This window comes from Arachis ipaensis, chromosome B7 (genome assembly GCF_059453495.1).
Source record: "Arachis ipaensis isolate K30076 ecotype BB chromosome B7, ASM5945349v1, whole genome shotgun sequence".
NCBI lineage: Eukaryota > Viridiplantae > Streptophyta > Magnoliopsida > Fabales > Fabaceae > Arachis > Arachis ipaensis.
Genome location: NC_142442.1, coordinates 34,291,191 through 34,363,279, shown reverse-complemented (window position 1 = coordinate 34,363,279; position 72,089 = coordinate 34,291,191). Strand labels below are relative to the sequence as shown.

General features: G+C 33.6%; 4 protein-coding genes and 1 pseudogene across 4 annotated transcripts; 3 read left to right on the top strand and 2 right to left on the bottom strand.

Annotated features, from left to right (window-relative positions):
• Window positions 1-5,865: 5,865 nt before the first annotated feature.
• On the bottom strand, window positions 5,866-8,446 carry LOC107610021 (protein FAR1-RELATED SEQUENCE 5-like). The gene is made up of 4 exons (XM_016312087.3): window positions 8,252-8,446; window positions 7,149-7,208; window positions 6,314-7,050; window positions 5,866-6,217 (listed from the first exon to the last, which is right to left on the bottom strand). Exons 1-4 carry the CDS (start codon window positions 8,444-8,446, stop codon window positions 5,866-5,868), a joined length of 1,344 nt encoding a protein of 447 aa, XP_016167573.1.
• Window positions 8,447-40,505: 32,059 nt separating this feature from the next.
• LOC148550805 (uncharacterized) lies at window positions 40,506-41,030 on the top strand. The gene has a single exon (XM_088494627.1). The coding sequence runs from the start codon at window positions 40,506-40,508 to the stop codon at window positions 41,028-41,030; it is 525 nt and encodes a 174-aa protein (XP_088350753.1).
• A 10,737-nt stretch (window positions 41,031-51,767) lies between these two features.
• Window positions 51,768-54,800, top strand: LOC148550804 (uncharacterized; annotated as a pseudogene).
• Window positions 54,801-60,260: 5,460 nt separating this feature from the next.
• On the top strand, window positions 60,261-63,608 carry GLY1 (NAD-dependent glycerol-3-phosphate dehydrogenase family protein). The gene is made up of 9 exons (XM_016312032.3): window positions 60,261-60,694; window positions 61,105-61,241; window positions 61,513-61,618; window positions 61,731-61,932; window positions 62,036-62,123; window positions 62,349-62,496; window positions 62,871-63,020; window positions 63,102-63,251; window positions 63,338-63,608. The coding sequence occupies exons 1-9, from the start codon at window positions 60,353-60,355 to the stop codon at window positions 63,350-63,352; spliced, it is 1,338 nt and encodes a 445-aa protein (XP_016167518.1). The 5' UTR covers window positions 60,261-60,352; the 3' UTR covers window positions 63,353-63,608.
• A 696-nt stretch (window positions 63,609-64,304) lies between these two features.
• Window positions 64,305-69,097, bottom strand: LOC107609367 (uncharacterized). Its single transcript, XM_016311316.3, has 5 exons — window positions 68,470-69,097; window positions 66,910-67,843; window positions 66,385-66,480; window positions 65,883-66,019; window positions 64,305-65,094 (listed from the first exon to the last, which is right to left on the bottom strand). Exons 1-5 carry the CDS (start codon window positions 68,733-68,735, stop codon window positions 64,911-64,913), a joined length of 1,617 nt encoding a protein of 538 aa, XP_016166802.1. The 5' UTR covers window positions 68,736-69,097; the 3' UTR covers window positions 64,305-64,910.
• Between the last annotated feature and the right edge of the window lie 2,992 nt (window positions 69,098-72,089).

The following is a 72,089-nucleotide window of genomic DNA, read 5'->3' as shown; positions in this document are numbered from 1 at the left end:
GCATGGCTTGTTTTGATATATGGTGTCTATAAATGAACGGCTGGGAGACCTGACTTCAATGACCGTGAATGATATTTACATGTTTTTATGTTGAAGGCTTGTTTGAATACATTTGTTGTGTCTTATTTTTATTAAGGTTTTATTTGAGTTGAGTTTGTTAAGTAAACAGATGGATTTAAGATGATCAAATTAGGTTCTGATCTAAACTGTATAGATAACTTATGATTTATTTATTTGGATGGCTTTTTATGTATGAAAGAATTGCTTTACGGGGTTGCCAAGTTGATTGATTGTGTGAAAATAGATTTCATTGATGATTGGTGTGGTTGTAATTGAGGATGTTCACTGTAATAGGGTTTTGGATGTTCACTATAGTAGGGCTTTAAATGGTTTGTTTTGATGATAGATTGTGAGTTTGTTCTGTTTCCCTTGCGCTCTTAAAGTTCACAATAGTTTTTTCCATCTATTTGTTGTCCCATATTGAACACACAGGGTTGCCTAGTCAACAATGCAATGAAAGAGAGAAAACAGAAGAAACAGTCTTCGAGTAAAGCAGTTAACGAGAAACGAGGGTGTAAAAGGCCCCACAAGGACACTGACCAATCTCCGTCTACCCAAGGCAAGACTACATCTCAGCCAAGCTATAAGGAGGTGGATAAGGTGATCTGCTTTCTTTATGATAGCTCATGCGCTAATTTAAATTGGAAGTTCACTATAGTAGTGTTTTGGTTGTTCACTTTAGTAGGGTTTTGGATGGTTGTTTTTTATGATCGACAGAGAGTTTTTCCGGTTGGATCGTTACTTGAGTATATGATTGTATGGTTATTTTTATTCATAGATCTTGGGTTTGTATAATTGGAAGGCAACTTTACTATGGAATCAAATGGTCGGTTTTGATAGATGATGTTTGGAAATGAAAATTGTTAGAATTGTTTGGAATGGTCGGTGTTGGTTTTTTATTTGGATTGTGTTTGTTATGTAAACAGATGCATTTAAGATGTTCAAAGGGATTATGATCTGAACTGGATTGCTAATTTGTGATTCATTTTTTGTTAGTATTTTCATGCATCCTTCTTTATCTTTGTACATTCCTTCATTGTCTGTTGTGCAAGATGCTGTGATGTGCATGTAGTTGTTAATTCTCTTGTAATTCCAACAGTGTGGCAAGGTCGACGATGGAAGGAACAGCAGCGCAAGGACTCCAACCAGTCGCCACGTACCAAGAGCCGGGCAAAACATCAGCATAGGGATATCGATACGCATAAGGTGAGCTTGGTTAATTACCATTACGTGTGTTGTTATCATCAATGTTTATTTTTTTCATTCAAATGACGATATCTATGACGATGAGTTGCAGCATTTTTGATGCAAATGACGATATGCATGAATTTTCACCACAGGAATCCAGGCCTGGTACGAGGAGAAAGTTGCCTGTCCGCAGAAGCCGATCTAAAATCGGCACCGAAAAAGCAATTCCAAGAGAAATTGTCCCAAGAAGCAATGCTACACCGTTGGTAGTACCAGACTCTGACGATGAGGACGACGTGCCGCTTGCTAGAAGGATACGATTATTCCAATAGCAGCCTCTGCCACATGATGTAAAACAAGCAGAGCCCGTGTTCAAGGGCAATCATAAAGATCCTGAAGATGAAAACACTGACCACAAGGATGCATCTCCACACACGCCACCAGCAGCACAAGTCCAGCTCAGTGACTATGATTTTGACCGGTTAGTGGTTTCTGGCTTACCTTGCTGTATGTTTCTCTTCTTTATTTGTCATACCATGCCCTGTGATTAGCCGTCTAGCTAGGCATAACTTGTCATCTTAGATAACTTCATGTTGCATTCGTTTGCAGCGAATTCGACATCTCGATCGTTCAGTGTCCTGAATTTGAGAAAGTACTCAATAATGTTGAATAGGGGCGCGAAACAAATGCCATCATCATGCAGCCTCTACAAACGGTGTTGCCAAACAAATCAAGCTACCATACACCGAGTCCAGGGAGACCTAGCTTTTCACTCGGTTTAACTTAGTTTGAAAAGACTCCAACCCCTTCCCCGATACATTCAATTCATCCAACCCTAAGAAATATAAAGTTGGGGGAGACTAAGGAGGAACAAATCAGAACATGGATAGTTAACTCGTCCTTGAACGAAGATCAAGATTTAGCTAAGTATGAAGGGCGGGACTACATGGTATTACAAAGGAAGGACTTCTGGACCTTGAAACCCCGTAGTTGGGTCAACAGTTGTGTAAGTATATAAACTTAATCATGCATTTTAATTCTCTATCTTTATATCGGGGTTTAGCTTACACTTGCTAAATAAATTGTGTAGGTAATTTAATGGATGTGCTATTTTTTCAACGACACCGAGTCATCTAGATTCAAGCGAGATTTCTATTGCGTGTGTCTAGGCATATTGGTAATTACATTCTTCTTATTACAATGTGGAAAAGATTTTGTGGGGATTCTTACTATGTGTGTGGGTTTGCAGGAATCAGTGACACGAAATGATAGTCTTGCTATATTTATTGACGGTGTGAGACCAATTTATGCTGGTCTTAGTCCAAGCTTTGATGAGGATACTAGGTTCTTTGACAAGGTAGTAGTAGCAAAGAGAAACTGGGTGAGTTGCTGTTTTGTTTTGAAATATTTATATCCTCCTTGAATCCGATATTAGTTTATGCGGGTCATTTATTATTTTACCACGATTTGTATACGTGACCTAACCCGTGCTCTTGATTCCACTATTAAATACATGGTTAAATCTGGAACGGGGGGTCACTGTGACCATTTTTTCTTATGTGTTTTTATTTGCATATTTGGTATTGGGTTTTCCCATGTTATTACATTGATTGTCTTTACTATACTATGTTGTTGGAAATAGGTTGTCATATAATTCGAGGATGTTTGGTTCTTGAATGCTCGAGGGAGATCAATATGTTTTTTTGGGTTTTTCTTTTTGTTTATTCACAAGACAAACTCATTCATATGTTCTGTTTGCTACAGTGGTTATTTTCTTATTGTTGGAGGGGCCATTGGTGGGTATATGCATTTGAGGTGAATCTGAAGCGCCTAGTTATACTCGACAGTTTGCATTCTGCACCAGAAGATGACGAACGAGATAAATTCGATGCATATGTGGTAAGATACTATACTTCTTTTATTCAATATACAGCTATATTATCTAATTCGATAGCATGTTGTCTGACTATGTTCGTTCCATAATTTTCAAGGGAGACTGTGTAAGGATATGGCAAGCATTGCTATTCCTGCATTCGTTCGGACTAAGTATGGCCCAGCTCGTTCGTACCCTAGGGTTCCAAAGCAACCGAACAAGTGAGATGAAATTATAACCCAAAATTGAGGCTTTTTTAGTTTTCTTTCAATAATTGGGCATAGCATGTTAAAAGTTTTTGTCATCCTAATTGCAAAAGTATTTTTTTCTGTAGCTTTGACTGTGGCATGTGCGTTATTAAGTTCATGGAAAGTTAGATAGAAGATCGTGAACTTTACGAATGGGACGAGGTTTTTTAAATAAACATTTGCACAGATGTCATTATTCGTGTTGTAAAAATATCGCTGTAACGATTCTTAACACTAAATCGCCTAATAAATCTACTCACAGGATTCACTCAGATCATACAGGATGGAGTTTATGCTAGAAATTATCTGTGACCCACACAATGCATTGGTTCACCAGCTTATTTCATTATTGGAGGACAAGGTTAAACCTGTTCGGCGCAATGCACCACGGAACAAGAAGAAGGAAGTTAGTTCACCATACATTGCACCTAGCACGAGGTCATTGATTGAACGTACAGAAGGATTACCAAAGGGGGCAATGCGCAAAGGGAGGAAGAAGTTGCTTACTTAGATTTAGCTACAGTGAATTGAACTACCATATTATAATTATTTTACTTACTGCTGACATACTTAGGGATTTGTTTATTTCACATTAGAAAGACTTAATTCTAGGAGGTATTTTTTTCCTACATTGCAATGATTTATTGGTTATGTTACCTTAAAAGGATCTATGTTTTTTTACAGGTTAGAATCCCGGATTTATCAAAGTTATTTCGCAAAGTAGCCACATTTGTGCATATTGAAATAGGTGATCAATAACCATCCACCAATATAACTAAACTAAACATCCTATACTGTACTATAATGAACATCCAGTGTAACTTGGTAAAAATTAAAACATAACAACCAATCGCTGCACACACAAAATACCAATGGATAACCATCCATGCTTAGAGTGAAAATGAACATCTGATCACTTATAGAAATGAACATTCACTTTAGTAAATTACAAAACCGTGAACGGCTACATACCGAAAAACTATACAGTAAAGCATTTAGAAATCAAGTACAATTTTATTAAACTATCTCGTAAATTACAAAATAACCATCAAATATACTCATAATGCATTAAGTCTAAACGAAATAAAAAGGGTTCTTGCAATTAATAACATATGGACATTTGCAACAGCTACCTTAAAACCTTAAAACTAACTTGAACCCTTTATACATAGAGATGAGTAAGTAAACACTATCACAACCTTGTCCAACTAATCCTAATTTTTGTTGAAGGAGCTTAACAAAGACATGAAACCACCGGCTTGTTCGGGAACATTCAAGCCAACAACAGCACCATGGTTTACATCTTGAGATGCGTGCGGACGAACCACCTGCCAAAAAAAAAAAGAAAAAGGCCAACAGTTATGTTCTTGCATAGTACTATACCAAATAAACATACAAAGTTGAGATTAAGCCAAACATGTACCGAGGATGAATTCTTGTGTTTTCTCCGAGTTGAATTCTTGAAGGACTTCTCTAGGACAGTGCCAAGCCTCTTACTCTTTGGCCTGCCCTTTGTGGTGACCTTCGATGGGCCTTGGATGTCATCAACACCGACAACGTTCGAACACTGTGAACCAATATTGGTGTGGGTCTCTGACACGCTCTCGGACCTCTTCTTGGTACAGTGCGCAGCCAACTTGGCCCTTGTTTCTTCCAAAGCAACATGCAGCAATGCTGCTTCGTCATCGTCTCCGACCGACTAACATCATGGCTACTTTTGACATACGTATGCTTGCGCCTTATTTTCTTGCTCTATCGAGGGAGAACATAACAGGAAGGTACTTTGTACACTTTATACGAATGGAAAACTTCAAGACAGTGATAGCACAACACACCTAAACTCTCAAAAAGATTGCACTCACAACGAACCTCTTGTGTGGAACGATCAAAGTGAACATCATACGGAACGCATAGAATAGTATCATTGACTAGTTTCTCCTCTTCCACCTTCACGCAGACCAATGGACCCTATTCATCAACTACAGAAACTCTGCAGTCAGCCTTCTTCACAAACTCAATTTGAACATCCCTAAACATGCTCGTCGTATACTCTTGCTGAAACTGTTTCTCCATAGGCAAGCTCATTGCACAAGGGATAACCCCCCTCGAGTCTGCAGCATCATCCTCCAATTCCCTCTGCTCCTTGACTCCAAGCACATTGTCATATTCGTGAACAAATTGAACCAAGCTAGTTTTACTGTGTAAGTATCCACCGTAGAATGCGTGCATGCTCTCACTCCTTTGCGTACTCCTCATTGCTGCCCAAAATTCACCCTTGTAGTATATGGGAACCCACATGCGTCGGTCATCATACAGGTCTACAGAAAATAAAGAATCCCAATTTTAGCAAAGAAACCTTACACCAAACTTATTAATACAAATAAGAAAAATTCAGATACCAAATAATTATCTATTAAAGCGTGTGAATTAATCATTCACTAACAGACCTAACAGCCATGTGTTGTTATGTAACTTGTACTCATCTATAAATTATGCTCAGTTATCCTCAAATGACTCCTCAGTCCGAGAGTCCCACACGATGTCATTGAGGTCATCATACAAAGCTCTGTACCGGCGGTAACCACCAAGCTTGCTCGGTAACTTCTTCGTAATATGCCAGATGCACCATCGGTGGCGTGTGTCGGGTAATGTATTCCTGATCACATAGAAAATGGACCGACATTGATCGGTTATGATACGCTGTGGAGCAGATCCCATGCACTTCACCCATTGGCTGAAAACCCACTCATAACTTGTGATTTCCTTATTCCCCAGCAAAGCACAACCGAGGAGGGTTGACTTACCATGGTAGTTGACCCTAACGAACGACACAAACGGTAATCCATGCCTACCAGAAAAACCAACCAGACATAAGAAATGTCAATCATGATTAGATAGAGTTTAAACAAATAAAGTGCACAACACCAATTGAACTACTTCATACCTGTTTGTACTGTAGGTGCTATCAACTGACACAACATCTCTGTGGTATTCATACGATGCCCTACATCTTGCATCCACCCATACTGCACTCTTAAATTTACACTCCTCGTCCAACTTCACCGCGTAAAAGAAGTTCGGATTGATGTCCTTCATTCTCATGAAGTAGCTCATCATCTCCCTGACATCCGCATTCACATTGCTAGTTCGGAGCCTTGCTGCTATATAGTTTCTTAAATCCTTCTCTGAGAATCCTAAGTTAGAGGGGCCTCCAGCCTCATTTGACAAAGCAAGGAATGTCTTATTTGGTCGAATCACAGCCTCATCATTATCCTCGATCACGCACTTCGCATGCATGGTCAGCTGCCTATACTCATGGTAGTGCACTGCCTTTCTCACTGAACAGGGATGTGAGTGTGTCAAGTCAACCTTGAACAAAACCCAGTCTTGCATGTCTTTATCAAACTTGACATATATCCTTGCCTTGCACCCAGCAGCTGAAATCATATTCTTCCGCGTTGGTGCTTTAACATGAGACTCGCGGTACCCATCGCGATTACAGTGTATAGCTTGGTTAACGGGAGCCTTTGTGATCTTGTCATATGTTGTCGTCCTTATCTTAGTTGCAAATCCAACTTTCTTTGCATAGGTAACATAAAAGTCATGAGCCATCTGTAACTGAGCAAACCGCATTCCAACTCTTGGTATCTTGTCTTCTTGTAGGCAACCATGGTCTGGTAACTATATTTTATATTAATCCGAAAGAAAAAAAATTACCATTAGTTATCAAATCAAACATGCACATTATGACTACACAAAATTAAACTAGATTCCAAAACCTCATCACCAAGCTCCATCTCTTCACTTCCAACCTCGGTAACATCCGACAGCTGCATGGCCTATAATTCCGAAACAAACAAAGTAACCAAAACGGTTAAGATCCTTATCAAAACTCATTTAAATAAAATCTCAAACACAATCACCAAAAATGCAGCAACAGCTACAAATCATGCCAACAGAATTATTTATTTCATTTTATCTATTATTTAAGGGCATGTACCACCCTTTAGTTGCTTCTTTTTTCATTCAATGACAATCATGTAGAATCAGATACAAAACATCTTTTCTACACATAAAAAATATAAGTAAAATATATAAATAAAAAATATGCAGGCAAGCATAATGTGCAGGTATCATATACATACAAAACACTCATATAGGGATACCTTGCCATATAAAACACACAACCATATAAACCACATACACAAATCCCATATCCATATAAACCACATAATATGAATAAAGCATGTGAGCATATTAAAAAAAATATATGGAGATATCATATAAAGATACCATGCCATTACAAAGCACTAAAAAAAGCATGTCATGATTAACATGCAGGAAATCCAAGTACTATACACTTTAATTTAGTCCTGTTTTTCAACCCTTGCATCACCTTATAATTGCTTTTTAAATTTATTGAATGACCATCATTTAGCAACAATATACGCATACCATACATTACAATGCATACCAACTAAATAATTTAGGCTATTTCAACATTCATATAAAATATATGGCCATCTGCATGATAGATACAAATATAATAGGATGGTTAGCATATAAAACATGCCATATAATATGTAGGCAGCATACATTCATATATAAAAATAAGTATAAAAATGCTTCCTGCACATAAGTATACCATACCTTTAAAAACAATCATATACACATGAAATGATTAATTAATTTATTCAAATTCTGCATGGATATAATCATACCATTCAATATAAAACAATCACACATTTAGTTCAATAACAACTCATTCATCACATACTGCTCTTATCATAAAAACAAACACCTCATTTACAATGTGACATAAAATCTGAATTTTTCAAAAAATAAACATCCATGACAGAATTTGTTGTTCAAAATTGCTCACCTTGTTCGACTTCTCAACGTCGACGATGACATCGCCGGATATGTTTTGAGGTTGGTCTGATGAAACCACTGCAACGGCAGACATATCACAGCCTAGGGGTTCAACGATATCGCACTCCATTAATGTATCTTTGTCCGGTGGTGTGCATGAAGGATGACCCTCGCATGAAACGCATTCGTCTTGAGATGTGGCCATTGGGAAGAAGGTCTTCCGGCTGCAAATACTCCTTGTTGCAGGTCTGGTTTGCTGCACTAGCGCGAAGACCCCGCAAACCACCTGGACGCAGTTCGAACGACAAGCGGTGGGAAGAGAGGCAGACGGCAGTCAGTGATCTTGCAGGGCTGAGGCAGCGAGATTCTCAAATTAGTGGAGAGAATGGAGGTCACGCCGTCTTGATGGAGGCAGTTTCTTTTTCTAATTCTATAACTTACGGTAATCCTAATTTGTTTCAAAATTCAAATTAGAAAGAAATCAAAATTAATTAATTATCCATAATTTAATCTTAATTTCAATTAAACCCCATTGTATGTATTGTACAATAGGGATATTATCTCCTTATACTTTTCCTAAAACAAATTAAAGAATAGGAGAGAGAAACAAGAAACACATTAATACTATGCATGCACCACGCAGTGTACTTTAACCTTGTATCTTCTTCAACATAATGCAAAGAACGGCTAAGCTAGTGATTAAGTGAGCTACTAAAAAAAGACGGTAAGTAGATTTAGGTTTTGATTTGTTTTATTTTTAAATTTAAATTTTGATTTGTTTTTATTTTAAAAAAATTTTAAAATTAAAAGGGAAAAAATCAGTTAATCAGACCATGAAATCATTAAATTAATCGCAGATTCACAGTCCAGCAGAAATTCGCCTCAACATTCAAATCGGGTCGGATTCGCTTTGAATTTATGACCGTTTTACGAAAGTTCTGTACTGCAAAAAAAGACATCATCGATACGCTCGTTTGATGCATCCACTGTGTGTTGGCGTTGGATTCATGTGAAGATATATATAAAGAATTTAACTTGAGGATATATAGATAAAATATCTTTTTAATAGTTTACAGAAAAATAGATTGAACATATATAAAGAATTTAACCTGAGATGGTTAAAAACTAAAGAATCTCAAGAAGCATATTTTATTATTAAACACTCTTAATTCCAACTCATTAAAAACTTTACTGCTAGTAGAAAATAAAAGGAAGAATGCATTTATCAAAAAAACTAGAATTTTCAAAAAGGCTAGATAAAAGCCTAGATATATTCACAAAGTAGGGTAAATGGGAAAAGAAAGAAACACAAAAACAAGAAGTATCTATGTCAGAGAGAAGACTTTAGTATTTTTTCAATTATTATTTTTTCTGAGATGCATGGCATGCCAATTAGATTAATTAAGAATCAAGTCCCGTTCTTCATACACCTATAAATTGAAAATCACAGATTTTTATTTGTACAATTAGTAATAATTCAAGCAATGCAAAGAGTGTTTGATCCATGTATTTTTTTTTATGGTTCAAAGTTACTGTCATTTGAATTATTTGAGTTAAATACAAATTTTGAGGTTCAGATCCATGTAAATAAATCTGGTCATAACATAGAACAGAAAAATCTCAAATATGAGAGCAAATCCAAGTTACTTTTTAAGCCAATAATAACAATGCAAATAGAGGTGCATCTACATATATGTGGATTCTACAACAAATGTTTTGAAATACTACAAGACCAATATCAATTTGGAAAGCCCTTTAACATTTTTCATTAATCAATTATTTCTGCTTTTTGTGTTTAGCACAATCACAATGACAATTGAAGAATTAGTAATATAATAAAGCATATAACAGACAAAAATAAAAGATAAACATTTAAATTATTTCTATTTATATAATTAGATAGTTTCATCATATGCAATCACAAATACATAACGCTTCAAGATTTTCTTCAAGTTCATAACAAATTTAGATGACAAATGCAACTTGTTTATAGCATTTGAATTTTATTAAGCATCCTTTCCTATATGTCCATTAACTATTACACTTACTATATTATTAATAAAATAAAATATAAAATAATCCACCATCCATTTATTATATTACTGCAAGTGAAACTATAGATAGGTAAAGTTATTTTTTGTTCTTTAACTCTATTAGACTTTCTTTAATTTTACTTAATACACAGATCACAATAATACACAAAACAAATGCAAGTCAATAAAACACAAATTAAAGCACACGTAATCTATAAAATTGATTGAGAAATTTATGAGTTCACATCTTTTTTAATAATCAATTGAGAAATTGAGACCTACCACATAGAATCAAGGTCACCGTCCAAGAAGAATTCTTAATTTGGTACTTGAACATAGAATCAAGTTTACCATGTCAATTCAGAAACAATAATAAAGAAAATTTAGAGCACATAGAATCAAATTAAATTAAAAAAACAATAATCAAAATCACTAACCAAATGTAGGGCATGAAAAATAAGAAGATAATAGAAGGCACAAATGCATAACATTTCAAAATGAATCAAAATTAAAAGAAAATTGATTTTGCCCCAAATTAAAAAAGTAAAGGCAGAAGGAACGAAGAATACACATACCAAATAAGAACGACCCACAACTGGATGCGCTGCAACAGCAAGTCTTCATAGCAATATCGGTGCATCTTTATGATGGACTGGATTTTGTTTCACTCCTTTTGTCCTATGTTCTTGGTAAGAACAAAAATAAAATAAAATAAAAGAGTAAATTGAAACTAAATTAAGAAGAAAAAGGGATGAAATTAGAACCCTTAATGGAGAAAGAAAACTAAATCAAATTAAAAGAGGAGAATTTTTTATAACATTAATCTGAAGCAAGAAACTTGAGCAAACCTAAGAATAGGGAACTAATGTAAGAAGGAGGAAGGAGCAGATGAGTGATGGACCTACCAGCAAGGAAAAGGATGTAGCAATTGAAACTGACGGAGGGAGCTACACGGCGGCAAGGATTCGCAGGGGTGTGATTCGCGCCTCTACACCCATTTGTGTTCGCGTGAAAAAGAGAAGATGGGAATTCGCAAATTAAAGATGAGCATCTTGAATATATGTCCAACAAATTAATTTGCAGCGGTTCACATCTAAACCGGCGCTATCTTGATCAATTTTGTAGTAGAGGCCAACTTGTAGCCCAGAACCGCTGTGATTTTGCCAATTTCGCAGCAGTTTCAAAAACGGTCGCTAATTTTTTACTGGTATTCGGCGCATCTGTGGTAGTGAGTTATGGTTACCGTAGATATGATGGTTACAAAATGTTGACAATATTTAAGAATGTAGTTACAATTAAAGTTATATTTTTTACTATTTATCAGTATTTTTTTAATTTGATTACATCTTTTTCTCTCAAATTATAAAGTGTTATTAAATAATAAAAAATATAACTTTAAATTTACCTAATATTTTAAATATTGTTAAAATTTCCATAGAATTTACCTAGTTTTTCAAATACAAAACTTGTTTTCATGATCTTTAATAGTTCTTTTGGTTTGACTAATAAATTCAACTCGTTAAGGGATAGAATTTTCTCGGTTCATCTCTCTGTTATAAGATTGAAATATAGATATTAAAAGATATATATAAAAATATTAGAGAAGGGTCAATTATGGAAGTAGATAAAATATCTTTATTTTAGAATGAAATTTGTCATATTTTTTACCAATCGAAAAAATTGGACCACGAAATAATAGTTTTTTTTTACGGTGTTTTGCTTGAATTTTGGTTTGACTTCGACACAATGTGTTAACCAAACTTATATTATTGATCTCAATTTAAGGAATAGATACGACTTATTTGATCTCTTATGTAGATCGACCGAGAGACTTTGTAATATGTTTGAATCCGAAAAGTTGTTAACTTTATTGATAGTAAAAAGGTTTACAATTAGTCCGGAAAACAATAGTCTTAGAGAAACATGCAAATCAACAAGATCAAACAATGATTTTAAACTGAAATTGGAAATTAAAACACCTGAGTCTTGAACAATAAATATAGAGTGAAAACTGGAAAATGAACAAGAAATAAGAACATTTAACGAAAGAAACAAGGAAAAAGAGAAAGAAAAAAAATAGAAAGAGAAATGATTGGCTCCCAATATTCACATCACATACACTTACACTCCATTTCTTTTACCTTGGTAGTGTGACTTGAAAATTCTTTCTAGTTTAGGTATATTTGTGAGTTGTAGAATGAAATTACGTCTCCTCCTTAATTTTTCAAAATTCTATTTATAGATGAACTTCTCATTATTAGTTCAAATGATTGTTGCTTGATGGTCAAATAGTTTTACCGACGTTCTGGAAAAACAACATTTCTTGAATGTCAAACTTTCTAACCCACATTTGGGAAATGATTATTTTCGAGTAAATCCCCATAGTAGTCCCTGAGATTCGCGTGATTATCTAATGTAGTCCTCAAGATCCCGATTTCCCCACTGTAGTCCTCCAGATAGAGCTCTAAGTACTCATAATGGTCCTTGGGCTTATTTCTGGTGATAAGTCATCACCGGAGCGCTTACGTAGCGTCGTTTTGCCACGCTGGATGACTCTAACGGCTAGTTGAGCTGGCTCATTTCTAATTTATACCCACATTGGTCTCTCCCACTATATTTAACCCTAAATCCCCAAATTTTGATAAACAGCTACAAACAACTCAGTTATATTTGAAATTTTGCAGTTACCTAAAGAATCAATCATAATCCATTAACTAAGCTAAAGGAAAGAGGCACAATGCAATGAAGAAATAAGCAACATTGGCACCTTTCCACATTGGCACCCGAGCCGGGTCTCGGGTGCTTAAAAGTCGACGGTAATGTAGCCTGAAAAAGAAGAAAATCTCATATTTTCATTAACTAAAGAGAGAAAAATCAGAAGTTTAATTAGACAAGTTTTACGGCAAGGCATTATTAGTACCTGAATCTCTAGTGCTAAATTGTGGCCTCTGAAAGAAAATACTATGATTCAAGAGCATTCAAGGCAAGAAACAAAGATGTAGAAGATGATGGCGATGACAAAGGTTCATAAAAGATGGAGGGTGGCCTTTTTTGGCTCACAGATAGAACCCAAACCATGGTGGAGTAAGTAATTGCTGTCACAGCACCTATGAGTGAGAGCCCTGCAATTGAATTGAGGTTTGGAAGCTAAGATAGGACAATGGATAGAGAAGTAAAAACCAAGTACTACTCCACTGTGGTTAAAGAATTTGAGGTACACGTTGGACCACAAACTATTTGGAAGAAGAGTTTCATGGTTTCCCCTCCTATAAGGATCAATGCAGTTGCAATTCCTATTGATAAATAAACAGTTGGAAAGAGAGCAAGCCACACCCCCAATCTTTCACCTGAAAAAGCAAGGTTGAAACCTTTTCAAATCATGCAATGATAGTTTTAGGACTATTATATGTGTATGAATCTTCAATTAACTTGGTTTGAGTACCCAACATAGTTTTTGAGGATCAATTATATGTAAAGCATTCTTGCGTTGTTAATTATGAAACTTTACATAACAATGTGATATAATAAATAAACTATATCAAATAAACTCACCAAATGCTGCTTGAGCAAGCTCCACATATCTGTTGTACCTTTTTCCAAGAACAGCTTCATGCAGCTGAACCCAAAGCCATAAAGTGTACAGCTGCCAACAATATGCTATGGTTAAAGAAAGGATTCCCCAAACTATCCACGAAAATCTCAACTAAAGGCTTAATCCAAATCAAAGCAGTAAATATAACAAACAGTTGGTTTGCATAAAGGATGGTGCGACCAAACTATCCATAAGTGATCATGGACAAATTGGAACAAATCTGATCAGTTCCAAGCCAAAAGGAACGTGCAATTCTAGCAGCAGGAATGAACAACACCAATGAAAGGAATCCCATGAATGCAGCAAGGAGAACCTTCTAGAACCCATCAAGACCAGCAAAATGGAGGTGAGCATGGTCGAGCCTGAGCCTGAAGATCTGGGCATTCTTCTCATCGAAATTGAGCTTGTCCTTACTCTTGGGGCACTTTCTGAGGTCGGGAGCAGGGCCTTTGGGAGTGCTAGGGTGGCGAATGGCAGCACGAAGGCCGTTGAAGGTGGAGGGTTGGGCATCGGGGTGGATGTAGGTTTGGAGAGCGTAGAGGAAGAAAATTGAGAGCCTGAAGAATGTGATGAAGAATGCGAGGAAGAAGGAGAGTGAAGCGTGCAGAAGTGAGGTTTTGTACAATAACACCAACTGCGAGGGACCAATGTGGGTATAGTGGGAAATGAGCCAGCTCAGTTACAGCGTGGCAAAACGACGCCACGTAAGCGCTCCGGTGATGACTCATCACCAGAAATATGCCCAGGGACCATTATGAGTACTCGGAGCTCTATCTAGAGGACTACAGTGGGAAAATCAAGATCTTGAGGACTACATTAGGTAATCGCGCGAATCTCAGGGACTACTATGGAGATTTACTCGATTATTTCCCCTACTCCTTCAAATTGCTTCGTGCTCAAGTAGTTTTGAAAATTAAACATGTTTTAGTTATGACCCTTATCTCTTCTTTGTATTCAACTTCGTTTTCCTTTAAAAATTTTCGCTAACTCTTCTTTCTCCATCTTCAAGATAACATCTTAGCAATCCTTTACTTTCCCTTCTTTGACCCACCTTCATTTTTCTGAGTCTAAACACATCTTTATTCACAAAAGATACTTCTTTTCACTTGTTTAAGGAAATTAGGGAAGTTTATTTCTCTTCTCCAACTTTTCTTAGAGAGGTTGTCCCTTTTCACTGGTTTTGCTTATTTTTGAGAGATTACTCTCTTAATTTTGCTCACAATTTCTTGATCTGAACTTCATTTTGGGTTGAGAATGGCTTGCATCAACATATGATAAAAAGAAGGAAAATGCTATTTGTACACTAAAATCAGCCACTAAAATCAGCCACCAATATATTTGTGTATAAATACATATGTAGTTTAATTTATTTTCAATGTGTATTTGTATTCCAACATGTATTTTATACTAGTGGCTGATTTTAGTGACTGATTTTGGTGTGCACGTAGTATAATCCTGAAAAAAAATAAGTGTATTACAAATTAATAAAAGTTTTAGGTGATTTTACTCAAATATCAGTGTGCTCATTTTTGGGGGGGCAATTTTTTTGCACTTTTAATAAGTTATTAGTTGAGATATTTAGGTTGGATTATTAAAATAAATTGTTAAAAAATTGAAGTATGAAAAAAAAAAAGAATGAGAGAAAATTTAAACGAGTTAGCTTGTTTATTTTTGAAGATAGTACATTTAATTCATTGATTAATCGGGTTGAGCACATACATTAGATATCTCATTTTCACATGCCTATTTTTGGATCTAAAAGTCTGCTTATTTAAACGGATCAAGCTAACAAGTTCAACCCATTTTGACAGTTGTAAGTGTCATGATTTTTTTTTTTTTTTTATTTGAGTTTGTGCACACAATTCTAACAGACCACACACTGCACTCCAATTCTGTAACCATCCCTTTCATCTCAAATCCTTAAGGAAGAACTTTTATTTTCACTAGCCATGGCTTCAGGTTCATAAATTTGCAACTATGACTGAGAACATGAACTTTTAGGGTTTAATATAAAGAACAATTATTTTTTGTTCCTGAAAATCGAACCATTTACACATACAGTTATGTTACTTGATAGCCAACCAAGTTTCAATTAATAGGCTACATTAGCAAGCTCTACTAGTTTAGCGTTGCCAAGAACTAATGTGTCTATGATTTATGATGATTGAGGCGGTATGTCATATTCAAAACATTAGGGGTACTTAATCCTCAGTAAAAATGGTTTAATTAGAATTGATATCAAAATAAGCGTTTTCTCTATTTTTATAACAAAATATAAAAAAATATATATTTTAGCGTGAATTTTTTTTACATATTTTATTTTCTATACAATTAGAATAATTTGTGTATTCTTAATGAATGATAGTATTTTGTGATTTTTTTTTTTTTAATAAGGACACACACAATTTTTTGGAGGAAAATTATAGATAAATTACACTCCTCAATTAGTAGAGAGTCGGATCTGATGTTGTTAAAACATCCAGAAAAAAAAAAATTGCAAGCAGCTAAGATTCAACCAGCGTTTGCTGAGTTTAATTATAATTCTTTTTTGTTAAAAAGTAGGAAAAGTTTCACTTCCTTCTCTTAAAAGATGTTAAAATGACACTCATCTCCCTTTTATTTGTAAAATATATAATTTAATCCATTTGGTTAAAAATTTTAACAGAATATTCTATTTCAAAAAATTAAATATTTTATTCAATAAAATTAATATTCTAATTTACCATACTATCCCTTCATATTTATTTACTAACTAAACTCAATTTTTGAATTAGGATTTCAATTTTCTAGTAGTCGCTCAAATATCTGTTTATCTATATTATCGTTCCTGCACTATTTCTCTTTCAATTTCTCCAATTTTCTTTATCTGTCTCTGTCATTGCTACCTAGGTGTTGTCATTGCTGCATAGCTTTGTGTAATCATCGCCGTTACTATCAATTCAAGTAATAAGGTTTGACATCCTTTTCTCAAACTCAATTAATTTACCAAAAAAAATTCATATCATTGACAATCCTGAATATATCATTAAACCCTTCATTTTGAATTTCTTGTTTTTGCATAGCTTCTTTTTTTTCGCCGTTTCTTTGCTTCTGTTATAGTTATATATTATTAATTACGCCAATTTTTTTTTCCATTTTAGCAAAATGTCTACCAATATTGAAGTTATATCTAGTGCCAATGAGTACGATGGAAGTGAATTTCTATTGAACAATTATTTACCGATAGTGATGAAAAATATGATGTTAATAAGAATCAATGTGTAGAGGGTTATCTCGATGATGAGGAGTAGAACGAGGATGACTACACTTGCAGAGAAAAAAAGTGAAGTAGAAGATAACATGGATGAAGGTGAGATATGATCTCATGTCTAATGAATTGATTACCAAGTTTGGAATTGAAGCCCATCCTGACAATTATATAGGGCCAGAAGAAAAAGAAGGGAAGAAGTTGAAGATTCACATGCTTTAAGTTATAAGAAAATAGTTAAGTTTGCTAATTTGTTACTAGAAAAAAAACAGGAGGAGCATAGTAAGATTGGAGTACTATGATCAAATGACATTAGAAGAGGAAAATCGTATTTTCAAGAGAATTTTTGTGTGTCTAGCTCCTTGTATATCAGGATTTTTAAATGGTTGTAGACAATTTTTTGGTTTAGATGGTTGTCATTTTGAAAAGTCCATATGGAGGGTATTGCTATGTGCAATTTCTCTTGATGCAAATAATGGATTATTTCCCATAGCATTTGCTATAGTGGAGGCAGAGTGTAGAGACTCGTGGAGCTTTTTCTTAAACTGCTTATATGATGCACTAGGAGATGATCATTACACAATAATAAGTGATAGACAAAAGGTAATATATTTTAATTTGTATTATTTTGACATAATATTATTCATTATTAATAATTTATTTTAACTTGTTTCTATTTAATGTCAGGGATTGACACGTGCAGTTTCTGAGTACTTTCCAAATTCATGACATAAACATTGTAGTAAGCATTTTTTTTGAATAATTTCAAAGCAAAATATCCATTATTGATCTTACAAGATCTTTTTTGGATGGCTGTCAAAGCTCCAAATGAATTTATTTTTAAAAAGGTAATGAAAAAGATGAAAACATTTGATAATGATGTCTATCAATATTTGATAGATATTCCATTACACACTTGATCTACACATGCATTTTACACAAATCATAAAAGTCCATATATTACTAATAATGTGTGTGAGTCATTTAATACTTGAATAGACAACTTGAGAAGTATGACTATATTGAAATTAATGGATAGACTAAGAGTCAAAAATCATGATGAGATTCTAGTATTCTACACAATTTTCTTCTACTGCGTCTTGGTCATATAATGTTGGACCAAGGATTGCAACTGAAATAAATAAAACTACTGAGCTTGCATACATGTGAATGCAAAGCATGGCAATTAAGTGGGTTGCCATGCAAACATGGTGCGGCAACCATTATTTACATACGGGAAAAGTGGAGAATTATTATGATGCATATTATAACAAAGATAAGTACATCATAGCTTATTCTGGACTACACAACCCCTTACCGGATTTGGATACTTTGGATGATACAGATGTGCTTTCACTACCATTGCGTAGACTTCTAAGGAGGCCAAGAAAAAGTAAGATAAGGAAAAAAGATGAAGATGTACATCAAATGCAAGGAGAATTTTAACAGTTAGATGCTTTAATTGTAAAGATTTAGGACACAATAGAAAAGCCTGTCAAAAAGCTCCAGTAAGAGCCAAGAAAGCAAGACGGGTATTCTATTATTCTACTCTTGAATAAATACAATTTAACACACACTATATATATATATACACATATGTATTTTTTCATCTTTTCAATTACAAAAAATTTCAGTAAGTGCATCACAAACTTCAATGATAAAACAAACTCAACAACATACTTCAGCACAGGCCAAAGTAAAGTCACAACTACAAACCAAACAAATAAAAAAGGTTAGATTTATCTAACTTTACAACAAATATATGTTTATTAATAGCTTTTGTAAAATCAAATAACTAAAATGCACTATTTATTTGATGTTGCAGGATATTAGGAAAGATAAACTTCCTAAAAATCAATCTTCAAATTGACAACTTAATGACGTATTTAGAAGTTTCAAGAGTTGAGTATTGGAGATTGCAGCTTGTGTAACATCCTAACTTTTAGCACGTCATGATCGTACCAAAAGTGAGGCGTTACTAATCTGTTTTTCTTATTTACTATTTAATATTGAGCCTTTAGTTCGATTTCATGTTTCAATTTTAAGAACATGTCGGAAACTTGTGTTTTTTTATTAATCAAACCCAATCGTCAAAGAACACCAAGAAATAATAATCACATAATTGTTAATAATAATAAATATTATACAAAAGAAATCAAAAGGAATTTAGATACAATTCCTATCCCTCTGTATAAAAATAAAATCTTAATAACAAAGGCGAGGGAATTCTATAAAAGCAACTCAACACATAACTTAACTCAAATAAAACTAATAACTGTCTGTAGCTTCAAACTGAGTCTTCGAACCTGTGTCACTGAAAGGGTGAAAGATTTTGGGGTGAGAATAAACCACACATTCTCAGTAGAAAATCGGAATGTCGTAAAAGTAATAAATATAATGCAAATAATTAACGTACTCAATAAAACTATTTTGTTAAACCTTTGGAAATACTTTTTACTTTTACTTTATATAATTAATTACCTTCTTTAAATTTTCGAACTTAAAACAAATCTCAATCACAACCTCATTTCTCAGTCACCCCAATACACAAACTGAAGCACAAAAAACAGATCAACACACAAACAAATAGTAATAAGACAAACAGTATAATCACAGAGAAACAAGATAAACAAACACAATCAAATACAAATGCATAAATAAGGATGATGCATGTCTAGTCCTATCGCAGGTAATGAGCTCATTTGTCGGTTTCGACCCGCACCCGACGCAATCTGACTCGCAAATCAGATAAGGCATTCCAGCGGAATAACCTCTGCAAGTTTCTACTTCTTGCAGGCGCTGATTCTCCAACTGAAGTATGCCGAACATGACCTCTTCAAGTACTTGCAGGCGCTGATTCTCCAGCTGAAGCATGTGCCCCTTTTTCCTGGAAGCCATTCCATACACACGGGCATCCCCGCATAATCATTCACACATAAAGCCCACGGCTTAACATTCTCACATCGGCACCCTAACTAGTTACTTTCTGTCACCCTCTCGTGACCTTTTATTCATTTCATAATCACACGTTCCATGATCTCTTTCCTCTTTCCTTCTTTCTCTTAACATACCGAACTCAAATCATAACTTGAAACAAAATCTATTCTCAAAAAAACATGTAAAACCTTATACTTTCTTAATAAATCAAGCTAAAAATAAGACTTTTTGTAATAAATCGAAATCAAATAGTTTTCAGTAACTAAAACGTTTTCTTTGAAGCTAAGCCACTTTCTATTTTAATAAAATTCAGACCTTTCAACTCTTGTGTTATTGAGTCAAACCAATAATTATTAATAAATCAAATCAATAATTTCTCAAAATAAACTTATAAATCAGATTTTTAAAATGAAATCACTATTCGTATATTTTTACAAAAATTGGACAGCATCTCCCCTTAAAATTTGGACTTCACCACCCTTTTTAGATCCCAACTGAACCATTCTCAACATTTTTTTAATCGTTTCCAATAACTCAAACTAATTCCAATATCAGAAATCATTTTCAATTCTCAATTCAATACCAACAAATCAAACCAAAACCAATCTCACCAGTTAATCACTCACAACAATGAAATCAGGCATAATCACAGCCACAATTCAACCAATTTTATCACATTCAATTATATTCACAATCACCAACAATCTCAATTTCATCAATTTTCATCAATTAATCAAACGAGACATTTATAAATTATTTGCAATTACTCACTAAACTTCAATGGCATTCGTAAATTAAAACAGTTAATTTTAAAATAAATTTCCTACCTCTGTGTAGAAATTACAACAATGAAAATTTCAGATAAGCCTTTTGACCGAACTGTTGAAAAAAAAAACGTCAGAAATTGTCTTTGCTTTCTAAAATTTTAATTGGCCAAATTTAAGAGAAAAGAGAGTTATATTATTGTCAACTTCTACCGAATAAAAATAACAGCAACATATAAAAAAAGAATATACGAATATTTTTATCGGATTAAATTTTTTATTGGAGTTATGGATAATCAAGTAAGAAAAATGGTGGAGGGTCACGGTTTCTTTGATGGAAGCTCTCTGGTCAGTTTCTCTTTTCTTCATGCAATATGTTTAACAAATGAAAGATTAAGGAAAGTGTTTTTGGTTTTAGTGGAAAGCTTGAATTGGAAATCAAAAGCTTATGTGTCAAGGCCTTATTACCAAATGGTTAAGTGTTAAAATCTCCCTTCTTTCTTTCTCCAAAAGGGATTCGGTCATATTGGATTAAAGGATAAGAATGTTTCATTGCATGACACTTGTTTTAATGAAACTAAATGAGGTGTCTTGGGTTTTATTATGCTCCACGGTCCTCTCTTGGCTTTGGCCAAAGATGAATAAAATCAAAGGAATAATAATAATTAATGATGATATTAAGTTTTATGTGATACCATTACTTAATGTGATTCCACGTTTTCATTTCTTTCTTTCTTTACTATATATATATATAGATAAAGGTGAATGCATAGTGTCTATTTACTAAAAAAAGTTAAAAGTGATTATTTAATTTAAAAAAATAAAAATAAATAATTTTAAAAAAATTAAAATTTACTACAAAAAAATAAGTTAGACAAAATTTAGACAAAAATTCATAGACACCATAAAATTAGTCATATATATAATGGATATATATAATAGCATATGTGTATATATCTTAGAAAAAAAAAAAAATAATAATAATAATAATAATAATAATAATAAATTTAAATTTTGTTTATAAAAATAGTTTTTAATAAATAATTCAAACTAATAAAATAAATCATAATTAAGTTATATTTTAAAAATTTTAAAATTTTATTTAATTATTTTTGTTAAAAATAAATTTTTTAAAAACAAAATCTCAATATAATATAATAACTCATAAATAATTTATTATTTAATTTTTAAAAATTTGGGGTGTTACAGCTTGCACAAGGGATAATACACTAACATGAAAATATATTATATTATGCACAATGCTCTTTATTTAGATTAAGAAACTTACTTTGTAGAGATATGAAGGAATTAGATGTTGATTTTTAAAATTTGGGATTTATCCATATCGACTAATTTTGATAAAGTTGTTAATAATTTTCAATAGTTTTATGAAACAAATTATTTATCAATATTAATTGTTATACATATTAACAGTGGTAAGATTTCTTTTATTTAATGTTAAAATAATATATATTGATATCAAAAAATTAATAGTAAAATATAAAAATAATTATTAACAAAAATTTTGGTAAAATCACAATTTGAATAATTAAAAAATTATTGAAGGATATCTTAGAAAAAATAATTTAATTATCAATTTTTTTAAAAATATTTTAGTAAATATACAATTTAATCAATAAAAAATAATTTATTAAAAGGTATTTTAGTAAGCAAAATTTAATGACAAAAAAATAAAATTTTTGTTAAAGGATATTTTGTAAAAAAATTTTTTTTTTTTTGAAAAATGGATAAAGTTAACATTAGTTAACGCAAAATTTAAAATGGATTAAAGAGGAGGTTTTTTAAAAGTTATAAAGGAGGAAAATGTACATTTTACAAATAGAGGGAATAAAAGTGTCATTTTATCATCTATCAGAGGAGGGGAGTGACATTTTTTCTAAAAAGTAATATTTCACAAGCACGGGCAAAGCTTCATATGTTGGAGGAGAGTATGACAACACTATCTGAACCCGCGGGTATCCATCACATTCTACCCGTTCGGAACGATAATTACCCACTCCAGTGCGGAGCGAGTTTTCTGCGAGTCGAAGATAGGACGGGTTTAGGTAAAACCCATCCCTACCCGTTCTGGTATATATATAATATTATATAATATATGTAAAATATTTAGTAAAATAATTAATAATATTGTATCATATTTAAATTTTTATCTTAATTTATGTTATGCATGTAATGATAGTTATATAAATTTTAAAATTTAATTTAGTTTGTTAAATTTTAATAATTATAGAGGTAAATACTCATGAAAACGGATTAGAATTTAACTTTTTATTACCCATAAATAGAAGTAAAACAGATTTGATGTGAATTAATATAAGATGAGACATGATTAGGTAGAACAAAAACTCACCCTATTATCACCCTTAGAAGAGAGACAGCACCTCTAAAAAAATATTCTCTTTATAAAAAAAAAAGAAAAAAAAAAGAGTGACTCCCAATTAAAAGGCAGCACCTCCCATACTAATATGAGCTTGATAGCTTGGGCCATGGACCATGGTCATTATAAGTAATGAGTGGCTTAACAGGCTGCTCAGCTGCTTTTCTATTAAGTTAAAAAAAATATTTTTATATTTTTATTTCTAAAATTATATATTTAATATGAATAATTAAAAAATAAATTATAATAAAATATTTTAAATTATTTAATATATATATATATATATATATAAAATATAAAATAAATAAATTTAAATTAAATAATTAAAAAAATTTTGTTGTTATTATGTGTAACAAAGATAAAAATTTATTAACATTATTTAAAAATTAGTTATTTATATATTAAATTTATTTATTTATTTTTTTAATCCTATTTAATTTGAAATAAATTTAAAAATTTATATTCATATTCAAAATATTTTTTTTAATACATAATTCTAATATATAAAAAATTATTTTTTTAATCTTATATTGAATATCTTTAATTATCTTTAATTTTATTATTATTTTAAAATTATTAATTTCTATTTTGATTATACCATTTCATCATATTATACACTATTATTTTCTATTATTTTTTTACATGTATAACTATTATTGTCTTGTCGTCACTATGATGTTACCTTGTTTTATTCTCCTTTTTTATTTTCTTCTATTAACCCCGACCGCAACCAATTACCACCATATCATATTACCATTATCGCAACTCTCATTTTCGTTTATCACTTTGATCCATATATATATCCATTGTGTTAACTTTTGAGTTGTTAAAGATTTGTTAAAAGAATTATTTTTTTGTTTGATTTAGATATCTAGATGTATAACTATTATAAAGATACTTATTTTTCATACTTACTTATTAAGTCATATTTTATCATTTAAAAAAAAATTAAGATATCAAGCATTTTAAAATTTTGTATAGAATAATTAAATAAAAAATAAAAAAATTTATTAGTTATTTAATTTCTTTAATATATAGAATAATTGAATTTAAAGTAATTTAGGTATAATACTAAAATCATTATGTTGTTACTATGTGTAACAATGAAGAAATATTTGTAAATTTATTTATTTCTCAATTATATTTAATTTGAAGTAGATATGAAAATTTATATTTAAATCACTCTTTTTCTCGCATAATTTTATTAGCCAAAAATATCTTACTTCTTATAATTTTATATTCAACATTTTAAATTATCTTTAGTCTTATTATTCTTTTAGAATTTTTAATTTTTATTTTCATTATTCCTTTTTTTATCATTATCTACCTACATATGCCTTACCACCACTTTTATATTAGCTTGTTCTCTCTTCTTTCTTCCGTTTTTATTCTCTTTCTATCTTTTCTTCCATCGCAATTAGTTACCAATATATATTAGTTCATAATTATTACACTCAGAAGTGAATACTACTTTACAAATAAAAGTTCAAAAAAATCTCGTAACTCTTATGTGAATCATTTACACTCCTATAAATGTAACGAATGAGTAAATTTAACTTTTTTTTATTATCTAATATCTTCAAAGTCACATATTTTCATTTATAATAAAAGTTAAAAATTAAATTTAAATGATATTAGTACTTTTTGGTAAAAATTAAAATAAAGTACAAAAATAAGGATAAAAACTACAAAAATAGATGGCTCTAGAAACGGATAATGTTAAATTTGATGTCATTATGTATAAGAACAGTGATTTATTTTATTATATTTATTTTTGTACTAAATAACCAAAAAGTTAAAATTTATGTCCGTTTTTTATTACTTATGTTACTTATCTATCATGGTTTAAATTAAACTCTATAACCATTGAGTCATGTTTTCTTCCAACAAAAAATAATTATAAAGTCCTTTTTTTTTTATAGGAATACATCCATTATATCATGATTTTAATAATTAGTGTAAAATTTAAAAAATTAAATAAATATATATTTATTTTGATTACATTCAAGAGTGAATTATATATATTCCTATAATCAAAAAATAGACTTAACTTGTTCTATAATAAATATTTTTTAATCATCAAAATTATAAAAAAGATCCCATCTTTTTATTTATCCTAAAAGTTGAACATTAAAATTAATATTAATACTTTTTTATTAACAGAACTAAAATAAAACATAAAAATAAAAATACAAAATTTTGAATCCCAACATATAAAATGGTTATAAGATAAAAAAATTACTTAAATATAATTTTTATAAGATACTCTATGAATGAACTCAAATGAATGAATATTATATGTAAAATGATTCCTGATATATTGGTACAAAAATTATTCTGTGTAAATTTTTTCAAAAAATATTGTCTGTTAAACTATTTTACTTTTATTCTTTTAAAAGCATATCCATAATAAAAAAATCCGCATGAATAATTTACCTCCAATAGAAAACTCTTTATTCAATGTAATTTTTTTAATAATAAACTTCTCTAAGGTAATATTGGAACTTAAATTTAGACGCTAATTGACATTATATACTGTGTAAGTACCTAGAGTATATTAGAAGAGTATGATAAGAAAAAAATTATTCTGTGTAAATTTATTTTTTTAAAAATTGTTCCTATTGAACTATTTTATTTTTATTTTTTAAAAATATATCTAAATAATAAAAATCTGCAACAATAATTTACATCCAATACAAAAATCTTAATGAGATTACGGTGAAAAAATGGATAGAAAATTTTTTATTTAACGTAACTGATGAAAGTATTTTTTAATAATAAACCTTTCTTTAGGAGAAATATTGGAACTTAAATTTAAACACCAATTATCCTTATAAAAGGTTTTATGTTATATTTAAGTAAAGTGAGAAGGATGTAAGAGAAGATGAATAAGAAAAGAAAAAATATGATAGATAGTAAGAAAGGAAAGAGATAATTATAGAAGTTTTGTGATTGTGTGAATTAATTAGATAAGAGAGAATGTGAATGTATATGATGAGAGAGTAGATAAAGTAGTGGAAGTTTTTTAATATGGAATAACTGACATATAGTGGGATAGATCACTAGGAAGGATAAAATTCGAAAAGAATTTTGGACACCAAACCTATGTATTGGCATTATATATTGTTATAGAATATTGTTATAGATATAGATGATTATTTTTTTCCAAAGATAATAGGTTATATTTCATTAATTATTAAAAAATGAAATACAAAGATGTCCAAAAGCAGGACAGCATAATAAAAGGTGGGGATTTTCCAAAAACACTACACTGAAGGTATTCATCCGACGGTGCGTGGTCGAAAAACGAAGAAAAATCTTAAAGAAGAAAGAATGATAAATCCAATTGCATGCAACTAAGAGCTTGCCTCATGGAGATGACGACCTAAACTGGGAGTTCTTTGGATTTCACGGAGCAACTTGACAGAGCTTGCTAGAATGGCAGACGGCATAGAAGTAGAACCTTCAAAAATCAACTGGTTGCGAGCTTTCCAGCAGTTCCAGCAAATGATGGCAAGCAATTGAGGATTACGGTCAGCATTCTTCAACGGGTTAAGTATCTCTGTTGATGCATTCCACCATGTCCAAAAGTCGTTAGAACTCTGAGGGGGAAGACAGTCACGAAGATAACTCTGAGACCATACGTCTTTAATTCTAGAGCAATCGATCAAACAATGAGTGACTGTTTCGGTTGCTTCATGACAGCAGGGGCATATTGGTGATATAGATGGGATACGGTGATGAATCTGAGCAAGCACCGGAAGTCGGCCATGGAGAGCTTTCCAGATAAATAGCTTAATTTTGTGAGGCAAGTTCAACTTCCATAGATCAATCCACGGCTTTTTCTGCTGCATATAATTAGAGCAAAGCTCCAGAGGCGGATGGTAAAATAAATAGCCAATTCTGTAACCTGAAGCTGTATCATATTACTTGGATTTGTTCAAATCCCATTACAATTTGTCCCTACCTTACTGAATTTTAACTGACAAAATCCTGTTTGCAACGTCTTGGGGAAATAATTCTTGAATGAGATTCTGATTCCAATTCCTATCTTCAGTAATTAGATCTTTAACTCTTGGAACCAACTCAGAAATAGCCTGTCTATTTGGCATGTCAGAAATCAATAAAGGATACGGAGGAGGCAGCCAAGGATCCTCAAAGGTTCGGATATTCTCACCAGTACCCACAGCCCAATTAAGTCCTTTTTCAACAATCTTTCGGCCTTCCAGTATGCTCCTCCATCCCCAAGAAGGTAAGACTCCAATTTCTGCCGTTATAGCATTACCATTGCTAAAGTATTTACCTCTTAGTATTTTGGATAATAAAGAAGTAGGTTGTGTTACAAGTCGCCAAAACTGTTTGCCTAAAAGCGCCAGATTTTGGATTCTGAGATCTTTAAATCCAAGGCCTCCTTCTTTTCGTGGGCGAGTCATAGTGTCCCAGCTAATCCAAGCCATCCGCCTTTCAGAACCTTTTTGTCCCCACCAGAACTGAGAAAGTAGAGAGTGAATTTCCAAAATTAAACCATCAAGCAACTTGAAGCAAGACAATGTATAAATAGGAATAGCTTCTCCCACTGCCTTAAGCAATATGTGTCTACCACCTGACGAAAGAAGATTGCGCTTCCACCCTTGGATTCTTTTTCGAATCTTTTCTTTGATCATACTAAAAGAAGCCTTTTTCGATTTAGAGACTGTAGAAGGCAAACCAAGATATTTATTCTGAGCCCCAATATGATTAATATTCATTGAGTTAGCCAGTAGTGTACGAGTGGTGGAGGGAGTGTTGTGGCTAAAGAATGCAGCAGATTTATTAAGATTTACCCTCTGGCCACTGATGCTTTCATAAGAATTCAATAAATGCAGGATATTTGAACATGCTTCAGGATTAGCCTTACAGAATAAGATGGAATCATCAGCAAATAGGAGGTGGTTGACCTTGGGACATCGCCTATGTATCTGAAGACCCTGAATTAGTCTGTTTTGTTCTGCCTTGTGTAGCAAGAAGGAGAGACCTTCTGCACAGAAAAGAAAAAGATAGGGGGATAGAGGATCTCCTTGTCGAATACCTCTATTTAGTTTGAAGAAACCATAAGGTTGTCCTTCCACAATAACAGAATAAGAAACAGTTGTCACTAATTCTCGAATCCACATGATCCACCGGGAGTCAAAACCAAACTTCTCTAATATAAACCAAAGAAAGTGCCATTCCACCCTATCATATGCCTTACTCATATCTAATTTTAGCGCCATTTCATTTTCGAGACCCCTTTTTTTGTTCTTCAAGTAATGCATACACTCGTGAGCAATTAGGATATTATCAGAGATTAATCTGCCTTTAATAAAAGCACTTTGTGTAGGGCTAATTAGTCTATTCATCATACCCTGAAGCCTATGTACAAATACTTTGGAGATAATCTTGTAAAAGACTGAAGATAGGCTTATTGGTCTTACCTGAGTCATATCTTTAGCATCAGAAATCTTGGGAATAAGACAGATCTGAGTGTGGTTAAAACCCTTCAAGATTCTGCCCCCAGAAAAGAAGCTCTTAACTGCTCGAAACACATCACCACTAAGTATGTTCCAGAAGCTTTGAAAAAATTTTGCTGTCATACCATCATCTCCTGGAGCACTTTGAGGATGAATGTTAAATGTTGTGTGTTTCACTTCCTCCATAGTCACTGGTCTTTGAAGCCTACGGTTCATGTGAGCTGTAACCTTAGGTTCAAAATCAGTAAACAGAGGTTCAGGGTTCTCATGACAAGTGGAGGAAAAGATGTCCTTGAAATAAGATTCAGCCACAGAAGTAATACCAGCATTTGAAGTAGCCACTTCACCATCACTGCCAGTTAGTTGCCAAATTCTATTCCTTCGGGTTTGATTTCTAAATTTCTGATGGAAGAAAGCTGTATTCTGATCACCAAATTTAAGCCATTTGACTCTAGACTTATCTTTCCAATAAGATTTCTCATTTTGCAATGCTTTTTCAAGTTTGTCCTCTATTTTTGAAATGATGTCGCCTCCATGAATTCCTGCTAAACGAAGTTCCTCTAATTCCGACTGTAGTAAATCAATCTCCACCTTCGAATTAGATCTGTGTTCTTGCTGCCATCTGACAATCTTATGCCGACAACGCTTTATTTTTTGAGCTAGGATATACATGGCTGAACCATCAATCTGTTCATGCCAAACCTCTCTAACAATCTGCCTTATTTCATCATTGGAACACTATCTTTCTTGGAATTTGAATCGGCGTTTAGATATCTCAGTTCTCGGATTAGAGTCTAAGAGAAGAGGGGCGTGATCCGAGCCTGATTCTGACAGTCTAATAACCGTTGCATTGGGATAGAGTTGCTGCCAATCAACTCCTACCAGGAATCGGTCCAGTCTTTCCTGTATCAACTCATCACCCCTCCGTCTATTTGACCAAGTGAATGGTCTTCCGACCATACCAATATCAATCAGGGAATTATCATCAATAAAACTATTAAAGGTTTCAATAGAAGAAGGAGATTTAGCACCCCCACCTTCTTTCTCCAATTGATTAGAAATGGCATTAAAATCCCACATTAACACAACCTTACCATCGAACTGTTGGGTGACTAAAGTTAATTCAGCAAATTGAGCCATTCTATGTTGATCATTTGAACTGAGATAAACACCTAGAACACCATAGGGATCATTAGAACCAGCTATCAGAACTGATGCCGCAATGAAAAATCTACCATGCTGTAAAATCTAAACAGTGCAACCATCCCTCCATGCCATTGCCAAATTCCCTGATAATCCATCCGGATCCACAATAAACCATTCCTTGAAACCACAAGATCTTAGTTTTCCTTCAACTTGTCGAGATTGATTTTTTGTTTCACAGATAAAACCAACCTCGGGGGAGTAGGATTTGCAAATCCCTTTAAGATTGTGGATTGTCAGGGGTCTCCCCAAACCCGACAATTTCACGAGAGCAGATTCATATTTCTTTGGGTGCCACTTGAAGGCTGGCACCCTCCACCGTCATAGCAATTATATGAGGGTTCTGAGTCTCTTATTTGTTGCCCATGGTGTAGAGAAAATCAGAATTGGTATTCAATGATTTCAAAGAGAAATAAGATATATGGAATGAGTGGATAAGAAAACGGAATGAATTAAAAGAGGAATGAATTGGGAGAGAAAATGAAAATTAGGGAGCTAAGTGGAAAAGAAATTAAGAAAAGAAAGTAGAAGAAGATGGAAAAGGGTTTGACAAAGAAAAGACAAAGAAAGGTGTAACCATGGAGGCGGCGCAGTGAAACCCTAGCAGAGCGTCGGGCGCTAGATGAGGAGTACGTACTCCCACTAGATATAGATAATTATAGAAGTTTTGTGATTGTGTGAATTAATTAGATAAGAGAGAATGTGAATGTATATGACGAGAGAGTAGATAAAGTAGTGGAAGTTTTTTAATATGGAATAACTGACATATTGTGGGATAGTTATTAGAAATGATAAAATTAAAAAAGAAATTTGGACACCAAACCCATATATTGACATTTTTTTTTACCAAAGATATGAGACTCGAACCCGCAACCTCTTAATTGAGTATGGGGAGACTATGCCATTTGAGCTATATTACTCATTGGAAAAATTTGGAAAGATATGTGACTCAAACCCGCGACCTCTTAATTGAGTATGAGGAGTCTATACCATTTGAGCTATAACTCATTGGCAACCCATATATTGACATTATATATTGTTATTGACGTAATGATATTATATATTGTTATAGATAAGGTTGATATGTAGTACGTGATGTGCTTGTTATATTGCACTTTTTTTTTTAATTTTGATATGGAGTAAGTAATGGTGGCATAGTTATGGGGATATAGGGTGTTTCACCCGGCTATGATAACTGCCTCAAGCAAATCGGACGGTCCGATGGGAGGAAGAGTAATCGGACGGTCGGAATTGTGTACCTTAAATTTTTTAAATTTTTTAAACACAAATTGGAGGGTCCGATTTGTGTACTCTGAATTTTTTCAACACAAATCGGAGGGTCCGATTTATGTACTCTGAATTTTTTTCAATTTTTTAAACACAAATCAGATGATCCGATTTGTGTACTCTCACAATTTTAAAATACACCAAAATTATAACGTTAAAGTATATCACTATTTTACTTTCATATCAAAAATTTTTAGCCTGTTATATAGTTTTCAAATTGAACTTTAAAAATCATACTTCTTTTCTTCTTTCCTTCTCTCTCTCAAACAGGACGTTATTCTTCTCCTCTCGTGGATATCAATGCATGTTGTTTCCACACCAAATTATTTTTTCAAAAATTAAAAAATAATGATTAATGCAAGTTATTTGAGATTATTAAAAAAAATTGTGAGAAGTATAAAATTAACCTTTCTAATATGAGTTTATAATATATAGTTAAAAACGAGTCAATTTTATTAACCAAAGATAACAGTTGAAAATATATTTTTTACCGTAATTAATTCTTAAATAGGAGAGTTAAATAGTAAATTTAATAAAAAAATGAAGAAGCTTTTAACTTTAAATTTTAAAGACAATTTTAAATTGTTTAATATATATTCAAACTATATGTAAATTAGTTGAAAAGTTTTATCTTTTTTATTTATTCAATTATGAAAGGATTTTTTTTGAATGTTCAATTGTAACATTATATATTTAATATACCGAATCATTTAAAAGATTTTAAGACACTTTTCGAGTTATTTCAGAGACTAAAAGAAATACAAAAATAAATTTTTTTTTTCATTTTGTTGATAGATTGATTTGTAATGTCTTGATATTTTCAGTATCTATAACAACAATAGAAAGAATTTTTTTGGCAATAAAAATTGTTAAACAAGACTTCGAAGTAAATTAACAGATAAATTTTTTTGTAGATAATTTATTCACTTACATTGAAAAAAAAATTTTAACTACTTTTAGTACAGATTCAATAATAGATGAATTTAAATAAAAAAAAATGTTGAATCCAATTATCTGTGTAAGTCACAAATTAATTCATTTTAAGTCCTAGTAATATTGTGATTAATTTTTCTCATTGCATAAGTTAAGTTGTGATTCAAATTATTTACCTGAACTATAAATATATTTTCTTAACATTTTTTCAGAAAATATCTAAAAAAGAATTGACTAGTATTTGTAGATTTTAAATGTAACAATTTATTTTTATAATATTTAAGGTTTTTTTTTTTTTTGCCAAAGATATGAGACTCGAACTCGCAACCTCTTAATTGAGTATGGGGAGATTATGCCATTTGAGTTATTACTTATTGGCTTATAATATTTAAGGTTGGGTTTAAGAGATTTGTGTTTAGTTATTTTTATATACAATATATTTAATTATTTTGTAAGAAGGAAGTCTTAAATCTTAATTGTTATTCTCAATTAAATTTTTTATATATTTTTAAATTATTCTGTTAAAGTAAAAAACTCAAAAAAAAAAAAATTGTGCCGCTAAATATTGTCTAACTTTTTCCATGCTCACGAGAATTCTTAAATTGAAAAATAAATAAATTAGAACTCAACCTAGAGTATTGTTCATAAATAAAAATTGAAAAACAAAAACATAATTAGCCCCAACAGATACCACACGTGAAAAATAAAACAATTGTTTTAGAATAAATAGTTAAATTTATTCTTAAAAAATTATCTATATGTTTTTTAAATTATTTATTGAAATATTTTTTTAATTCAATTCGTCTTTTAAAGATTTTAAATTAGTCACGTTAATTATTTTGTCACTTCTGTTGTTGACAGCGTCAAAATTTACTGATGTGGTACGTTAAATAATACTATACTAACCACGGAACACACATAATCATCCAAATTAGATGCTAACATAATAAATTTATGAAATTAGATCAAATCAACACCAAATTGAGAGTGACCTTGATGCATTGAAATTTTTCAATTTGGAGTTGATTTGATATAATTTTATAATCTTTTCATGTTAACAGCTAATTAGAATTACTAGGTATATGATGTGGTGTCATTTAACGTGCTATATCAGTAAATTCTAATGCCATCAGCAATAAAAATAACAAAAAGACTAACGTGGCTCATTTAAAATCTTTAAAAATCAAATTCAATTAAAAAAATTTCGAAAACCAATTTAAAAAATAAATAATCTTTAAAAATAAATTTGACTATTTACTTAACTGTTTCGATGTCCTCTAAAATTTGGTGGATAAATTACTATTTATATTGAATTATCAAATGATAAGTCTATTTGATCAAGGTTGCGAGAACCGGACCGGTCAATGAACCGGTGAGGTGACTGGTTTACTGGTTCACTGGTTCAACCGGGGTTCAACCGGTTTAATTAAATATTAAATAAAATTATTAAAAATTTAATATATAAATACATTAAACACAACAGGAGTTCCATAATGCATTGAAGAGAAAATTATCCAATAACTATTAAATCTACAATGATGATGCCTATACCAAAATGAATTATGTAAATGGAACACAAAACTTAAAAAACAATCTATAACCTCTAGAGCTCTTGGTGGCTTCAATTCCCTTTGAACTTTTCCATCTGCATTACTCATTGACTCCCCTGCCCTGCTGTATTCTTCATTGCTCTTGACCTGCTCCTCTGCTGTGTTGCATGGTTCATCAAGAGCCATTCCATTCCCATCTTCACATTCACCATTCTCTCTACAATCTTCAGGTGGAGATGCATGAGGGACATCCTCTTGGGGTTCAGAAGCATCACTTTCAGATACTTTCACCACCAACACAATATAACAAAAATCAAGCACATAAAATGCACCAAAATTAGATAAAATTCAAACTTGATAAATTCAGATGATACAACAATGAAGTGATTAAACTATAGCAAAATTCAGAATGACAACAATTCAAAATCCAGATGATTATATCAATTCATACAATTCATACAACATTCAATATAATTAAATTCAGCATTTCATACAGTTAATTCACCAAAATTCAATATAGCAGAATTCAATAGAGCACAATTGAACTTATATAGCAAAATTCAAAAACCAGAGTCCCAAAATTGAACTTTTATCAAACTTATATTCGGTAAAATTCAGAATTACAAAATGATTAATCCATATCATTAAATCTACCCTAAATAAAAAAAAATTGAAAAGCAGAAGAACTCAAAACAAGAACTCTGCATCTGAAGTTATGAACTCAAATCTGCCCTAAATTCCTCACTGAATAAAAAATTAATTGAAAAAAACAAAACCCAAGAACTCAAAAACCGCAGGAGAGCACAGAAGGCCAGACGACGAAGATGATAGAAGCCGACGAATCTAACATATGAAGTACTAAAATCAGCAAAATAAAAAAATAATTCAGAGGGAGCTCAATTATAAGTAACAAAACTCCACAGTAAAACCAGCAACACAATTATTAGTTGGAGTAAAGGGACACAGGGCCACAAAGGAGAAAGGGGACACAGCAAAAATTATTAACAAAACTACACAGCATAACTAATTAGCTATTATCAATTTATCACAGTGCTTACCGACGGCGAAGAGGAAGGAGAATGACGGCGACGACAAAGGAGACGGCGCAACACGGTGAAAACACAGAGAGAGAGAGAGAGCGCTCGAACAGAGCAGAGGAGATGCGGTGGCTGTGGGTTCTGCGGGGCTGTGGGGGCTGCAGGGGTTGGGGCTACGCCGCTAGGGTTCTTCGAATCTTTTCTTTCATTCTTTGTTCTTTCAATTTTGAGAGAGGAGATGAAATGAGTGGGACACCGAGACTGGGGGGACTGGGCTGCGTTAGGGGTAGGAATTAGAAATTTTTTTTTTTTTAAGGTTAAAACGGCGACGTTTGGAAGGGGTGTCCAAACCGGAAAAGCTTTAAAAAACCGACCGGTTCTTCCGGTTCACCGGTTAACCGCCGGTTCGACCAGTTTTTTGTCTGATTTTTTGCTACACGGTTTTTCAGACTGACCGAACCGCTCTCGTGACCGGTTCCCGGTTAACCCGGTTGAACCGGCCAGTCCGGTTCGGTTTTCAGAACTATGTATTTGATCTATTTTTAATACATAAAATAATAATATTTTTGGCCATTCAAATTGATATTAAAGTTTGAACAAGAATAAAATTTTGAAACATTTGTTAAATGTTTGGGTAGGTAAGTTTTTTAAAAAAAAAATTTATTTATTTTAAAATTTTATAAAAAATAAAAATAATTTTATATTTGGATATCTCATATAAAAATATATTTTTATCTATCAATTATGTTTGGGTATAATAATATAAAAATATTTTTTTGTTTATTTATTATGTGTAAAATATTTTTTTTTTAAAAAATTAAAGATTTTTAAAAAAATATATAAATTATAATTTTTAAAAAAGATATTTTTTATTTTTCTAGTAATTTTACTTTAATACTAAAAATTTACTAAATACGTTAAAAAATAAAAAAAATCTGTTTTTAATCTTTTTCTATCAATTTAATAGCATTTAAACAAGTACTAAATGTACTTTAAGATTATAATTATTTCTTAAACTTTATACTATTGCTATATGAGTAGGTCCTTGTTTAGGTGTTATTAAATTAATAAAAAAAATATTTTTTAATAAATTCTTTTTTTAGCATGTTTAACAAATTTTTAATAATAAAAGTAAAAATAAAGTGAAAAATTAAGAAAACATCTTTTATAAAAAATTATAATTTACATTTTTTTAAAAAATTCTTTTTCTTAAAAAAATGATATTTTTCACATAATAAAAAAAATTGCATAAAAATTTATATATAAAATTATTTTTATTTTCTAAAAGATCTTTGAAAAATAATAATTTAAAAAAATATATTTTAAAAATTCACCCAAACAAATTCTAAAAATTATGAAATAAGTTAATTAATATATTATAACTAATTCGAACATAATACTTTAAACTCAAATAAATAACATAAGTAACGGGATTTTTCATTTGTTAAACATATTCGTAATTAGTCTCTTATCACACAGTAACTAATAATGTAAGATAATTTATACTCCTATCGTCAAAAAAAAAAAAAAGTAATTATAATAAGTCAAAATTAAAAAAATAAAAATCCCTCCTTTAATATTAGATATGTCCTCTAAGAGTTCTTTTCAACCTCAATATTCTTGTAAATTATGCACAAGTGTTCATTCTTTTAGCATTTTACATAAATACCTACCATATAAGAAATTGCAAAAATATTGGACAGCAAAATTTTTTTATCTAATTAAATTAATCAAGTCAAATATATATATATTTTTTTCATTCGTTTTTATTCTCTTTTTTTTTTTTTTTCTTTTCTCACTTAATTTTTTTTTATCTTTTTTCTTCTACTCCATCAACACCTTCATCATTTTTTAATTTTTCTTTTTTTTTATATATTTTTTGTGGTTTTAGAAAAACAGAAGTAGAAAAAAAAAATAAAAATGATACATAATTTTTTTATGTAAAACATAAAAATTTTTTCATTATAAACACATAATTTGAATTGATTTTCACACTACACTATAAAATAATTTGTCGTTTAGAACTTAGGAGTATATAATTAAATTCTAAATTTGGATACAATCTATGTAACAACTCTAATTTTTGCACTAATGTAAGTTTTTTTTAAAATAATATTTTAAAACGATTAGTTTTATTTTGACGAGTCAACTTCAAACCCCGAAATAAAATAAATAGTAATATAATTTTATTATTATATTAATTATTATTATATTAATTATTTATTTTACTTGCTCTAATTATAATAGAACCTAGATAATAATATTAATATTATTATCAAGTCCGACTTTTACCGATAAAATTAATTATTGGTATTTCTTGATGAGTTTAGAGTTGCTAAACTCTATCAAATATCTTTACATTCCTAAGTTACTAATGTCATTTATATTAGTAACTCACATATATTTAACTTTATATATTATTATTATTATTATTATTATTATTATTATTATTATTATTATTATTATTATTATTATTATTATTACATATGTGGCTATGATTATTAACCTCATTTGCATGCAACAGTGAAGAAGAGAGAAGAGTGACGAGAGAGATAGAGAATTGTAACTCCTGTTAAACTTCCGACTTCGATTTCTTGTGATCTGTAACCCCAATAAAAAAATTAATCTGATAAAAGTGTTCGTATCCTCCTCCTCTACGTATTGCCGTTATTTTTTGTTGGTGGAAGTCGACGGTGACGTAACTCCCCTACCCTTTGAGTTCGGCCAACTGGAGTTCTAAGAGGCATGGACGATTCTAGACGTTTTTTCCTTCGGCAGCTCGGTCAGAAGGCTCCTCCGGAGCTTCGCATATTTTGATTTCGTATGAAGGTAGGATTTAGTAAATTCTCACGGTTAAATTGGTATTTGATAAGTGAATTGATGTTGTGATTACTTGTCGATTGAACTTGACTGAATTTATATTGATATTTGTGATAAGTTTGAGGTTTGGAGGGTTTAAGTGCAGCTAGAGACTGAGTTATTATGATGATTGTGATTTTTGGATTATGGTAGGATAATTTAAAAATGTTAAAATTTGCCGATTTGATTTATTGGAAATGATTTGAAGAGTGTGGAAAATGGTTTGGATGGAACCCGAGAAGGGTAGCAGAGTCCGGGTTTTAGGGGAGATGCCGCTGGAATTTTGTTATAAAACTTAAGACTTTATTTGAAATTTTATTTAGAAGAAAAAGATTGGATTTGAGAAACTGTATTATTTGATCTTCGATTTATTTATAAAAGAAATATTTTACGATTTTAAATTATTAAAAAAAGTATTATGTTTAAAGTTTGATTTACATATGAAAAGGGCTTATGTTTTGAATTTGACTCAAGAATTTTATATGGAGGAATTTTAGTGAACTTCGAAAGTAATTGAGTTTTTATTGAATGATTTCATTTGGCTACATCTTGGAAAATGTTAAAGACTTTGTGTTAAAAATAAAAGGAGGATTGGTATTGGTTTTAAAAGAAAAAGAGAAGACAAACCGGCACGTGTGATTATGAAATGATTAAAAGGTCACAAGAGGGTGACGGAAAGTAAATAGTTATAATGTTGATGTAAAAATGTTAAGCCGTGGGATTTATGTATGAGTAATTATACGGGAATGCCCGTGTGTATGGAATGGCTTTCAGGAGAAAGTGGTACATGCTTCACCTGGAGAATCAGCGCCTGCAAGTACTTGCAAAGGTCATGTTCGGTATACTTCAGCTGGAGAATCAGCGCCTGCAGGAGGTTGAAACCTTGCAGAGGTTATGCCGCTGGAATGCCTTATCTGATTTGCGAGTCGGATTGCGTTAGGTGCGGGTCGAAACCGACAAATGAGCTCATTACCTGCGATAGAACTAGACATGCATCATCCTTGTTGGGCATTTGCATTTTACTTGATGCGGTGAAATTGTTTGTGATTATCTTCCTGTGTTTATGTATTCTCTATTGCTACTCTGAATTGTGGTAATTGGATAATTCTCTTTGACATTCGTGTATTTTATTGTGAATTACTTGAACTGTGATAATCCTGACTAAACTAACTACCATTGACCCTACTAAGAACCCCCCAATTCTTACCCCTTTTCTTCCTCCCTTTCAGATGGAGACCGGAGTTATATTTTATGAGATAGACCCTCCCTATATATATGAGGATATTGTACAGCATAGATTTTATGTAGTAGGTGCGGAGATTAGGACCCGTATGTACATTCTGTGTGATCATCCCTTCAGTCACCTGATTGACACTCCACAGTTTAACCCCGCATGCCCTATGAGTTTCCGCTGCAGTGGCTCCACCCGGATGCTCCATTTCACCCATTTCATGACAGGCCGGTGCCTCACCAGCATCCCAATCAGCCTACGGATCAGGCGGACCTTGAGCCTGAGTCGATGGAGGAGCATATTCCAGAGCCTGTACCGGAGGAGGATATCCCAGTGGAGCAAATCTCAGTATCTTCATTCGAGTCATATTCTGAGGAGCCACTCACCGCCTTTATTAGTGGACCGACGAGTGCTGGTCAGACCAGTAGCACGAATGTCAGTGCCCTTTCTGAGATTATAGAGATTTCCGATGACGAGAATGAGGATCCCGAGGAGTGTTCTGATATGGTTGTGATCTCCTTTGACGATGATAGCTGAGGCCTAGGAGCTGCGATTGTGCCTTTTGATAGTTTTTTGTGTTAGCCTATTTTTTGTATTAGTCTCTCACTTTTGGTTAGACTCACTGAGAGAGTAGGGTGTACATAGTTGACTACGCTAGTTCAGCGCCAGCTTAGGAATTTTTTGTATGAACCAGGGCCCGGAGTGTTGATTTTTACATAGTAGTAGGAGGTGAAGGGTTGTATGCTAACTTATGATATATATATATATATATATATATATATATATATATATATATATATATATATATATATATATATATATATATATATATATACACGACAGTACCTTTATGTGTATGTATGATCTATGCTATGTGTTATGGTTATATATAATGCTGGCTTGTGTATAATTTATTTAATTCCTTATTATGGCTTGTGTATGTTTAATTAGCTGTCTTCGCAAATCTTTTTATAAAGTAAAATTTTTTCTAAAAACTCGATAGTGTGCTAACCTGATTACAGGCTTAATAATAAATAGCAAAATTTTTAGGTGAACAAGTTGGTGACACTTGATTTCTAGTATGATCATGACTTACTGGGAATTGAGTCGTTACAATTTGGTATTAGAGCAGTTCATTCCTATTAAAGCCTGGGGATATGGACTGAATCATGCTTCATTGCATTCTCTGAGTTGTGTTTCATGCATATAGGATACCTTGTGATATGAATTGGATGACTGTCGCTGTGTTTCCATTTTAGAGACTATTCACACTTTGCCTAAAATGTTAAGACTGATCACTTTAATATTGCATGTTGGGTGTGAACAGGATCTTGATGGTTGCACGGGACGGGTAGGCGTGGTGCGAACCATGCAGAGAAATCGACGAGGGGTGCAGATGCTTTTATAGCTGCGATGAACACCATGGCTGAGACTGTGCGTGAAACAGCAACTGCTACTACACGAGCAATTGACCATTTAGGAGAGAGGAACGGAGATCGCAACGGAAGACGCAATGGTGAGCGTGGTGGAGACGGTAATGATAATGAAGGCGCTGGAAATCACGATAACCCTATGACACTAGCAACCTTTCTGAAGATGAATCCGCCCAAGTTTAAGGGGACGCTTGTTACAACTGAAGATGACAATTGGTTCCGTGGTATCAAGAAGTCATTGTGAGCGCAACATGTACCAGAAAGACAACACATGGAGTTTGCGACCTATATGCTAAAGGGAGAAGCTGAACACTGGTGGCATGGAGTGCAACGCTTGTTAAGACAGGAGGTGGAAGAGATTGACTGGGACACTTTTAAGAAGGAATTTTACAAAAAGTATTTTCCTAGATCTGTTTGTGATGCTAAAGAAATGGAACTGAAGCAGTTGACACAGGGGAATATGTCAGTGGCAGAGTATACCCGAAAATTTGAGAATTTGTGCCGATTCTCTAAGATCTATCAAGGAAACCCGGATGATTTTGAGGAGTGGAAGTGTTTGAAGTACGAAGGAGGACTTCGAGATGAGCTGATGCATTCATTGGTCCTACTGAAAATACGAAATTTCACAAAGCTTGTCAATAAGAGTCAGCTGATGGAAGACTGTGAACATATGATGGCAGCGTCAAGGATGGGACATCCGAGCTTATCACCAAAAAACTTTAATAATTTTCATAGGCATGCGGTACAGCGGAAGGTTGATTTTAAGGTACCAGGAGCACCTATGCGAGGGAACTAACAAGTTAAAAACTTTCCTACGCATTCTACTGCTGGGAATGGAAATAGGCCAAGACAGATAAACAACCTCAGCAGAGTCAGGAGGGCCCAACGTGTAGACAATGTGAAAAGAATCACACTAGTAGGCCTTGTTATTTTAGAATGAGAGTCTGCTACAACTGTGGTGAACCGGGGCATATAGCAAGCAATTGTCCAGAAAAGTCGGTACAAGTAGTAGCTAAATCGCAACAACCAGGAAGAGTATTTACAATGACTGCTGAAGATGCTCGTACTCAGACTCCCTGACCCAAGCTCAATATTGTGTCAAGACTTCTTCTTAACTACACTTTATAATTCTGGTGGTTGCATTCTTTTATTTCTTTAACTACTATACGTAAGTTGAGACGAGATGAGAAAACACAACACACCTGAGGACTAGAAAATAAGATAAGAACCGATTACTCGCACCTGTTTACTCGTAAAGAAAATTTTGAGAACAACTCAAATTTTTGCACTAATGCGAGTTTTTCTTAAAATAATATTTTAAAGAGATTAGTTTTATTTTGACGAGTCAACTTCGAACCCCGAAGTAAAATAAATGGTAATATAATTCTATTATTATGTTAATTATTTATTTTACTTGCTCTAATTATAATGGAGCCTAGATAATAATATTAATATTATTATCAAGTCCAACTTTTACTGATAAAATTAATTATTGGTATTTCCTGAGGAGCTTAGAGTTGTTAAGCTCTATCAAATATCTTTACATTCCTAAGTTACTAATGTCATTTATATTAATAACTCACATATATTATTATTATTATTATTATTATTATTATTATTATTATTATTATTATTATTATTATTATTATTATTATATAGAGCTCCTGAGTTACATTCGTGTATATATATATATATATATATATGAGGCTATGATTATTAACCTCATTTGCATGCAACAGTGAAGAAGAGAGAAGAGTGACTGAGAGAGAGATAGAGAACCGAAACTCCGTTAAACATCCGGCTTCGACTTCTTGCGATCCGTAACTCCAATGAAAAATCTAATCGGTAAAAGTGTTTGTATCCTCCTCTTCTACGTATTGACATCACTTTTGGTTGGTGGAAGTCGACGGTGACGTAGGTCCCCTACCCCTTGAGTTCGGCCAACTGGAGTTCTAGGAGGCACGAACGATTCTGGACGTTTTTCCTTTCGGCAGCTCGGTCAGAAGGCTCCTCCGGAGCTTCGCATATTTTGATTTCGTACGAAGGTAGGGTTTAGTAAATTTTCACCGGTTAAATTGGTATTTGATAAGTGAATTGATCTCGTGATTACTTGTTGATTGAATTTGACTGAATTTATATTGATATTTGTGATAAGTTTGAGGTTTGGAAGGTTTAAGTGTAGCCATTGACTGAGTTATTCTGATGATTGTGATTTCTGGATTACGGTAGGATAATTTGAAAATGTTAAAAGTTGCCGGTTTAATTTATTGGAAATGATTGGAAAAGAGTGTGGAAAATGGTTTGGATGGAACCCGAGAAGGGTGACAGAGTCCGGGTTTTAGGGGAGATGCCGCTGAAATTTTATTATAAAACTTAAGACTTTATTTGAAATTTTATTTAGAAGAAAAAGATTGAATTTGAGAAACTGTATTATTTGATCTTCGATTTATTTAGAAAAGAATTATTTTATGATTTTAAATTATTTAAAAAAAGTATTATGTTTAAAGTTTGATTTACATATGAAAAGGGCTTATGTTTTGAATTTGACTCAAGGATTTTATTTGGAGGAATTTTAGTGAACTTCAAAAGTAATTGAGTTTTTATTGAATGATTTCGTTTGGCTACATCTTGAAAAATGTTAAAGAATTTATGTTAAAAATAAAAGGAGGATTGGTTTTAGTTTTAAAAGAAAAAGAGAAGACAAACTGGCACGTGTGATTATGAAATGATTAAAAGGTCACAAGAGGGTGTCGGAAAGTAAATAGTTATAGTGTTGATGTGAAAATGTTAAGCCGTGGGATTGTGTGAGTAATTGTACAGGAATGCCGTGTGTATGGAATGGCTTCCAAGAGAAAGTGGCACATGCTTCAGCTGGAGAATCAGCGCCTGCAGGAGGTTGAAACCTTGCAGAGGTTATGCCGCTGGAATGCCTTATCTGACTTGCAAGTCGGATTGCGTCGGGTGCGGGTCGAAACCGACAAATGAGCTCATTACCTGCGATAGGATTAGACATGCATCATCCTTGTTGTGCATTTGCATTTTACTTGATGCGGTGAAATTGTTTGTGATTGTCTTCTTGTGTTTATGCATTCTCTATTGCTATTCTGAATTGTGGTAATTGGATGTTTCTCTTTGACACTCGTGTATTTTATTGTGAATTACTTGAACTGTGATAATCCTGACTAAACTAACTACCCTCGACCCTACTAAGAACCCCCCAGTTCTTACCCCTTTTCTTCCTCCCCTTCAAATGGAGACTGGAGTTATATTTTATGAGATGGACCCTCCCTATATATATGAGGATATTGTACAGCATAGGTTTTATGTAGTATGTGCGGAGATTAGGACCCGTATGTACATTCTGCATGATCATCCCTTCAGTCACCCGATTGACACTCCACAGTTTAACCCCAACATGCCCTATGAGTTCTCGCTACAGTGGCTCCATCTGGATGCTCCATTTTACCCGTTTCATGACGGGCCGGTGCCTCACCAACATCCCGATCAGCCTGCGGATCAGGCCCCTAAGCCTGAGCCGATGGAGGAGCATATTTCAGAGCCTGTACCGCAGAAGGATATCCCAGTGGAGCAGATCTCAGTATCTTTATCCGAGCCATCTTCTGAGGAGCCACTCACCGCCTCTATTAGTGGACCGGCGAGTGTTGGTCAGACCAGTGGCACGAGTGTGAGTGCCCCTCCTGAGATTATAGAGATTTCCGATGATGAGGACGAGGATCCTAAGGAGTGTTCTGATGTGGTTGTGATCTCCTCTGACGATGATAGCTGAGGCCTGGGAGCTGCGATTGTGCCTTTTGATAGTTTTTTTGTGTTAGCCTTGTTTTTGTGTTAGTCTCTCACTTTTGGTTAGACTCACTGAGAGAGTAGGGTGTACATAGTTGACTAGGCTAGTTCGGACACCAACTTAGGAATTTTCTGGATGAACCAGGATCCGGAGTGTTAATTTGTACATAATAGTTGGAGGTGAAGGGTTGTATGCTAACTTACATACATACATACATACATACATACATACATACATACATACATACATATATACACACGACAGTACCTTTATGTGTATGTATGATCTATGCTATGTGTTATGGTTATATATAATGGTGGCTTGTGTATGATTTATTTAATTCCCTATTATGGCTTGTGTATGTTTAATTAGCTGTCCTCGCAAATCTTTTTATAAAGTAAAAGTTTTTCCAAAAACTCGATAGTGCGCTAACCCGATTATAGGCTTAATAATAAATAGCAAAAGTTTTAGGTGAACAAGTTGGTGACACTTGATTTCTAGTATGATCATGAATTATTGAAAATTAGGTCATTACAATCCACCATTTTTAAAGAGAAGCATAAGATATAGAAATTTTTTTTGTATCAATTACAATGCATGAAGAAAAAGAAGAAGTCATGTTGGGAGAAAGAAGAGATGGAGATCATGTTGTGCCGCCACCACCACATAAACCCTTAACCACCCAAGTCAACCCCATCACCCCAGCGTTACGCCATCATTCTACTACTGTCGAGCCGTCTGCTACAATTGTCATCTATTTGCTCCAGCCACCGTCTCCCCTCGTCGCGTCACCTTCTCACTCAATATTTGCGTTCCACCGTGCTGCTTTTGTCTCCACCAGGTCGCCTCAGATCCGGCCATCTGCTTCAGCTAGCACTCAAGTTTCAGCCTGCCAGCTGCATCCAACCTAGATCCAGTTGTGCTCTCTCTCCCTTGGGCTCCACTATGCTCCCCTTTCCTCACTCTCTGGCCGTGGTGGCATCGCAGCAACTTAGCCTCTCTTAGCTGTCATTGTTGTCTTCTCCAACCATCGTCATTGCTGCTCCATTTAAGCGCATTACATCATCACTTTCCCGCATATCAACCCCTCACTTCCAGATACATCTGAAGTAGACATGACAATGAGGTAATAGCATTACCTTTTTTCTGTTCATTGTGGATTCTGTTACTGGTTTTGTTATGTTATATAGAGAAAAAAAATAAAGTTTGGGAGAGAACAAGAAAGAACAATAGGTAAAGGTTAGAAAGAGTAACACTAAAGATTAAAATGCTCCGAATCAAAACAATTAACCTTTAACATCAAAAGAGCATGAAAAATGTTTAGAGGTGATTGTAAATTTAAGAAGATTGGAACAGAAGGCTTATACCATGTTTGTCAGTAGATTGACAAAATTTGCAAACATTTAATGGTTTTAGAAAATTTTTAGCAACGAAGGTCAAGTAGTGGATGTGTTCCTATCAAGAAAAAGTAGGATTAACAACCCTTATAAGTTTGCATTTGTTAGATTTGCATTCAAGAATCATATTCTAAGGACTGTCCAAAATTTGGATGGTTGGAGAGTCAATGGTGTGGCCTTAGATGTTATTGAAGTAAAATATAAAAGAAGAGAGGATAAAAAAAATTCTACTTTAATAGAAAAGAATGGGCAGAAGCTCAGCAAATACAAGGAGTGCAATGGAATAAAAGGGATAAGAATGACTCTTTCCAACCAAGTTGGTGGAGAAGAACATTCAAAAATGTCCTATTGAATCAGAGAATAAGTAAAAATAGCCACCTCTAAAGAAATACTGAAAGTAAAAAAGAGCTAGTGATAATAGGAGAAGTGAAATGTAAGATAGACAAGAGGATAGTGGAGTTTCTTAAAAGGAGTATTGTGAGAGAAGCATCTTTATCGTTCAAAGCAAATGAAATCATTCCATATCTTTTCAAGGATTGACACTCTCTAACCGATGTAAAATGTATGGGATCTTACAAGATGGTCCTTACGTTTGATTCAGTAGAGAATGTGGAGAAAGCATAACGATCGTCATTCTTATTGAACTACTTTTGGGGAGGTAAGGAGGTGGTCTCAACATAAAGTGAATAGATCAAGGAAGGTGTGGATAGAGATCTTTGATTTTCCCCTACATGGATGGAATGAAGAAAACTTTCAGAGAATCACTGCAGTTTGGAAAAAAGATTTTAAAGGTAGATAGAAAAATTGATCTTGGAAGATGGTTTCAACTCAAGTAGAGTTCTGGTTAACTCATCATAGATGAAACTGATTCTCGATATGGTTCTATTAGAGATAAATGAAAAAAGTTTGATATCTTTGTAAAAGAAACACACAGTGAAGAGGATTCTACAACTACAGGCATACACTCAAAGAAAGGAAAAAAGATAATAGAGGAGATAAAAAATCAAGTGCAAGTTTAGGAAAAAGACTATTCCAATACGGTGGGAGTATTTTTGGAAGATCAGTTAGTAGTACATCGTAGGATAGAAGTACATGATAAAAGGAAAAGTTCTTAAATATACAACATTTGAAAAATTCGAGATACATAAAAGATTCAAGCTCAACAAAATACTTGAATGATAAATGATTTTAATTTCAAGAAATTCAATTGGAGTTTTAACATGGAACTTTCAAGGATACAACAATGATAAATGATTTTAATTTCATCGAGACTCGTGACAAGATAGAAAACGAATCGGTCTTGGGTCCTTTAATTCTACCGAGTTTTGGAGACATTATTAGAAAAAAGCTTATCTTAACCAAATTTTAGAAACAAGAGACCAACACAAGTGAAGATGAGAAATGTGTAAAAGTGTGACATAAAGGAGAAAATCTTTTAGCAAGATCAAAAGATAAAAAAATTTAAACATATAATAAAAAAGAGGGATGGTAAAAAAAAAGGGGGTCAAATTAGAAGTGGAATCACAAGAGAAAAAAGGATACAAAAGGATAAAAAAGAGCAAAATGAAAATTTAGAGAAGAAATTAGTAAGAAGAAAAGTGAGGCGGACTTTGAGGGAGAGGTTCCAAGTACAAGTGAAGATGATGAGTTCGAAAGTGGATCGCAACTTAATCTGTCTTGTAGTAATGATGAGGTTTTGGTAAATTATATTAGACAAAACTTGAGTGGAGGGGGAATGAGATCAAGGATCTGAGTATAACCACAAGGACCAGAAGAAGAAAAAGAGTGACACAACGATGGGAATAAGAAGAAAGAAGTTAACAGGAGAGAAATATGGTATAAGTCTTGTATTGTCTTTCATATGGAGTTGTGTTGGCGTCTTGCTCGATGTGTAGCCATATTTTGTCTTCCTTCAATGAATTGTAAATATGTTAGGTATTGGTTGTGATTGATTAATTATGAATTTTTATTTTTCTGTTGTTTGTGGTATGGTGTTGGAGTGTTTCTTTGTTTTAGTTTCTGTTTTAATTATTTTAAGTATGAGTTATTGTGATATTTTGATATGTAGTCTTGTAAGCATTGAGTGTTGACTTAATCTTCCATTTGGAGTCGAGAATTTACAAATGTTCGAAAAAAAAATGTTGAGAGAAAGAAATAAAAGCAAAATCTGAAGAAAAAAAAATAGAGGAAGAAGAAGACATACTAGGAAAAAGAAAAAAAGATGAGAAAGATGAGAAAAAGAAAAAAGAGGAAGAGAAAAATCTTAGTGATAAAGAAGAATAAAAAATACAGTAGTAAAAGAAGAAAATATTATATCTAGATAATATAAATTTATGTGTTTTGTAATTAAAATTTTATGTATTAATTTATCTTTCCACTAATTTTAAAATTACATGAACCAAATTCTGGTGAAGAGTAAGAATATTTAATTTGTTACGCTCAAATTTGAGGAAGAAGTATAAAAAAAATGCAATAGTAGTAAAAGAAAAAAATTATATTCTTTTGACAAAAAATTGTGTGTTTTGTAATTAAAAATTTTATGTGCTAATTTGTATCTATACTAATATTAAAATAGGACAATTATATGTTTTAAGATGTTTACTTAATTCCACAGGATTAGAGATGGCAATTGTAAACCCCGCTAAAATCGGTATATAATTAGTCAATAAATCGAATTTTCAATAGGAAAATTAAATATGCAAAACTAATATCAAAATAGGATAGAGCTCGGCAAAACGAGAATTTTGATATCACTTTCGAAAAAATTTGGCCCAAAATTGAGCCGAATGGGCCGAGCCGGTTAAACCGGGCCCAAACCAGGCCCGCGGGCCCAAACCAGGCCCGCGGGCCCAACCAGCCCAGTATATAAATGAGTTAAAGCTCATTTTCTGCCTTAGAATACAACAGAAGCAGCGTAAATGCATGGAGAAGAAGAGAATGAATTCCAAAACCTAGCTTGATCTTCTTTCTTTGATAACTTTTGATCCGGAGCTCCGATTGACGAGCCGTTTGCGGCCACGCGTCGGGCCCGTTGAGTTCTTCAATTCTATTCAAATAAAACAGTAAGTGAATCGCTTTTTCCTAGCTCCATTTCTGCTGGTATATGAATTTCGGGTTTAAGGTTTGAGAAACTCAATTCCTTGATGATTTTCATGTTTTAGGGGTCCATTAGACTTGATTTCTTGTGGGTATTGCCCAAGGATCAGTGGGAAAAGGTAAGAGATCTTAAACCCTAATGAAATTTCTGAATTTAGGAATTTGGGTATTGAGTTGTTATGTTTGAATGTGTTAATTGTGGTTTAGGTAGTGTGTATGTGAATGTTGATGCTTGTTGGAGGCTTGTTGGTGATCAAGCTTGGTTTGGGGCTGTTTGATTGAGTTTGGAGGGGCTGTAATTTTGAGTTGTGAGGCTGCCTTGGGTGAATTAAGTGATCGGCCAAGGTATGGTTTAAGTTTCGCACGTTTAATATTTACGGTGTTGTGAAAACTTAGGTTAGAGGAACCATAGAATAAGTTGGACTGTTTGTTGTATTTAATGATTAGCCTTGTAATGTTGTTAGAATAGATTTGTTAGTGAATTTATATATTAGAATTATGAGGTGTGAAAGTTATTAATGGTGTGCTCTTATATTTATTTATGATGGATTAGAATTGGTGTTTGTTAATAAGGATGTAGAGTTGTGTTGTGGTGGTATTGTATATGCTGTAACTAATTATGTAATGATCGGAATTGCATGAGACCAAGTTTGGGCTAAACTTGGGAATATAAGGAACTAAACTGAAAATTTTGGGACCTTTTTGTTAAATATACAATTTATGGCAAATTTTTAAAGTTAGGTTGTTAAATCTGTCCAGCAGCAGAAAAGATCAAACAGGGCAGCAACTTGTTTGTCTTGCTGCGACTTCTACGAGTTGAGTTTTGGAGCGAAACCAATTTTGTTATAAAATTTGATTAACTTGATTTATTTCTCTAAAATTTCAGAATTTTAAGAGTTGAGGATTGGGAGCTGTGAATTTTTGAATATTGGTGGGCAAAACTGAAAAGAAACAGATTTCAGCAAGCTATGCATCAACTTCCAATGCTTGTAACTCTTAGAATTAAATAGAAATTGGATTGCAACCAAGACACACTTGTTTCTGGATGAGCTAGGGGTTCTCAAATCAAAATTTAGCTTAATTGGAGTTTTGTAATAAAAGTTATTCCAATTGAAAGGTACTAAGCTTGTTGGTTTTTAAAACAGATTTTGTCTCATTTTTACTTAACTTCCAGGTAATGTAACTTTTTCATTAAAACTGGTATTGACTCAGAACCAATTGAGAAAGAAACCTGGATGAGTAAAGTTTAACTAAATTAATTTTCAAAGTCATTGGATTTAACTTGGATTTTATATTGAATTTTGAATATCACATGCTGCTGCTGTTTTTCTGGTTTTATGCACTGCAGAGCAGTCACGGTTTTTCCTTTATTCTTGAGGCTAGAAAAATCAGAAAATTATGATATTTCGTTTGTTAGAAAGCTTATTTCAATATGAACGCCTGGACATAAATTTTGTGCAATTCCGAGTTCATTTTCTATATTAGAAACAGAAAAGAAAATAGAGTGTCGAGGATGTCTTAGTGATAGTCATGAGTTCGAGAAGTTAAATTTCAATCCTCGTGTGATGTGATTGATTTAATGTTAGAGTTTGGTTGATTTTAAGAGTATTCGATATTAAGAAGGATGAGAAGAGTTTGATAAAAAGTTTGGTCAGGACCCGGAAAGGGTAATCAAGATGAATTATAAGGGAATGACGATGAAAAATGTGAAAGGGAGGTTGTTAATAAAAGGAGTTAATATGCCATGGCTTGATGAATGATTAAATAATGATTATGACTATGAAATGACTTATGAATAATGCTATCTGAGATACGAGTTCCCTGGGTAAGAGGCGTGGCTCGCCATCACGTGTTCCAGGTTGAATCTCGATACTCTGTTGACCCTACGTCGTAAGGGTGACCGGGCACGTATAAATTCCCGGGTATGGATAGCCCCCATTGAGTGATTTTATGAAATATGAATGTGAACTCTATGCATAGACTCTTGGGGATGCGCGACGGGGGACAGTCTAAGGTTTTCGGACTTGTCGGGTTGGCTGGATAACCGACAGATGGGCCCCATCAGCCATAGGACAGGCATGCATCATATGCATTTGTTTGTATTGATTGCTATGCATTTTCTGGGTATGCTTAATTGATATATATTACCCGCTATTTGTTATACTTGCTATTTGTACTATTTGATCATTACTTGTGCGTGAACTTGTTTGGTTGCTTGTTTCTGTTGCATTCTGAATGATGAAAGGATGGAGGAAACGGAGGAAATGGTTTGGTGTTAGGTTAAGCTTGAACTTGAGTAAGTTAGGCAGATTTAGAATACCTACCCCTGTTTATGGCTTCTGTTTAGTACTTAAGTTGGATAATTGAATAACGGAGTTCTAGGATTGCCTATGGCATTCTCAAGACCGTATTTCTTATGCGCGTGGCACTTTTACCATGCTGAGAACCTCCGGTTCTCATTTCATATTGTATTGTTGTTTTTCAGATGCAGGTCGAGAGGCTCCTCGCTAGACGTCTGGATCTTGGGAAGCGAAGTAGTCCTTGGGTGTATTTTGGTTTTTTGGTTTATATATGTATATATTTGTTTAGCTTACTCTCCAAGTAACTTGTGTATGCTGCTCCTCTTAGAGGTTGAGGGAGAGATAGGAGTTTATTTTGGTATTTTGGTATATTTTTGGGGATACCTATGTATGTTCATATGTATATATATATATATATATCCTCTGGCCAGCCTTAGCTTCGCAGGCTAAGTCAGGGGCTAGTTATGCTGTTTCCTTGGCTTTCCTTTATTCTTTTGCTTAACTTTATCATGTTCCTATTAGGTTTCTTAGCACGCAAGTAATCCTTTCCTGAGCGTTGCGCTTTTTGTTTTGTGATTTTTGTTTTACCCATTTTTCAAGGCTCCTAGTTAAGTATCTTTTCTCTATTATTATATATATATTACTATTTTTAGAGGTCGTAATACCTTACTATCTCAGTCTTATGACTTAAGCATAAGATTAAGTATAGTAGGGTGTTACATTATGGTATCAGAGCAGTTCGTTCCTATAGAGCCTGAGGGACGGACTGATTATGCCTCTGGGCATACTCTAGGTGTCTATACATGCTATTTAGGGTATCTAACTGATATATGAGGCATGAATGTTCATGAGCATGCATTTGGGACTTTGAAATGCTAAACTAGAGATATTGAGACTGATCACCTTGATATCACTTGTTTGGTGTGAACAGGAACCAAATGGCATCTTGTGTGCGCAGTCATGAGCGTAATCGGGATCAAGGACGGAGAGCTAATGAGGTAACCATACCAATAGATAGTTTGACCGATATCGTGACCGCAATGACGAGTGTTGCTGCTGCCATTGGTACTGTTGCGGCCGCGACCATCCGAGTAATGGGTGGAATGGAACCACAAGCTGGAACTGGCAACAATGATGATAATGAATATGAAGGTGGACATAATGCTCCGAATACAGGGGTACCACTTAGTTATCTGGAGCAGGTTAATGTGGGTCAGAAAATGGGAGAAAGCTCAAGGAGGGCTGAGGTAGCAAGAAGTAATCACCGAGAACCCTTCACAAAGAAAAAGGGAAAGATTACACCGAGGAGCTAAACTTTCAAAAAGAATCGCTTTGTCGCTTCACATTCTCAGCACTGGAGCAATGACCGAAGGAACGATAACCGTTCGGATCCGAATGCTAAAGGGAAAACTAGTACTCAACTGAATGATTTAAGGTGCCCAAGGTGCAAGAAGTACCATCCAAACAGACCGTGCAGGGCCGGATTAGGCGTATGTTACAAGTACGAGAAGTCGGGGCATATAGCTCGAGACTGTCCACACAAGAAACGCCAGGATGCAATCGAATCCGATCTTCAGACCCGAGGTAATCATAAGCTAGCAGTTGAGTTTTTAACTACCTTGCGTATCATTAATATATGTATGATCTATTTGTGAAGCACGACAAGTTTTGATGATCGTGGAGTCCGAACCGATGGTTAGTCGAAGACTACTAGTTGTTAAGATAGAGCGATACTTAACTAACTTAGATGAGTGACTAGGTTCTTAAAGGATGAGAGTCAGAATGACGCAGTGGAATCAGGGTGGTTAGACTTTTGAAGGTTAAGGATTAAGTGACGTAGTGGAAGCAGGTTGGACCATATCTAAGGAATCAGGAGTGTTGAGGGTTATGCGGAGTTATTGTTTGAAATTTAGTGACGGTGAAACTTTGAGGAAGAGGAGTAGAGCGAACACAACCTTTAGATGTTAATTGTTCAGAGGTAAGTGGAGATGAAACCAAATCTCTATACGAGAGAGTTTCTAAGACAATTCTTGAAGGTGTGTCAAAACTTCCATTCCAGAGAGAAGCGAGTTTGCGATAGGCTTAGTACCGGAAATCGGATTAACTTCAATCGCACTACAAGTGAAGACATCATTATAACCGGTAGAATTTAGGATTGAGTAGAAGGGAGTACTAGAAGAGGGAATCACCTAACCAACTATTTCTTTGTGGGAAGCATCGGTTATGCTGGAGAAGAAGGAAGAGAACGGTAAGAAACCTTATGTAGAGAGAGTGTGCTAACGAACCTTCGCGACTCGATCTAATCCTTCTGTTGAAACCTACATTGACATTCGATCCGGAGCTCTTCCTAAATAGCTTGACTACCTTTCTAACTTTACTCCTTATGCACATGAATATTATTTCTTCCAGGATGAGTCTGAGCTTGTCTTGGTATAAGCGCATAATCCTTGAATCTTGTGTGCTCGCTATGACTAGAGTTGCCCCTATTCGCAAACCATGTTCTTCAGAATCAGCTGAGACTTCTTTGACTCTGTACGCTCTGTTCTTCCTACCAAAGGTCTCTAATTTGAACTCTTTTCTTGAGATGCACCTAGGTTCCTCTCCTTGTGTATTCCATCATTTCGGTATAATCCTGAACAACCGTGTACAAAATTTCCTTTTTGACTCATTACGAACACCGTTTGTATTGCTCATTCATTTTTCGAGCTTAATGTCCTTTTGAAAATCAACTCGAGCCTATATTAGTATCACGTATAAAATATAGTTGTGACTGTGGAGATGTTGATTCCTTAAGAGCATGACTTTTGGATATGGAAGATGAAGCAGGTAAGCGTGCACCGTCAAAAAGAGTTTTGGAGTTTTAAATTCTTGTCGACCACAAAGCCTATGATTAGTTTAATGCGCTAGAAATACACCGGTTACATAGATACCCGAATATGAAGAGAGCTTTCAAACTCCAAGAGAAGGATTAACCCCAAATCCAGTAATTAGAATACCCGAACTTATTTAACAACTCGGAATTAGTGCGATACATTACCAGAGGGGTTTAGGATACGTGTAAATACAACATCGTGAAGTGGTAACAGATGTCCTGAGTAAGAAATTTTTGGGGAAATGCTTGGATATAAATTTCGGAGAATGGAAGGCTAGATAAGTTGGAACTTTAAATTGGATATTAAGGGTATAGATAAAGGAGTCAAACTAAATCTATTGCGGTTTTAAAACATAGCAAAGACGAAATGCAGGAAGCGTGAGGGGACGATAAAGACCTACCGAGGATGTCGAAGTCTGGCAAACGAAAGAGAACTAAGAAAAGATTTATATGTTTAATGTCGAAATAGAGATTGTAAAGTCAAAGACTTAAGGAGTGCAATAACGGTGATAAGGGGCTACTAAGAGTACTGAAACCGGTTGAATCCAGAAGACACCAAGAGAGGGTTATGTGTTGAGGTCGGAAGTTGAAATAAGAAACTGTTGTTCGAAGCTTACAGGAGAAAATTTTTGAAGTTACCTTGAGATTTCTAAAACCTACCACGAATCAAAGAAGATATTTTGAGCAGACAAAAATGAAGAACGAGGTGGAAATCTATGTGATTACAAGTTTGACGTATGAGAAAGAAATGAAAGACCACCAGAAACTGTTCGAAATGCCACAACCGTCGAAGGTTCTACATTAAAGATAAAAGGGAATAGCCATTGATTTCATAATAGGTTACCGAAGACTAGAACAAAAGGTGATACTGTTAGGGAACTGTGGATCAAGCGACCAGGCCCGTTTTGCCCATCGGAGTAAACCACTTATTGGGGATATCAAAGAGACTATACATCAGGGAGAAGGTGAGACTTCACAGTATGCTAAACACCTTTGAATTAACCGAAAACTGGAATATCAAACGTCTTAGTTCCTGAATTTGACAGCTGAAACAACAGAGGAAGAGTTACGCAAATCTAAGTTAGAATTCTCACTATGAAAGCCGACAAAAGAGTTAGGTGGATCTAAGAAGAAGACTTCTCAAGTTGGAAGAAAGGGGATACCTATTTCTGAAGATCACTTCAATGAACTAGAATCGGATGATCAATCAAAAAAACTAAAAAGCTAAATCCCTTAGCAAAAGAACAATCCGTTCGAACCTGCGTGACGTGTTTCATGTATCGCAACTTCGTAAATACAAATTTGATCCTAGTCATGTCCTAAAGCCGGAATTAATTCAAGTGAGAGAAGATCTGACGTTTCCAATAACTCTCGTTAGAATTGATGATACCAGCATTAAGCGTTTACACGGGAAAGAGACTTTCTTAGCGAAAGTAGCTTGGTGTTGGGCTAGTATTGAAGAATATACCTAGGAGCTTGAGACAGAGATGCGGAAGGACTACCCACACCTCTATTCAGGTAACGCACTCTGAATTTTGAGGACAAAATTCCTAATAAGGTGGGTAGGATGTAAACCCCGCTAAAATCAGTATATAATTAGTCAATAAATCGAATTTTCAATAGGAAAATTAAATATGCAAAACTAATATCAAAATAGGATAGAGCTCGGCAAAACGAGAATTTTGATATCACTTTCGAAAAAATTTGGCCCAAAATTGAGCCAAATGGGCCGAGCCGGTTGAACCGGGCCCAAACCAGACCCGCGGGCCCAACCAGCCCAGTATATAAATGAGCTAAAGCTCATTTTCTGCCTTAGAACACAACAGAAGCAGCGTAAATGCATGGAGAAGAAGAGAATGAATTCCAAAACCTAGCTTGATCTTCTTTCTTTGATAACTTTTGATCCGGAGCTCCGATTGACGAGCCGTTTGCGGCCACGCGTCGGGCCCGTTGAGTTCTTCAATTCTATTCAAATAAAACAGTAAGTGAATCGCTTTTTCCTAGCTCCATTTCTGCTGGTATGAATTTCGGGTTTAAGGTTTGAGAAACTCAATTCCTTGATGATTTTCATGTTTTAGGGGTCCACTAGACTTGATTTCTTGTGGGTATTGCCCAAGGATCAGTGGGTAAAGGTAAGAGATCTTAAACCCTAATGAAATTTCTGAATTTAGGAATTTGGGTATTGAGTTGTTATGTTTGGATGTGTTAATTGTGGTTTAGGTAGTGTGTATGTGAATGTTGATGCTTGTTGGAGGCTTGTTGGTGATCAAGCTTGGTTTGGGGCTGTTTGATTGAGTTTGAGGGGCTGTAATTTTGAGTTGTGAGGCTGCCTTGGGTGAATTAAGTGATCGGCCAAGGTATGGTTTAAGTTTCGCACGTTTAATATTTACGGTGTTGTGAAAACTTAGGTTAGAGGAACCATAGAATAAGTTGGACTGTTTGTTGTATTTAATGATTAGCCTTGTAATGTTGTTAGAATAGATTTGTTAGTGAATTTATATATTAGAATTATGAGGTGTGAAAGTTATTAATGGTGTGCTCTTATATTTATTTTGATGGATTAGAATTGGTGTTTGTTAATAAGGATGTAGAGTTGTGTTGTGGTGGTATTGTATATGCTGTAACTAATTATGTAATGATCAGAATTGCATGAGACCAAGTTTGCGCTAAACTTGGGAATATAAGGAACTAAACTGAAAAATTTGGGACCTTTTTGTTAAATATACAATTTATGGCAAATTTTTAAAGTTAGGTTGTTAAATCTGTCCAGCAGCAGAAAAGATCAAACAGGGCAGCAACTTGTTTGTCTTGCTGCGACTTCTACGAGTTGAGTTTTGGAGCGAAACCAATTTTGTTATAAAATTTGATTAACTTGCTTTATTTCTCTAAAATTTCAGAATTTTAAGAGTTGAGGATTGGGAGCTGTGAATTTTTGAATATTGGTGGGCAAAACTGAAAAGAAACAGATTTCAGCAAGCTATGCATCAACTTCCAATGCTTGTAACTCTTAGAATTAAATAGAAATTGGATTGTAACCAAGACACACTTGTTTCTGGATGAGCTAGGGGTTCTCAAATCAAAATTTAGCTTAATTGGAGTTTTGTAATAAAAGTTATTCCAATTGAAAGGTACTAAGCTTGTTGGTTTTTAAAACAGATTTTGTCTCATTTTTACTTAACTTCCAGGTAATGTAACTTTTTCATTAAAACTGGTATTGACTCAGAACCAATTGAGAAAGAAACCTGGATGAGTAAAGTTTAACTAAATTAATTTTCAAAGTCATTGGATTTAACTTGGATTTTATATTGAATTTTGAATATCACATGCTGCTGCTGTTTTTCTGGTTTTATGCACTGCAGAGCAGTCACGGTTTTTCCTTTATTATTGAGGCTAGAAAAATCAGAAAATTATGATATTTAGTTTGTTAGAAAGCTTATTTCAATATGAACGCCTGGACATAAAGTTTGTGCAATTCTGAGTTCATTTTCTATATTAGAAACAGAAAAGAAAATAGAGTGTCGAGGATGTCTTAGTGATAGTCATGAGTTCGAGAAGTTAAAGTTCAATCCTCGTGTGATGTGATTGATTTAATGTTAGAGTTTGGTTGATTTTAAGAGTATTCGATATTAAGAAGGATGAGAAGAGTTTGATAAAAAGTTTGGTCAGGACCCGGAAAGGGTAATCAAGATGAATTATAAGGGAATGACGATGAAAAATGTGAAAGGGAGGTTGTTAATAAAAGGAGTTAATATGCCATGGCTTGATGAATGATTAAACAATGATTATGAATATGAAATGACTTATGAATAATGCTATCTGAGATACGAGTTCCCTGGGTAAGAAGCGTGGCTCGCCATCACGTGTTCCAGGTTGAATCTCGATACTCTGTTGACCCTACGTCGTAAGGGTGACCGGGCACGTATAAATTCCCGAGTATGGATAGCCCCCATTGAGTGATTTTATGAAATATGAATGTGAACTCTATGCATAGACTCTTGGGGATGCGCGACGGGGGACAGTCTAAGGTTTTCGGACTTGTCGGGTTGGCTGGATAACCGACAGATGGGCCCCATCAGCCATAGGACAGGCATGCATCATATGCATTTGTTTGTATTGATTGCTATGCATTTTTTGGGTATGCTTAATTGATATATATTACCCGCTATTTGTTATACTTGCTATTTGTACTATTTGATCATTACTTGTGCGTGAACTTGTTTGGTTGCTTGTTTCTGTTGCATTCTGAATGATGAAAGGATGGAGGAAACGGAGGAAATGGTTTGGTATTAGGTTAAGCTTGAACTTGAGTAAGTTAGGCAGATTTAGAATACCTACCCCTGTTTATGGCTTCTGTTTAGTACTTAAGTTGGATAATTGAATAACGGAGTTCTAGGATTGCCCATGGCATTCTCAGGACCGTATTTCTTATGCGCGTGGCACTTTTACCATGCTGAGAACCTCCGGTTCTCATTCCATATTGTATTGTTGTTTTTCAGATGCAGGTCGAGAGGCTCCTCGCTAGACGTCTGGATCTTGGGAAGCGAAGTAGTCCTTGGGTGTATTTTGGTTTTTTGGTTGTATATATGTATATATTTGTTTAGCTTACTCTCCAAGTAACTTGTGTATGCTGCTCCTCTTAGAGGTTGAGGGAGAGATAGGAGTTTATTTTGGTATTTTGGTATATTTTTGGGGATACCTATGTATGTTCATATATATATATATATATATATCCTCTGGCCAGCCTTAGCTTCGCAGGCTAAGTCAGGGGCTAGTTATGTTGTTTCCTTGGCTTTCCTTTATTCTTTTGCTTAACTTTATCATGTTCCTATTAGGTTTCTTAGCACGCAAGTAATCCTTTCCTGAGCGTTGCGCTTTTTGTTTTGTGATTTTTGTTTTACCCATTTTTCAAGGCTCCTAGTTAAGTATCTTTTCTCTATTATTATATATATATATTACTATTTTTAGAGGTCGTAATACCTTACTATCTCAGTCTTATGACTTAAGCATAAGATTAAGTATAGTAGGGTGTTACAGCAATACCACCCGAACCTGCGGGTATCCACCCCGCCTCTACCGCTTGGGGCGGGTAATTATCTGCCCTGCACCGGGGCAGGTTTTTAGCGGGGCGGGTTTTAGGGAGGGGCGGAGCGGGGTCGGGTTTAGGTAATACCCACCTCTACCCGCCCCGCTATATATATAATATATGTAAAATAATTAGTAAATGATTAATAATATTGTATCATATTTAAATTTTTACTTTAATTTATGTTACGTATGTGATGATGGTTATATAAATTTTGAAATTTAATTTTATTTATTGAATTTTAATAATTATAAGGGCGGGTAGGGGCGGGCGGGTACCCGTAGGGACGGATTAGGGTTCAACGTTTTACTACCCGTAGGGGCAGATTAGGGTTCAACGTTTTACTACCCGCGGGTAAAAGTGGAATGGATTCTATACAGGTTGTTGTACAGCAGGGCGGGATCGGGTAGAACAAAAACTCGCCCCTACCCACCCTGTTGCCACCCCTACACAGGATTTAGAATCTCATAGGACTAAGTTTTGGTGAAAAATAGTGTGTTCAAAACTTCAAATTTAAAAGAATTCCGATAACTAAATAATTAGATATGCATATTTCACTGGGAGTTGTCAGATTAATTTTCAAATATGATCTTTAAACTATGTGAATTACAGTAAATTCAAAATAATTGTGTATTATACAACTAAAATTTTTGTAATTTTTAATAAAAAATAATTTTTTTTTGTTATTCAACTAAAATATTGCACACTTTGAAAATAATTTATATATTATGCAACTAAAATTTTTGTGTTCTTTAACAAGAAATTATGTATTTTTCTTGTTTGTTATTTAAATAAAAATTGCATATTATAAAATAATTTATGTATTATACAGCTAAAATTTTTGTATTTTTCAATGAAAATTTGTGTTTTTTATTTTATGTTTTTTTTTATTTTTTTTTTTCATCAGCTTTTTTTTCACTTTCTTATCATTTATCTTGTTTTATCGTATTAAGATAAATAAAAAAATTAAAAAAAATAAAAAATAAAAAAATACTGCAATAATATTATAAAAAAGAGAAAAAAAATAAAAAACGTAGCCAAAAAAAAAATCCAAAAAAAATACAAAGAAAAAAAAACATTTTGTGTAAATAATTTTTGTTAAATTTTGATCAACTTAATTATTAAAATTTCTTATATCTGTATTATTATTCAAAACATTTTTGCCCAAGTTTTTACATGAACAATAAATAGAAATTACACGTTTTAAGAAAAAAAATATATTTAGAATTTAATTTAATACATTGATAATATTTTATATAATTATTTAATTATATTTATTTTTTTAGAGAATTATTTATGTAATTAATATGAAGAATAGTTTTTTTTTATGTGATATTAGGCACTTAAATGATGGTGTAAAATTTTTACAGCGACATCAAAATTAAAGTTATATATCTAATATTCTAATCTAATACCAAAATAGTCACCCAAAAAAAAAAATCTAATACCAAAATTCAATTTAATTACTTTATCCATATGGGAGCGGCATTTTGTTTTTTCTTGCAAAAATTCCGAAACTCTCTCCCTCGTCTCCACCTCTCTCCCACTGAGCTCCCAACCTTTCGGCAATGGCGGCACTATTCGAATCATCATTCGCGACCCCATTGTTCTTCTCTTCCAACACTAACAACAACAACAGTGCTACTTCAAAATTCCAATCTTACCCCTCAAAATCCCCCTCTCACGACCTCCGCTTCCACCACACTCACACTCACACTCACAGTCACACTCCTTCTTCTTCTTCTCCCTCCCTCCAGCCCCAACCCGAACAGGAAGCACACCCCGAACCGGATTCTGACTCGACCCGTGACCGGCGCAGAGCCGTTCGGGTCGCGTGGGAGAAGCTGGTTCGGTGGTCGAGGTCGTGGCGCTCCAAGAACAAAACCGACGTCCTCGAACGCACCAAGAAGGTTCGTTTCTTTCAAATTTTGCAGTTTCTTTTTTTTGCATCTTTTTTGCACCTTCAACAGATTACGATGTTATTGAGTTACATTACGAAAGTGTGGCATAATTTCTTTCTAGTTTGTAGTTCTTTGGTTTATGATTTATTCATTTTATTGAGCGCTTGATTTGAAAATGGTTTCCCTTTGCTGCATTAAGTTCTTTTAGTCATTTTTAATTCTTGTTTCTTTATTTATTTTTTTATTAACTGAACTATCTATTTGATTACCCTTTTTTTTTTTTTCCATGTGACGTCAACTTTAGTCTTGATGCCAGCTTGATATCCTAACCGTTACTTTGATAGTTAGATGCCGATGGTTTCTCTATTATCTTTAACCGTTTCTTGTATGGCAATGTTAAATTCTTCTTTGTTGCGAAGGTGGTTGTGCTTGGAGGGGGTTCGTTTGGGACGGCAATGGCTGCTCATGTTGCAAATAGAAAGGCTGAATTAGAGGTGAACATGCTTGTTCGGGATCCTCAAGTTTGCTTCTCTATCAATGAGAGGCACTGCAATTGGTAGCTACTGTTATTGTTTGTGCTCGTGATCATCAAGGTTTAGGGCTTATTTGTTTTCTGTTTCTGTCTCCTATATCCTGTTTACAAAGTTTTGTGAAGAAAATAGTACAACTAGAGACTAGAATTTATTGTTTTCCCCATTCCTTTTTTTTTTCCTTCACAAAATTCTGAAAACATGAAATACAAAACATGAACAGAAATCAAATAAACTCTTGTAATTGTTTAATTTCATCAGCCATTTATAATTTAAGGTGACTGTTGTCCATTGCAGTAAGTACTTCCCAGATCACTGGCTTCCGGATAATGTAGTTGCCACAACTGATGCAAAATCTGCTTTACTTAATGCCGATTACTGTCTTCATGCTGTTCCTGTTCAGGTCATTTGAAAAATTGTTCTCAAGATTATTTGGATGGTATTTGTAGTAATGTGCAGTAAATTGGTACTTCATTAAGTTCGAAAACTCTGAATCTTATTTTCTTCGATCACAGTTCAGTGCTTCGTTTCTTGAAAGTGTCGCTGATTATGTAGATCCAAGTTTGCCATTCATATCTCTTAGTAAAGGTCTAGAGCTGAACACACTGAGGATGATGGCTCAAATTATTCCTCAAGCGCTACGGAATCCACGCCAGCCTTTCGTTGCATTATCCGGACCTTCTTTTGCTCTTGAATTGATGAATAAGCTACCGACAGGTGAACTGTGAAATTGCTAACTGCATTGGTGGATTCACTCGATTGATTATATGATGGTTGAAATGAAATCAATTCGTCTTTTGCATGCATTTTCAAATGGCAGCAATGGTGGTGGCATCTAAAGACAAAAAATTGGCAAGTAAAGTTCAGCAGTTACTAGCTTCAAGTCATTTAAGAATCAGCACATCGAGGTAGATTCATACATGACCTTCAGTATATAAATGAAATTTAGTTTTATACATAATTGACTTCTTTTTCATTCTGTTATGACTCGAGTATTCGTGTTTGATGATGCATAATATAACCACTTTTGTTCTCTTTTTCTGAAAAAAAAAAAAATAATTCATCAACTGTTAAACAACTACATATACAGATTTTGTTGCAAATGTTCAGCTTGTAATCTCTGATAACTCCAGTGATGTTACAGGAGTTGAAATAGCTGGTGCACTCAAGAATGTTCTTGCAATAGCTGCTGGCATAGTAGAAGGTATGAATCTTGGTAACAATTCGATGGCTGCACTTGTTTCACAAGGTTGTTCGGAGATACGATGGCTTGCGACAAAGGTAACTGATCTCGATTTAGGGAGTAATCATGTTCATATTGAGGACTAACTGTAGGTGCAATGCTTTATAGAACTTCTAGTTTGCAAATGGCATAGAATGTGTAGTAACCTTGGGGCTTGTTTAGTTTCTGTTTTCATTTCTTCGTTTTTAACTTCAGTCTTGCCTGTTTTTAAATTTTTGTGAAGGAAAATAGAAAACAATATTTTGTTGTTTTCACTATTTTCAGTTTTTTCTTTACGATTATGAAAATGGCACGCATTGAAACCCAAAATAGAAACTAAACAGGCCCCAAGGCGTTTTCCATTGGAGCATTTCAGTTCTTTCTTTCAAATGACTGATAGCTAATTTCACTTTCCTCCAATTGTCTTCTGAAGATGGGTGCAAAGCCGACTACGATAACTGGTCTATCAGGAACTGGAGACATCATGCTTACATGTTTTGTTAATCTTTCACGAAACCGAACAGTTGGTGTTCGTCTTGGATTGGGCGAGAAGCTTGAGGACATTCTGAGCTCCATGAATCAGGTATCTAATTAGTTTCCAAGTCTGTAGGATCATATCCAAACTTTTTATACAAATCAAAATGTTTATCCCTGCCATGTGCAGGTAGCGGAAGGTGTCTCGACAGCCGGAGCTGTGATTGCTTTGGCCCAGAAATACAATGTTAAGATGCCAGTGTTGACGGCAGTAGCACGAATTATCGACAATGAACTCACCCCTAAGAAGGCTGTTTTCGAGTTAATGAGCCTCCCACAGGTTAACCTCACCCTCGTCTTCCGATGAATTAAATAACGGCCTTGCATTTAAAGTACAAATTTGATTGGCAATGTTTTTTAATGCAGGTTGAAGAAGTATGAAAACCTCGTCTCAGCAAACTTAGTGGCACCAAGCAACACCATTGTTATTTACCAATTGCTTGTAAGACATGGGTGTCTGCTCAATTCTTTTCGCCATTGCACTTTGTATAGCTGAGCCTGAGTTTTGATGACAACAATTTTGCAGAAACTGGGATTATTTCCAGCATATACAGTTACTAAAACTATGAGAAATGTGCAGATAATAATACAATAATAATCTTACCTTGTTATGGTAGTAAGCAAGAATATGAGCCAAGAATGTGCCTCACTCTATAATTCATATCATTGATTTCAGCTGACTTATGAGCTTCAAAGGCCTAGCATGTCATCCAACACTAAATAATATGCAATCAGTAATTAGATATTATGACACAGATATATATAGTATGATTGTATTATTATATATGAGCTAAAATGTTTTTGCATGCTAAAACGTTGAGATTAAATTAATTTTATGTGGATGTAATTATCCCCTGCACTCATTTAGAGGAGTAAGTATGTTGTTTTACACCCGTTGGATGTATTAATTCGGAAATTTCAGTGTGAAAAACTTTAAAAGTGATCAAAGGTTTGGGATTTTTTTTTCCCCTTCATTATGTACTAGTTTTTAATAGTCTATTTGTGTTCTAATAATATTTTAACCTTTAATATTAATATAGATGGTTAAGATGAGGCGTACCACATAATTAACCGCAAAAGTTAGGTCATGAAAATAATATTATAAAATATTCTGATACTGAATATATAATAAGAAATTTAAAAAGTTCTCCTAGCACAATTTGCGCTTTAAACACGTTTTTAAATTTTAACAGAAAAGATGTTAAATTATCGCCCAGTTTTACAGACAGATTTTTTTTTTTTTTTTTGGGTGTTAAACAATTACCAAATACTGAAGGGCGTTCGTTGGCTAAGATCACATAAGCTTAAAAAAGTAAAGACAAAAAGAGAGTTATTTTTGTAAAATATCAAATTAGTGGTCATTCAATTACATATATTGGTGTATTAAAATAAATTCTTAAAATTGAACACAAGACATTATGATATCTAATGAAGAATATCTTTACAATAATAATTGATAACACTTTCCTCTATTTCTTCTAATAGGATCCCCAGTAGAGCATATTGAAGGGTAAGCAAAACTAGGGTCAAACTTGCATGAGCCAATTTATGATATAACAACAATGATATCATAAATCATAATCCTACAAGACAAGATTTCTTTCCCACCATACTACGCATTTGTGCCAAAACCAGTTAGTTTTTTTTTTTTTCTTTTTTTTTTCCTGTTTACTCTCCACTGAAAAGGAATAGGCGAATAGCCATCTTTGAATTGCCTTGAATTTACATGTTGAATGGCAAATCATTGCTTCCTCCCTCTTTATTTTCTTTTTCCTTTTCCCTATCTTTTTGTTGCTTTTGTTACTTTCTCTTCCTCTTAAGAGTTAAGACCTTCCAAGTAAGTAGTACAAAGAGGCACAACAAAGAATAGAACATGAACATTCTAAGAGCTCTGACATTACCGAAGCTGCTCAAAACGAAAGGAACATGTGTGGCAGAATCATTCCTTCTTGTCTTCCTCCCGATCTTCAAGGCTGAAGACATGACGATCAGCACCCACCAATGTCTTTCGGTCCTTTCTTTCTAGCACAATTGCCATGTCCCCAGTCACCTTAACTGCAGCACCGGCAAGTGCGACAGCTTCCTCATCAAAGTCATCCCCTGTTTCCTCCGAGTATGCATATCTGCACATCCCACATAAAAATTAACTTCAAACCGTAAAGAACCTCAATGAGGAAATTAGCATGTAAAATACAAGCGTAATAACCACTCTCTCTACAGTTTACAAATCTGAAAATATTTGTGAAAATTCAATTACTAAAGCATTTGAAATATTCACATTGTAAAAGTCAATAACAATATTTCACAACAGAATGGACTCGTGATTATGGCTTTATTAAAAAAATTCCCCTAAACATGACAAAATTGATCTACTAGTACCTTTTTTGTTAAATAAAGATCTTTATAGAATACAAATAATCAGTTCACTATTAAAGTCACATTAAAATAAATTGCATCATTTGCAGCCTTACTATTAAGATTCCTTGAGGTATTTCCCCGAATTTCTTTACAGTAAAAAATTATACCCTATCATCAAACCACAGCTAAATGATTTCTAAAGCAAAGGCTTTAAGCTTAATAAAAGGGAATCAGAATGAACATAGAACAGAATTTATATGGTGTTCTCAAACATGAGAACTATCATAACCTATAATAGCAATTATCCGAAAGACTTAAACATCAGAAATGCAACAAAAGGATAACTAATCGAAAAATAGAAATCCCTACCCGGGTAAAAGATGTTCTCTCAAGTAAAAAAAAAAGGTTGTGAAGAGAAATGAAGACTAACTAAAATAAATATGAAGACTTATGTGCTCACCCATAACATGTTAATCTACTTCATTTCTAAAGAGTTTTCATGTGATGTCTGAATTTATAATTCTATTCTTTCTTCCCATCCTTTTGGCAATACCTGGTTGGATTTTGAGATGGAGCCCATAGAATGCAAATCACTAGCAGGAGAAAGTAAGCCAACAAAGTCCAAAAAGCCGGGATGATCCAAGCTCTTCGCCATAGCTCACTCAGAGGGTCAGATGCATTGAAGTACAACTGAAACAAAATAAGTTTAATCATCATAAACAAAGAAATGTGATTATGAAAATATCTTGCTCCTGATTTTTCAGCAACTCCTTTTCTCAGAATTGTTTGATGGGTTCCGACAACAAGCTGACTCGTAAATTTTCTAATCAAATATATTATCCCACACAATACTTACTCTGCTAGGCTTAGAAAATCATAATAAAGAGTATTCAACATGAAAAGAGCTTTTTTCCCTCTTTCTTTTTATTATATAGCTAGCTACAAGGAAAACATGTATGCACTTCCTCATTTAGTGGCAATTTTTGGTTTAATGAGCATTAAGAAGGAAAAAGGAGGAAATAAAGTAAGGAAACAATAAAGAAACAGAAGACTACCTCATAACCAATCCATACAACTGACAGAAGCACTGTCACTGCAAGGGAATTTGTGAACTTCCTGTACAACTCAAGTTTAGCCATAATTCTCCGAATCTGTGGCATATAATAGGCAAGTGGAGATAATGATTTGTAATAGAAATCTGAGAAAATGAAATGCAAGTTATAGCTAATTTCAAGTGAATAATGTAGAAGAATCAACGAATAATCTTGTATAAGAAAACTATGACCATATTTTGAAACTCAGAATTCTTCCATTACCCAATTTTAATTCATCCTATAATCATAAACACATCCTCCCCTCTTTTAACCATTATATTATTTTCGTAGACACATGAAGTCATGAAAAATAACCAATGGGTCATACAAATATGTCTAACATGTGACTATTCTTAAAGGTCAAAGCTGGCCACTTAGCTCATTGAAATGTTTGTTGCTCACAAACTAAGAAGTTAGGAAGCCAATATTATGCGTATTCATGAAATAATATAGAGCATTATTGAAAATCATTGCATACAAGGTTACCTGAAGTTTCTCCAAGGTTTTTGATAATGACTGAAAGATCCAAAGAATAAAGCATGCATCCAACAGAGCAACAGGCAGCACCAGAAAAAGTCTTGCTTTTCCAGAAAAGTCATTAATATTACCAAGATGTTCCACTAGTTCAAGTGCTTCCGAGGCCACAAAATACATCACACCAAGAAGAAGTACTCTTGAGGTTATTCCACCAAGCGTTGGGCGCATGACACCATAACCCATGGAAACCACCAGGAGAAGAAGCCGTGAGACCGTCTTCTTCACAGCAGTGAAGGTAACAGCCCAAATTGTAATTCCCATTGGCCTGCTTCCAGTGGAATTGAAGTTCGCGTACTCAAAATACCAGAGAGCCATTTCAACCATCCCAAGGCCAATAACAGCAGTAATGTGGTAATGCAATTGTATTACATCTTTCCAATATTGCACAAACCGGAGAAACCAGACAAGACCAAGAAAAAGGTAAGCCAAAGACATTAAACCATAAAACGTCATCAAAGGCATCATCTTCCCAGGAAGATAACCATCAGGGTTTCTCCATACGGTTCTTCCACTAATCACCGTATCCTTCAGCTCAGGATCACAAAACATGAAATACAGGTAATACATTCCAGTACTCTTTATGTCAACAGTTTGAATAACCATTTTAGACTCCTCATTCTTTCCGGCGAAAAATGTCTGTATACGTTTAGGTCCATTTGGATCATCCGGGTTCTCACGGATGATAACCTCGCCTAACTTGCACGAATTTTCCTTGGCAAGTTCCGGAGTGCAACATATGGCATCAGAGTTCAGATAAGCACCCCCAATATTGTTCCTATCTCTCACCTTGACTATGATAGCCTCAATCAACCCTGTATTTTGCTGCATATCATTCTTCTTCTCAGAAGATTCTTTTGTTCTCCGAAATGTGATTGACTCAAACCTGATTGATCACATAACATTAATAAGGACTAACAAAAACTCCTTCTAACTATCTCTCCCTCACTCAATATATGGGAATCATGAATACCCATTTTGATAAACTACACAACAACAATAATGACTCTTCTAAATTCTAATAAACTAAACCTTATCAATAAATTAAATACACTCTGGTGGCAATCCGAGTAAGCCATGGAGAGGTGAAAGTTTACAGTTCTACTATTGCAATCTTGTAAGCTAATTTAATTACTCCATCGGTTTCAAACTAACGGTTAAGTTGGACAGTGGTAATTGACATCTTCGTTTTTCTTTTTTTTTTTTTTTTTGGTCAAGGACACTTTTGTTGAAACTGAGGTAACAATAAACGAAGCTTAATGTCTATGTAATTATAAATTCATATTTACTACCAAGTTGAGTCAACCGGGGCAAGTATCTATTTTTTATTTGAAAAAGGAATTTTCCAAGAAAAATCCCAGTATCACGTTGGTGAGAAAACAAATGGATCAAAGTAGTCCATATGCAAATGGAACATAACAATTAACAAGAACCCTCCAATTCGAACAAAGAGCTAAAAACAAATGAGTTATGACCCAAAAATGAATTAAACCCAAAAAAATGAAATTTAACCTGATGAAGGATTTGCCATTGAGGGAGTTGTTGTCTTCGGAAGGTTGAGAGTGTTGTTGGACAACCCTTGAAGCGTAGAGTCCCTCACTTCCACCATGGAAGAAGAAGGAATTGGAGCGCCGCATAAAGGTTTCGTTTTGGTATTCGTGGATCGAAGCACCCACTTCGCTTATCAGAAACAACAAGATCATAGAAAATGTGTTCATCGTCATCGCAATGAACCCCTTGGAACCCAGATCACGTGGCGAACCACGCGCATTCATCATATAAATACTCTCTTTTTGTGTGAGAGTGAATTGTAATTAACAATGAAGAATAGGAAGTGGGTTTGCAAGAGAATTGTGGAAGCGTACAAGATGTTTGTGAAAATGCGTGTGAAAATGAGTGTAGATTTGGCGAGAGAGAGAGACAGAGAGAGAGAGAGTCAATAAAAGAAAAAAGAAAAAAAAAATAATTGTGTGTAGTTGTCGTACGAGAATGAGCTGAGGCAGTTAACCTTACTAAAGTAAAGCTGTGTGTAATTTATGTAAATGAGTGGATGAATTTTGCGTATTGCGTAGAGCGGTTTCATTTGGTTTGCAAAAATGCTATGTGCCTATGTCCAATGTGCTCGGTCTAAAATTACCATAATAATTTTGTGCCTATTAAATGTGTCATATTTATATAAATAATTTAATTACACATTTAAATTTTGTTGATAACCAAATGTCTAAATCTAATAAAATTGGTGTAAAGTCAACAAAACCACTTTTATTATGCAAATGTATACACACTTCACTAACGCAAATATATTCTTTTTCATCTTTGTGTTCCTTTTTTTTTTTTGTTATTTCTTCTTCTTTTTTATATTTCTTTTTCTTTATCTTCGCATTTCTTTTTCGTCTTCGCATTCCTCCTCCTTCTTCTTTTTCGCATTTCTCTTTTTTCTTCGTCGCGTTTCTTCTTATTCTTCGCATGTTTTCTCTTAATCGTTGTTCTTTTATTGCTGCTGTTGTTGCTGGGTTTTTTTCTTCCTTAGTTTAATTGAGGTTCATATGGATTCAAAACTAAATTTGATGTGTTTTTGTTGACGATTGAGTCTTTTTTATTATTTGTTCAAAACTGAACTAATTTCGAGTTTTTGTATATTAATTGAGGTTTACTTGATGCTGCTGATAAGTATTGACTAAATTTTTTATTCCTTAAGTAATTTCGGTTTATTTCTTAATTTAATTGAAGTTCATTTGGATCCATTAATGATTGAGTCTTTTTGACTACTTGTTCAAAACTGAACTAATTTCGCTTTATTTGTGTGTTAATTGAGGTTCACCTGATACTGATGTTATGTATTGACCAAGTTTTTTATTCTTTAAGTAATTTCGGTTCATTTTTTAGTTTAATTGAGGTTCATTTAGATCCAGAAATAGATTTGATGTGTTTTTGTTGATGATTGAGTCTTTTTGACTACTTGTTTCAAACTGAACTAATTTCGGTTCATTTATGTGTTAACTGATGTTCACCTGATGCTACTGTTAAGTATTGACCAAGTTTTTTATTTCTTAAGTAATTTTGGTTCATTTCTTAATTTATTTGAGGTTCATTTGGATTCAGAAATGAATTCGATGAGTTTTTGTTGATGATGGAGTCTTTTTGACTACTTGTTTAAAACTGAATGATTGAATAGAATGAAGTGGAATCTAATGCAATTGAATAAAGTGATAATGAACAATTTCATTCTTCTTTGCTAAAAAAATTGGTCAATACTTATCAGCAACATCAAGTAGACCTTAATTAATATAAGACCCCCAATTTTTAAAAATTAAATAATTAATTATTTATGAGTTAATATATTATATTCAAATATAATTTTAAAAAAATTATTTTTAACAAAAATAATTAAATAAAATTTTATGATTATTAAAGTTTAATTTAATTATTACTTATTCTATTAAATTTGAATTATTTATCAAAAAAAAAATTTAATAAAACAAAAATTAAATTTATTATTATTATTATTATTATCCTAGCTTCCATTATATCCCTTGGACGAATGCCATTTGGGAAAGGAAGAAAGCCACCAACGTGGCTTAGTATGCATACATATATATTTATAAACTTGACACATATCATGTTAGTCATTAGACATCATTATCAATTTTTGCTTCATTATTTCTTCTTGTCACCGAACCATAATCAAAGGAAATAAGAGAGACCGAAGCTTTGCAAGAGAGAACTAAGAGAGAATCGTGAAAAATCTCTAATCTTCTAGTCTCGATTTCTTGCGATCTATAATTCCAATAAAAAATTTAATCCGGTAAAAGTGTTCGTATCTTCCTCCTCTATATGTTAGTGTTATTTTTGTCCGGTAGAAGTTGACGGTGACATAACTCATTTTTCTCTTGAGTTCGGCCAATTGGAATTCTAGGAGACACAGACGATTTCTGACGTTTCCTTCTTCAGCAGCTCAGTCAGAAAGCTTCTCCAGAATTTTTGTTGATTTTGATTTTGTACGGAAGTAGGAGATTTATTTTAAAATTAATCGTTTAAATCTATAAATGCTATTGAAGTCTAGTGAGTAATTACAAATAATTTATAAATGTCTTGCGTGATTAATTGATGAATTGGTTGAACTGTGGCTGTGAAAGATGATTAAATTAGTGTTACTTGTTAAATTGAAAGATGATAAGTTAGTTATTGAAGAAATTGTTGTATTGATAATTGTTGAATGGAGTTAGATTTGAGTTTGGTTTGGGAAGTTAGGAATCTGAGGGAGTCCGCATGGGTGGTAAAGTCCAATTTTAAAGGAAGATGCTGTCCAAATTTTTGTAAAAGGTATACGAAAGAGTGCTTTTATTTTGAAAACCTGATTTAAATATATATTTACATTAAGAAGCGAACTTTATATTAAAAATCTTATTTATAGGCTTATTTTGAGAAATAATTTTGAAATTGAACCTGGTTAGCTTTCAGATTTATAAAATGATTTGGCGTTGGATTTGGATTATCGGATTTATCAGGAATAATCTTTGAGGATCGAAAATGATTTGGTTGGGACCCTTGAAGGGTGGTAAAGTCCGAATTTTAGAGAAAATGCTGCAAAAATCTTTATAAAACTTCGAGGCTTTGCTTAAAACATTAATCAAAGGAGAATTTGATTTAAAACTCATTCTATTTGGCTTTCAATTTATCAGGAAAAGGAGTTATGTTTTAAGTTTATTCTATTGAGAAAAGTTTCTTGTTTAAGTAATAACTTGAGTCCAATTTATTAAGAAAAGGAATTTTTATTAAACGTTAAAGAAGTTTGGCTGCCTAAAAACGAATGTTTTGAAGTATGGTAAGTGAAGGAATATGTGGTGATGCGGAGGTATGAGTATGTAATTGGTGATGTGGAGGAATAATGAAAAGTCATGAATGAAATAAATAATTGAAGTAGATTATGATTCATGAAAATGAAATGTGAATGGGCCTTGTGCCAAATTGCTAATGCGAAAGGGCCCGCCTAACGAATAGCCTGAGGTTGCTAATGCGGGAATGTTCGCCTAATTGATAGCACTGTTCCTTACTGTGATACACATTAAAATATTTTTATAATGAGGCCTAATTGACACGGGTAACCGTGATGTCAAGGTGTCTAATTGACA

Bases quoted from the DNA above. Each gene is read 5' to 3' on its own strand.
- LOC107609367 (XM_016311316.3), bottom strand. From the start codon at position 68,735: ATGATGAATGCGCGTGGTTCGCCACGTGATCTGGGTTCCAAGGGGTTC. The intron at 66,020-66,384 runs GTAGTCTTCTGT...ATTTTGTTTCAG, and splicing joins TTGTATGGATTGGTTATGAG to TTGTACTTCAATGCATCTGA. The intron at 65,095-65,882 runs GTATTGCCAAAA...TGGGATGTGCAG, and splicing joins CCATCTCAAAATCCAACCAG to ATATGCATACTCGGAGGAAA.
- LOC107610021 (XM_016312087.3), bottom strand. From the start codon at position 8,446: ATGGCCACATCTCAAGACGAATGCGTTTCATGCGAGGGTCATCCTTCA. The intron at 7,051-7,148 runs GTTTTGGAATCT...TATAAAATATAG, and splicing joins AGATGGAGCTTGGTGATGAG to TTACCAGACCATGGTTGCCT. The intron at 6,218-6,313 runs GTATGAAGTAGT...TTTTTCTGGTAG, and splicing joins AGCACCTACAGTACAAACAG to GCATGGATTACCGTTTGTGT.
- GLY1 (XM_016312032.3), top strand. From the start codon at position 60,353: ATGGCGGCACTATTCGAATCATCATTCGCGACCCCATTGTTCTTCTCT. The intron at 62,124-62,348 runs GTAGATTCATAC...TGATAACTCCAG, and splicing joins TTAAGAATCAGCACATCGAG to TGATGTTACAGGAGTTGAAA. The intron at 62,497-62,870 runs GTAACTGATCTC...TGTCTTCTGAAG, and splicing joins TACGATGGCTTGCGACAAAG to ATGGGTGCAAAGCCGACTAC.
- LOC148550805 (XM_088494627.1), top strand. From the start codon at position 40,506: ATGGAGTTTGCGACCTATATGCTAAAGGGAGAAGCTGAACACTGGTGG.